At 37.1% G+C, this 72,089-nt stretch overlaps 1 protein-coding gene and 4 non-coding genes across 5 annotated transcripts; all 5 read left to right on the top strand.

The window, feature by feature from the left end:
- Window positions 1-27,818: 27,818 nt before the first annotated feature.
- LOC149804387 (eukaryotic initiation factor 4A-III) lies at window positions 27,819-58,168 on the top strand. The gene is made up of 11 exons (XM_089939642.1): window positions 27,819-27,978; window positions 38,447-38,519; window positions 39,106-39,235; window positions 40,582-40,714; window positions 42,484-42,564; window positions 43,819-43,960; window positions 45,506-45,644; window positions 53,217-53,332; window positions 53,936-54,043; window positions 54,534-54,661; window positions 55,767-58,168. Exons 1-11 carry the CDS (start codon window positions 27,846-27,848, stop codon window positions 55,781-55,783), a joined length of 1,200 nt encoding a protein of 399 aa, XP_089795768.1. The 5' UTR covers window positions 27,819-27,845; the 3' UTR covers window positions 55,784-58,168.
- Window positions 48,103-48,173, top strand: LOC149804388 (small nucleolar RNA U54). Its single transcript, XR_016419891.1, has one exon. It is a non-coding gene; the product is annotated as a small nucleolar RNA U54 (small nucleolar RNA).
- Window positions 51,074-51,144, top strand: LOC149804389 (small nucleolar RNA U54). Its single transcript, XR_016419892.1, has one exon. It is a non-coding gene; the product is annotated as a small nucleolar RNA U54 (small nucleolar RNA).
- LOC149804390 (small nucleolar RNA U54) lies at window positions 51,432-51,503 on the top strand. The gene has a single exon (XR_016419894.1). It is a non-coding gene; the product is annotated as a small nucleolar RNA U54 (small nucleolar RNA).
- LOC149804391 (small nucleolar RNA U54) lies at window positions 51,805-51,875 on the top strand. The gene has a single exon (XR_016419893.1). It is a non-coding gene; the product is annotated as a small nucleolar RNA U54 (small nucleolar RNA).
- Window positions 58,169-72,089: the final 13,921 nt, after the last annotated feature.

Consider the following 72,089-nt stretch of genomic DNA (forward strand, 5'->3'; position numbering starts at 1 on the left):
GAGACAGCCAGGTTAATCATGCAATTTATTTAGTATTACCTGTCCCACTCAGTGAAGATTAAGTTGAAGGAATAACATCGGACTCTACTAGTTTTGGACCGACAAGTCTTCGGGATTCAGAAATTATGAACGATCTGGTCCATAAAATTTCACATTTGCAGCAACAAGAAAAGAATGGACTTAAACAGTTATTATTTAAATATGAGCACTTATTTCCAGATGTTCCTACAAGAACAAACAAAATTTTCCATGACGTTGAAATCGTAAATTCCACACCTGTGAAACAACATCTGTACAGGATGAACCCTCTCAAACAGGAATAATTGGAAAAAAAATCAGTATTTGCTGGAGAATTATTTCACAGAGCCCAGTAGAAGTGACTGAAACCAGATAAAACTTACCGTATGTGCACTGATTATAGGAAGGAGAACAGTCTGACTAAAACAGATTCATTTCCATTATCAAGAATTAATGACTGCTTTGATAAGATCGGATATGCCAAGTGGGTCACCAAATTTGATCTTCTGAAAGGATTTTGGCAAATTCCACTAACGGAAAAAGCAAAGGAAATTTCGGCAATCGTGACTCCAGATGGACTTTATCAATATAAAGTGATGCCTTTTGGGATGAAAGGTTCGCCATGTACTTTTCAACGGCTAATTATTATAATTATCTCTGGTCTAGATAATTGTGATGCTTTCATCGATGATATCATCTGCAACAATACCTGGAAAGAACATTTAGCAACAACTCGGAATTTTTTTGACAGACTCACTGGTGCAAATTTGACAATTAATTTATCCAAAAGTGAGTTCTGCCGTGCTAGTTTAACATTTCTATGACATAACGTGGGACATGGACAAGTTAAACATATAGATGCTAAGGTCAAGGCTATCTCTGAATTCCCTGTGCCTGTCAGTGAAAAACGACTGATGCGAGTTTTAAGTATGGCTGGATAAAATCGGAAATTTTGTTCCAATTTTTCCTTAATTGCCGAACCCCTGACAAATTTATTGAACAAGAAAAACAAGTTCCTTTAGACTGAAAAATGTCAGGAGGCTTTTGATAAGTTAAAATCCATACTTTAAAGCGCGCCAGTTCTAACAGCTCTAAATTTCAGTCAATTATTTAAACTGTCTGTTGATGCAAGTGATGTTGCGGTTGGAGCAGTATTGATTCAAGAAGACAAAAATGGTGTCGATCATCCAGTGTGCTATTTGTCTAAGAAATTAAATAAGCACAAAGAAATTACTCAACAATCGAGAAGGAATGTTTGGCTTTAATATGAGCATTACAACATTTTGAAGTTTACATTAGTTCAGCTCCTTCTTCGATTACTGTGTTTAGTTGTCACAACCCCCTTCATCAGCAAAATGAAGAATAAAAATCAAAGACTACTATAGTGGAGTTTGTTGGTACAGGAAAATAATATTGACCTCAGACACATTAAGGGAAAGGATAATTTGATAGCTGATGCATTTTCCCGTGTATAGAAATGTATTATTTTATGTACACATTATATAATTAATAAGAGTTCTTCCTGCATTATTTTTAAAACCTCATCTATAATTAATCTATGGTAAAAGAAAGATTTATATACATATATCTTTCTTTCTCTTTATGGGGGAAGTGTTATGTATATTTGATTTAATATATATTTGAGTTTATTAAATTGTTTGTTTGTAAGTTGTGTTTGTTTTTTACTCCATTACATGCTATTGTAATGTAACTTAGTTTACTGGATTTGACATTGTCCAGAAATTAAGCTCAGTTCTGTTTGACCTGACTGTTTTTTGTAAACAACTAATAACAGAAACTTTGTATTTTATTTTGACCTAGTTCCTGACCTTGATTCAGAACCAGTAAGAGTTGAAGTAAACAACTTTTTTTAAAATTCTTTCTCAGAGTAAGATTCGTAAAGTGAAATCGATGCCATATTTGGAGTACATGACAAATAACATGTATCAATTATGTTTTTCCAGAGGATTGAACCACATCCGGGCATCTGTTTTGCGTCGTAGCTAGATGTATTATTGATGTTTTGAGAAAGAATAGTCGTTACTTGCCTTAACACTTGAGAAATTAATGTATTTTATGCTGGGACCAACTTTTGGGCTAATTATTTTGTTTCCTTCAAAGTATTTGGATTCCAAGAGATTATTTTTCCCCGGAAATATTTGTGCTCTAAATTAATTCTTGGACAAGGACAGTTATCGAAATTTACACAGAATTCAAAATTTGTATAATTATTTTCTGTGATTGAACAAAGAATCAGTTGAGCGGCCTCTGCAAACATCTACACAAACTTGGCCTCCAAATTTGGACGTTAATTTTCGTGACTTTTCTTGAACTAATGTACACCGCATTGTGCAGGATAGTTTCCATTGGGACGGTGTCACTGATGCCGCATTCTTCCAAGTTGGGGAAAGCGACCTCGTCAGACACACACACACACACACACACACACACACACACACACAGTGATGTTATATTATTTATCCGTTGCTTGTGCGACAGGCTGCTCCAACTTCGCGTGCGCTTCGTGCTTTTTTGTCGGAGGTTTCCTACCACGCACTCATCCACGCAACAGGACCCGAAGACAATACCTTCGAGCCATATCTCAAATTCATTTGTCCTTCCGTGATTTATTCTTTCATCATCCCAGTATCATTTTTTGACACCACTCCGGGTTTCGATATACATATCTGTCTCCCGATAGTGTTCATTTAAATGGTGCTTGCAATGATCGGCTCTTTTATAGAGTTTTGTTTTATATCCGGCCATTTTTAGTGTAGATATTTTCCCTTCATGACAAACAGGTCTAAAAAAGGCCTAAAATCAAAACAAAGAGTAAAAAATATTTTGATATCGTTTCTATGTGCGTGCTTGTGTTGATTAGGTAAACCATGGGGTTAATTTGCCTAAATGTCCCAGAGTTTTTGCACTATCCATGTACTACGCCTGGAGTTTTCTAGAACTTCCCCCGCAGGCCTTTTCACTTCGCGTAGCGCCTTGTGACATAGCTCTGTGGAATCTATGCTCCATACTTCCTCCAGAATGCAAGTTCCCTGCATCCCTTGTATGCTCTCCAATAAAAGTAAAAGAGAAGAAAAAAAAGAAGAAAAAGAAAAAGGGGGGGGGTTAGATCTTAATGTTAGTACGGTGGGTTTCCTTTTTGTTTTTAGTTTGTGCTATTATTTGTTAGTTCCCTTTCCTTAGAGAGATATTAGAGATCTATTGTGTAATGTTTATTATAGTAATTATTTTGGTGGTAAATCACAGATATCCTGTATTAACCATAAAGGAAGAGTCCCAGACCTCGCACTGGCTGGAACCGCCCTTAAACGGCTGGTTAACTAGGTCACATCCTTCCGCTTTTTTTAAATATTATTTTATTATTTGGATTCTGAGATATTTTCTGTGTTTGATCTATACAAATAGAATTACATTTAAAAGGATGGTACACTGGGTGTACTTATGATATATCAAGAAACCTCTCGCACTCCGCACGTGAGGGAGGAACCCTATCCCGCACACTGGCTGGAACCTCCCCTGAGCGGGCGGTGAACAAGTTGTCGTCCGCCACGGCGGCCCTCAGTGTCTTCAACATAATAATTTACATTAGGCCTAATAGTTAAGATTTCATTCACGTTTTAATTCTGATTATTTGGCCGCACGCTAGAATGGTCTTTGTTATGTAATTAGTTCTAATTGTTACCTATTCTGACCTAAATTTCCGTCTAAATACAGTAATTTATTTCTCCGGTATCTCTCCGTTTTGCAGATTTCCATAATCACCTTCATTCTTTCATTTTGATTTCTATCACACTGTGTAATTGCATAATATTTGGTAAACGGGGCCACCTTGCATCCCGAACATTTCGGAATTTTTCTTATCATGTGGCGTCTGACTGCTACGTCACCTGTCAACCAAACATCATGCAAATATTTCAACACTATATTTTGTATTTTTAACGATTTAATTCCCGCCCATATTTTCCAGAAGCTCTCCAGTTTTTATCCCCAGGTTATCTTGTTCTACTTTACATCAAATATATTTTGTTATAGTTTCTCTAACCCACCCTTATGTTTTTCTTACTATCTAACTCTCATAATTCCTTCTTATCTCTGAATTTTTAAATAATTTCTTTAATGTATCTAAAATTTCTTGGTAACTCTAATTTTTCGGACAGGAGATTGTATCCATATATATCCGTCCGCTTTCTCCCATGCCAAGGTTGGTTCAGATTTAAGTTTCTTTAATCTATTTAAAATATTTGCTATTTTTTTTAAGTAATGGATTCGGGTGGCTTAATCCTCCCCTTGTCTTATCTCTATGGAGAGTTTCTTTATTTAGGTAAAGCATTTTAAAATTCCAAATATATTCAATTATTTCCTTATCTAAGTTCTTTTAAAAAAATGTAATTATCTATGTAAATTGATTTTGAGATATAGTTTATATTTGAATATAAGTATGGGTTGGACACTTGTGCCCGCTCCATTATGCATAATGGCGTTTGTGCCCAGAGAGCCACATTTTCGTTTATTTTTCTCATCATATGTTTGTAGTTTTCTATTTCAGAGTCCACCACCACCACCACTCAAGGGACTTAACCTTTTCTTTTACCAAGTGTTGTCGGAGTTCGGGGTGATTCCCCCCTCCAATTTCCTGTTTTAAAGTTTCTGTTTTCTCACGATTAATTTTCGAGCCTAACGCTTCCCAAAAAATTTCAAATTCTTTTTGTAGATGTGCAAAAAACAATTTGCATCTTTAACAAAGTTAGTACAATCATCTGCAATTTTATTTCCTCTCTTAAATTCGGAATACGTGTTCCTTCAATTTTGGGGTTATTTCTTATTTTGTGATAAAGTATTTCAATTGCTATTACATATAATATCATATATAGTGGATATCCCTGCCTCACAGATCTTTGGATTTCAAATTCTTCTGTGACAGCTCCATTTATCTGTACTCTTGAAGTTATTCCATTATACATGATTTCGGTCCATTTTCGAAAATTGTCTCCGAAACCAAATTTTTCTAAACCTTTTTGCATGTAGTTGTGTTCTAATCTGTCAAAAGCCTTTTCTTGGTCAAAGAGTACCATGGCACCCTTTGGTCCTGTTTCAATTATATGACTGCTTTTATGTTAAAATATTATTTTGAATATCCCTCCCTTTCTCCCCACATCTCTGATTTTCATTTATAATATGATCCATTCCAGTTTTAACTCTGTTTGATAAAATACGACTTAGAATTTTATAGTCGTTGTTTAGAAGGGATATCGGTATCCAGTTTTTGAGCTCTTCCCTATCTCCCTTCCCGTTATAAATCAGTGTAATTATGTCCGCTCTAATTGTTTTTGTCATGCCTCCGTCAAGAAAGATATTCCTGAATAAAGATTCTAGAATCGGTGCCAACACATACTGGAATGTTTGATGGAATTCCGAAGCGATTTCCCTTTCGCCAGGGACATGATCGTTTTTTTATTTGTATTTCTTCACTTGAGATGAAATTATCACATCTGTCTTTGTGTTCTGATGAGATCATCTCATATTTATATTCATTAAGATATTCATTTATAGTATTATTATTTTTACCTTGTAAAGTGTATAATTATTGATAATATTTTTCTATACACTTCATGACATCTTCCTTTTGTTTATAAACAGTGTCCCCCTCCCTAATAGTTTTTAAGTGTTTCCCTTCTCTTCCTTAACTCCTCTCTTTTATACAAACCCTCTCATTTTTTATATAAGTTTGTGAATTTCTGTGCTCTTATAATTCTCCTTTGGTTTTCTTCCTCTAAAATTTCTTTTAATCTTTCTGAAAGTCGTTTTTTTTCTCTTCCTCAATTTCCGTGCGTTCTAGATTTCGTTTTATATCTTCTTTCTCCTTTTTTATTTCTTCTCTCCTTATATTACAAAAGCGTATTAATAACTTCTTAATTTTGTTTCTCTGATAGTCCATCTCCTTAACTATATCTTTGTTTCTTTTATCCAAAAACATTTAAACTCCTCTCTAATTATTTCAACATATTCTTTTTCATCTAGAATTCTGTTGTTAAATTTTCATTATCCTTTTCCTCATTTTTCTGGACTTTTCATTTTGATTTCTATAAAGATCAGATAATTTTTGTCGTTTGCAATTTTACATTCTTTATTAAGCCCCACCCAGGAAATTTGATATATAAAATTTATCCAACCTACTTGCCTGGTTATTTCCGTATTTGAAAGTATATTCTGTCCTTAAAATGTTTAGAATTTTATATGCTTCTATAAGTTTATGTGGTTTTATCAAATTTTTCACTTCCGCCATATATTGTTTATCACTTGTTATGAAGTCTGAGGTTCTTTCCATTCTATCCTCTATCCATATAAAATTGTCTCCCATTATACAATTATCCTTTGTGAAACTCTCTAAACAAGTACTTAAGTTCTCAATAAAACATCTCTTTCTTTCCTTTGTATGGTGAAAAATACGTTTACTAAGTTGCATTTTTTTTTATTAGAACATGAATCTGTGGACTTTCTTTCAGTTTGTTTCGTTCGTGCCATGGCAGATCAATAATCGAAGACCGTACTTCTCAGGAATGAGTGTCAGAATCTGTGGACTTTCTTCAGTTTGTTTCGTTCATGCCATGGCAGATCAATAATTGAAGATCGTACTTCTCAAGAACGAGTGTCAGAATTATATTACTTCACAAAAGAACGTTAATTGATCACTTGAAACGAGTTGAGTTGACCTCACACTCACTACCGGTGCTGTTTGCTCTTCCACAGGTTGGATTTGCATCGATTATAACTTTTCATTTTTTCCACTCCCATTATTTGATACAAAAGACGTAATTAACGTGGTAATACACAAAGATCAGCTTTTAATTTATTGCAACAACACAACAAATACTTTCGCAATCAGATATCCCCAAACAACTATCGGCACTTAATTAGATTCTCAGGGAACGCTCGCGGACATAGCTGTTACGGTAGACTTATATATTTCATGTTTGAATACAGCTAGGCACATCGTGTTTAACAATCATTACACTTAAAAACGAACTAAAAGATATAACTAATACGCGAATTTCATTTGATAAAAAAGATAACTTATTTTTTTGGTATTATTTATAAAACTGTTGCCTCAAGTAGGCGTAAGTGACATTTTCACTGATCGAAATTTCGTTACATACTGTTATTTACGGTGTAATAATAATGCTGTTTGGAAAGAAATTGTAACAAAATACATGGCTTCTTATTAAAAGTTGATAACGTTGACTCGTATTTCCAGGTCATATCAACCGTTTTCGATGACAGAACAAGCGATATATCCAGGTTTCAGTTACCAGTTTTTATCGTAATTTTCTTCATTTTCAACAAATAGGGGTAAATTTTTTTCTAATTTCTAATAATAAAAAAACAATGGGATCCACGAATGACCCCGCGTTATAAGCGGGTTCGCGAGTTATCGGGTGAGCGGTGTAAATAGATGTATGGTATGTAATCCACAGAAGCCATTTTCTATTTTGTCACCTGTGAAGATTGTTGTGACGAAATAATTACCACACTAGAGAGAATTCGCTTCTTCACTAATTAGAATGTTAAGTTTAAACATTATTCACGTAAATTTATGAACTTTTTTTGACCTACACAATAATACTAAATGAAAAGATAAACAAGAACAAAAACTAAACCACAACAATTACATTGTCGGCAATTAATTTCACTCCCAAGAATGATCAGTGTGAATGCTGTAGTGCCATTCACACTATATATATATAAAAAAAAAACTGACACGGGTAAACACCTGGCATTTCTGTACCGTCTATAAGAACGTAAATAACCATCATTACATTAAAAGAAGGGATGAAAATACATACCACGCAGCATATGTGTCCTCAAAATACTAATTCAGATAAATGTATTTTATAGTAAATAATGTTAAATGCCTTACGAGTTGACAATAGGGAAATACAGTAGGATATGAAAAAAGAAGGGGAAATAGTTGCCACATATTCGGTATCGTGAGACTGCGTATTTTGGCACCTTCAGTTGCAACAAAATAGGGTATCGTTTATTTGCCAATCAGTTGACGGTAATTACATAACACACTGTAGAACATGGTTTCATTTAATTATGTCAGCGAGCCAGTTCTTTTCACCAGATAATTGCATACGTAAGGATTAACTGTTAATTAGTCACACTGACTTTCCTGCTAGTTTACGTAAGACTAAACATTACCTATTGTGCAGTTTGGCCACAGCTGACCAGATTATGAAAATAGGACACGCCCCAGGGGAAGAGAAGACGCGTTAAAGGAAGGAAAAAAAAAAAAACCCCAGTGCGTCCATTAATAATTTCACCTGTATTAGACACAAAAGATCCATTATATAGTGAAACGAGGCTTATAAAATGACGCGAAAAACCTCAAGATTGTAGGTCTCAATCTCCCAATTTTATTATTCAGTCTACCTATTTTATTATTCAGTCTACCTACTTGGCTTTTGAAAAAGTTGACAGGTATGCTTAAGTAACATTAATGCTTGATTTATCAGTTTGATAAAAAGTGTTAAAAAAAATTAAAAAAATATATTTGTACAAAATATCATAATCCTTTAAAAGATTTAAAAATATTCATGCTAAGCTGGAGGCCTTTTAAATGATGACTTAAAAAGTACAAGTCCTTGAGAAACGGATATATTATTGGTGATAAGGGCCGGAGCAGGTCACGGTTGGAATGGTTCAATGATTTCAAAAGGGTCCTGACTTTCCTCGAAAGGGCACCAAAGGGGGGGGGGGGTAGCCTGCCACCCCCGTCCAGCCCTGGGTAACCAAAGGTAGAGTACCTATTTTCTAACATGGTTCTCCAAAGGTTGAGAGTGTACATTTATTTTGCTTGTTTAAGAAAACGTACAGTATTGGGATGCTTCATTAGAGAAATGAAAAGTGGAGAGTTAAACATTTGAATCTCACAAAAGTCAATCTTATGGGAAAATCTTACATCCTCTCAGAGAAACTACTAAACCTGTTTTTTTAAAAAAGTTTTTACGGTACATTGGCTAATTTCGAAAAATAATGTTTCTTTAGCATTAAATGCATATATTATAATCACTGATTTAGAAAAAATGCTGAGGAGGCCGAAAAACAGATGGTTCGAAAAAAATAACATTGTTCTTAAATTAAAATATATTTCAATGTGTGCATTTGCTTTAGTTTAAAAAGATACACTTTATAATGCCGAATTTTAAATATTTTATAAGTTTATTCTCATTTCAATATAATAGGAAATTACAACGTAAAACGGTTACTGCAGAAAGTTTTCTCACGATTCTTTAAAAAATCTTAACTTGTTCAGATTTTGATACTGTGCTGTAGACGCTTTTGATCATTGTGAAATCTAATTGCATCTTTAATCTTTAATTAGTCTGGTTCACTGATTCATATTATCTGTGTTGCACTCGGTACCACGGTACCAATTGTTTTTCCCAAGACATCAATGCTATTTTTTGGTGAAATAAATATAGTTTCTATCCTACTTTAGCGTGCATGTCACACACTTTTCTAGACAGCAGTATTAGATTGTCAGTTTGACAATGACAGAACCAGGTACTCCATTGCATTTAAGAGAGATAACTCTGCTGGAACCAGATAGGGGTAAGATTTATATAATCACATTTTCAGTCAGTGTACCAGATTTTTATTAAAAATCATAAAAATACACAATATTATCTCTTTTTGGGTGGGTGTGGGGGAGCACCAGACGGATGCCCCCCCCCCCGGCAAAATATAGGAAAGTTTTTCTTTATATGTTGACGTAACCCCGATGGTCTGTTGTGTTGTGCTTTTTATTAAAATGATTTTTTTTTTAAATTTAAAAAAAAAAAATTTGTTTGGGCGGGGGGGTTCTTTCCCTCGTTGATCTTTTCATGCCATTTAGGGAGGCACACCCCTGCCCTAATATTATGATTGCCCATTGGCACTAAATTTAATAGTTGTGCAATATTATATTGCTTTATATATATATATATATATATATATATATATATATATATATATATATATATATATATATATATATATATATATATATATATATATATATTGTCTTGTGTATGTTTTCTGTTGTGTGGCTTCGTGGCGGGTTGTTATGCCGCCGCTGTGATAGGTGTGCTATGGTTGGGGTGGGGTGCTCCCAATATTATATTTAAATTATTATAAAAGTCCCACCCGGGCTCGATTTTAGTTAGTAGTTAAATTAGTGAAAAATAGATGTAAAGCTCCGAGCCCTAAGTCAGCATTGCCGACGGTTAAATGATTAAATATGCAAAAAAGTGAAATTCAACGAATAACAATTTAATGAAAATTCAATAGTCAAATGATTAAAATTTCCCAACTACTCTCCCTCCGCTCCACCTTGTGATACCCTATTGCATCATTTGATTAGTAGTGTGAGATAGCTTTCCATCTGTCCTTGTATTCTACTCATCTGTGTATTCGTCTCTCCTATTCCTCCAATTCCTTCTCCTCTTCCTCCCGACTTTCTCCAAATTTCTTCTCCTCCTCGACTTCTCTATAGGGAGTATAGAGGAGCCTCCTTCTCCACTTTTTTCCTCCTCGACTCCTTTTCCTCCTCCTCCTCGACTCCCTCCACCAACCAGACTTGTGGACTCCAACTGCTCTGCTAATCTCACTTTCGTCTCCCCTCTTAGAGACTCGAGACCAAGCTGAACCGGAAGTTCTGTCCCCCAAAAAGCTTTCTTTACGAAGCTTTGTCTCTCCTTAGAATCTCTTCTCTAAGTTTTACCGCCAAATTACGAGTGGCTTCCTCGGAGTAACCCTATATTGCTCAGCAATCTTCCTAGGCGAGACTAAAGTTTTGCTTGCTAGTTAGAAGTTATAATTCGGATCAAATTTTTTTTATCACATCCTCTGTCTCAATTCCGATTGGATGTCGCTTTGACCCGATCCAATCAAACTTAGCGGACAATGTCTATCTCGCTGTCTGTCCACGTGGGGACGGATTTAGAACACTCCCCGGTCCCTCGCAGTTCCTCTGATCTTAGGACTAAGCGGTAACACATAGGTGGGAAGTCGCTCGATCGTACCTGTGCCGATATAAGATGTCAGTAGTTAAGTGGGGTACATTAGCGACAATGGGAATTAGCATTACAGAGAACCCTGGGTCAGATTAGCGACAAGGGAAATTTAAGATGGTGAAAAATCGTGGGTCAGATTAGCGACAAGGGAAATTAACATGGAGAAAAATCGTGGGTCACTCTAGCGACAAAGGGAATTTAACATGGAACTATAGTGTGGGTCTGTCTAGCGACAAGGGGAAATTAACATGGGGAATAGAGTTTGGGCTTTTGGGATTTTTTTAAAACTTTTTTAAATTTAAATTTAAATTTAAATTTAAATTTTAAAAAAGGGTAGGCAATGGAAAGGCTATCTCTTTTCGAGAAATATGGCTGGCCCTGAAAAGGGCCTTTGGGTTTATGTTAATGTATTCATTAACATAAATGGTACCGCATTGGTCTTCTTCTTGTCCTTAGGCTACGTCTCACTGTTGGTCCGTAAATCAGCACTCTTTTCAGGCATCCTTGTCTTTCAACGTAGATCCTACGTATCCACAGGCTGGTGTTTGTCCTGTGGACAACGGTCCACTTGGCTCGGACATACATGAGCATGTCCGTCCGGAACATCATGGAAGACACAAGCGTAGAAGATTGCACATCGGTCCACATCTTGAAGCGACGAGAACAAGTGAATCAATGCAGTGAACTGCGCTTATTTATAGGTACAGGAAGGATTGAAACGGATTGAATTCATTTACCAATCCGAACACGCGTTACAAAATTCAGTCAGCTCGCATCCAATCCGAAGAGAGCAGTCTGTGACGTCACGTGGTCTATATAGATTCGTTAGCGCTTGTGTGCAGTCAATCTATGCGACAGTGATTCAACATGACGGAAACTCAGAAAACGATCCATTGGGGTGCACCAGCAGGGGAGACTGCCCAAGGGAACCCGGACTTACTTTCAGAAGAGGTACATTGGGATTTTGTGGATTTTCTTACCTCGCAAGAATTTGTTCCGGAACCTTCGTTACCTTCTTCATTACCGCAAGTGGAGAATTTTAGACAGAGACAGAAAGAAGAATTGGAGAAATTTATGCAACGACAAAAGGAAGCGGAACAAGCTTTTCTCCTACAGCAACAGCAACAACAACAAGAAGAGGTAAGAAAAAAACAACAGCAACAACAGCAAGAAGAAGTAGCAGCAAAGAAACAAGAGGGTGAAAATCAAACGGCTACGGTACTGTTGGACATTTTAGCGGAGTTAAGAAGTCTGAAACAAATGTATCAGACTTCTTTATCACGACCGAAGAGAATACGACCTTCCCGAGCTAAACACGCCAACCCTGTGACTAAGCCTGTCGTACCACCCTTAGTGATTTCAACCCAATCATCAGAAGTAGGCCTTGGCCGTGGCAAAGGCTTAAGGCAGTTAAAGTTGATTGGTTAAACTCACCCCTACACCAAAATAAAAAGGCCCTTTTCAGGGCCACCCACATTTTTCGAAAAGAAATACAATTTCAATTTGCCAATAACTCAAGAATAAACCCCACCCATTTTACCTTATAGTACGTGTCTGTGTATGAGTGCGTGAGTGTAGCTTCTTATTTTAAAATCAGAACTCAAAGACACTTACCTTATATCATTCATGTATTCTTTTATCCATTTTTTTACAATCCAATTCACAATTCACCACAGAACACTTTAATTAAAAGTTCATTGACTTCTTCTTTCTCCTTGTTTAGTCTCTCTGTTTTTTTTAATTTCTTCACCGTTTTTTCCTCATTTTCTTCCCTTCTTCTTTTCTTCTCCTGTTTCTTTGCTTCTTGTAAATAGAATTGTCTTCTTTCTTCCTCTTCTTCCTCTGAAGAATCCCTCTCTTCTTTCGAAGAATCCCTCTCTTCTTCCGAAGAATCCCTCTCTTCTTCTGAAGAATCCTTCTTTTCTTCTGACTCCTCTTGTTTCTTTTTTGGGCAATCTGGAGACCAATGTCCTTTTTCTTGACAATAATAACAGGTATCTTCACTTTTGTCTTTTTTAGCCCCTGTTTTTTTTTCATTTTTTGACGGTCTGGACACTCTGAAGACCAATGCCCTTTCTTCTGACAGATATAGCAAGTATCTTGACTTTTATCTCGAAAGGAAGGAGAGTAGTCCGTCGGCTGGTCTGAAGAGAATTTTCTAATGACCCCTCGTAAAGCTCTGACGAAACGTTCCATCTGGCTAGTCTCTTCCATCGTTGTGCTCAGCTTGAGAGTGAAATGAATAGTGAAAGGACAAGACACACACCCTTTTTATATACGCTGGTTTGCCAAGACTATAAATTAGTCTATGGTGTTTAAACTTGAGTCATTTGACGTTTTGCACTCAAGATGAAACGATCCCATTCATTCGAGAAGAAAGAAGAAGAAGAAGAAAGTAAGAGGCAGAAACGTGATCTATCGCCTCGTACCAGGGCTGAAATCTTGGCACAAATTCATGCCAGTGATTTTGAAGAGGACATGAGTGAACCAGATTCCGAACCCTCTAAACCAAGTTCACCACCCTTAGTCAACCCTGAAAAGTACTATTCCATTCGAGAGACGGAAAAGCGCTCCTCTAGAAAATTTAGAACCACGGCTTACACCTACACGGTGAAGTTTAAAGATTTCAAGGCCGACGTACCCTTGGAGAAAGCAGAAGGGTTTATCACCGAGATGTGGGATTCTTTGCTCACCGCACTCAAGCGACAATGTCAAGCCAAAGAAGACGATCGCTTGACACTATCCATAGATCACGACGGTTTGAAATCCCCTGTTTGGATCGAGTTTAGCAGACCCGCAGAACTGACCCCTTCCAAAGTCATGGACAAGATACAACAGGTGCAACAATCTAATGACCAGTTTGACATCACCGATGGTAAGGCCACACTGAAAATGGCCCACGTCTCTCCTCCTCAAGGAACTGGATGCAAAAAGATGTTATTGGTGGACGACCTTCGCAACACCAAAAAGAGTCTCGTCCGAATTAACAACCCTCAAGACCAGATGTGTTTAGCCCGTGCCATCGTGGTGGGACGAACCTATGCCAACAAGAACGACACGGTAGAATGGAAAAGAACCTGGAAAACTATTCAACGATGCGATCGAGCCAAACAACGAAATGAAGCAGAACTCCTGTTGCAACAAGCCGGACTGTCCAAAGACACACCCTGTGGCATTCCTGAGATGCAAAAATTGCAAGATGCCCTAGCTCCACGCTACACCTTGAAAGTGCACCCTCAAGAAATGCGTGGAACTCTGTTGTTTCGAGGCCAAGATTTTAAGGACGGAAAATACATTCATGTCTATCATCACGATGACCATTTCGATACCATTACCAGTATCACTGGATTCCTGGGATACAGTTATTATTGTGAGAAATGTGACTATGGTTATAACAATCGAGAGCAACACAAGCATTGTGGAATGAAATGCCCAGGATGTTTGGCCTCTCCACCCTGTCTGAGCGAAGGACCAGTGCCTTGTTCGACTTGTTTGCGCACGTTTGTCAGTCCTACCTGTTACCAACAACATTTGAAAACACAAGGTTCACAGAAGAAATGTGCTTGTCAACTCCTGAGATTGTGCCCTACCTGTGGACAAGGCATACTTACCAATAATGCCAAGGCACACGTATGTCGAGGAAAGAAAAAATGTCACATTTGTCACCACATCGTGGACTTGGAACACCAATGCTACGTGCAAAAATACCAACCCCCACCAGAGGAAGAGGACGGTCACAAGAAGAAAGGCAATTTCATCTTTTTCGATTTCGAATGCATGCAAGAGACCGGCATTCACATTCCTAATTTCTGCGTGGCTCATCGAGCGTGCGAGAAGTGCATTCAAGAACCTATCTTCAGTCATTGCCCTCACTGCAGCAAGATTCCTGGAGGACGTGAAAAAATCTTTCGAGGACCAAACACGTTAGCCGATTTTGCCCGATGGGTCTTAAACCCCATCGACAAGACGTGGAGCCAAGAGGACATCGAACGTTACGGAGATTGTCATCGTCATGCCACGGTGATGGCTCACAATTTCTCCGGATACGATGGACAGTTTCTTTTGAGGTACTATACGGAACATGGCACCGAACGTCCTAAAGTGATTTTGAACGGAGCCAAAATCATTTTCATGCAAGTGGGACAAGTACAGTTTAAAGATTCGATGAGTTACTTAGCCATGCCTTTGAGTCGAATGCCTAAAACGTTTGGAATGACAGAAATGGCTAAAGGGTACTTTCCACACTTTTTCAATACGGAAGCCAATCAACATGCCGTTCTACCCCATTTGCCTGAGGCTCACTATTACGACCCCGACAACATGCGTACCGAACAACGAGAAGCTTTCTACGCTTGGTACCAGGCTCAAGCCTCTGACCCCTTCGACTTTCAGGAAGAAATGTTAAAGTATTGTCGTTCCGACGTGGACATTTTACGGCGTTGCTGTGGAAAATTTGGAGAACTGTTCATGGAACACGGAGGGGTCGATCCTTTGAAAGAATCTTGCACCATTGCCAAAGCGTGTTCCTTAGTGTACCGCCAACGATTCATGCCTGAAAACACCGTGGCTGTCATCAGTCCTCAAACGACCCACTATGTCAAGCGTCAATACTCGGTCAAAGCCCTACGTTGGTTACATTACTTGTGCGACAAGGAAGACAAATGGATTCAGCATCGGAACGTATTCGGTCGATGGCTGGGACTTAGAAAACCCCAAGATCGTGTACGAGTTTAACGGTTGCTTATTTCACGGATGTCCCGTCTGCTACCCTGACCGTGACACTAAAAATCAGTTTTTGCAACGAACCATGGAAGACTTGTACCAGGACACTTGTCAGCAACGCCTAAAGTTAGAACAGCAAGGATACCAAGTGGTGGAAATGTGGGAACACGAGTACGATCACCGTTTGAAAACCGATCCCGAGTTTAAACGCCTCGTGGAAAGTTACCAGTTCATGGACCCGCTGAACCCGAGGGATAGTTTGTACGGAGGAAGGACCAATGCCACCTGTTTGCTGTACCAAGCCGACGAAGAGAAAGGAGAAGAAATCAAATACTTGGACGTGTGTTCGCTGTATCCCTACGTGTGCAAATATTGTCGCTTTCCTGTAGGGAATCCGCAATTGTTGACAGAACACATCGACCTGAAAAACATTCGACAATACGAAGGCTTGATCAAGTGTAAAGTTTTGCCTCCCACGAACCTATACCATCCCGTCTTACCTCACCATTGTCAAGGCAAACTGATGTTTCCATTGTGCCGTACTTGTGCCGAAACGTGGAACCAGGACCAACCTTGCCATCACAGCCAGGGAGAACGTGCCTTGAGGGGAACCTGGGTCAGCGTGGAATTGTTCAAAGCTCTGGACATGGGATACCAACTGTTAGAAGTGTACGAAATTTGCCACTTTCCCAAGACACAACAGTACCACAAGGGTGACCCTACTCAGAAAGGCATTTTCGCCGACTACGTGGATGCCTTTTTGAAACTGAAACAAGAAGCCAGCGGCTATCCTTCCTGGTGTCACACTCCCGAAGACCAAATACAATTCAAAGAGAAATACTATGCACAAGAAGGCATCTCTTTAGACCACATCGAAAAAAACGAAGGCAGGCGATCGTTTGCCAAAGTGATGTTAAATTGCTTGTGGGGTAAAATGGCACAACGACCGTGTTTACCCAAGACGGAATATTTGACAGAACCTTCCCGCTACTTCCAGATGATTCACGACAAAACCAAATACATGAAACAGGTGGACGTCGTTCGAGAGGATTTGATCTTGGTCAATTACGAAGAAGATCTGGACTTTGTACAAGACGACCCTTTTGGAAATGTCATCATTGCGGCTTACGTGACAGCTCATGCTCGCTTAAAATTGTACGAAGCTTTAGAACTGTTAGAAGAACGCGTCCTGTACTTTGACACGGACAGTTGCATTTACATCCATCACCCGATTCAACAGCACCCTGACATCGAAGGAGACCGTTTAGGAGCCTGGACAGACGAGCATCCCGACGACAAGATTCTAAGTTTCGTCAGTGGTGGTCCCAAAAATTACGGCTACGAATACCGTGACAAACAAGGAGAAGTGCACACGACGTGCAAAGTGAAAGGACTGACTCTGAATCATCGTACCAGTCGAGTGGTCAACTTTGGGGTATTGAAAGAAGCCTTGCAATCGGGAGAGGATGGAAACTTTAAAGTGACCACCTATCAACCGAACAAGATTGTACGTTTACCCACTCACCACATCGTCAGTCGACCCTTGGAAAAAGTCTATCAAATTGTATACCAGAAGCGAGTGCGACTTCCCAATCACTTCACCTTACCGTACGGTCACGTCGGTATTGGTCTGTATATGAAAAGGAACCCTAGGCAAGATCGATAGTTCATTGTTCATTGAAGTAACTTACCATGTCGTTGACGAAGAAGAAACCAGATTGGTTAGGAGTCAAATGTTGGACATCACCGAGACCAGGGTTTTGAGGCTTGGACACAAGAGGTGGCCCAGTATGCACGAGAGTTATTCAAGGAAAAAAGTTACTTTTCAACCTGTGTTAGTGACGGTGCCAGAAGAACCCGTCACCCAGGACAGGACTGTCGTGGACAGGCCTGAAAGACCCTTTCGGGAGGACACTTGTGTGACCTTACCCCCTACTATAGAACTGGTTAGAACTTTACCCAAAACATGTTGTACAGACACTTGTGTTTATTCCACGTTCATGGTTGTCATGTGCCTTTTATTCTTGTACTTAAGCCTTTGGCTTTTATGTATTTTTGTCTTTCGTATTCATGTTTGAAACATTCAATAAACGTGTTCTGAAAAAGTATATAAACTCTTGTCTTGTTTGTTTTTCGTGTCACAAGTGACATTTCTCACACCATGGCTACCTCTGCTGTCTCTGCTCCCTCTTCCTCTACTGTCAAAGTCATCGACGAACACTTAGATCGTGTCAAAGAAGTCTTACGATGGTTCACGGTGACGGCACGTCAATTACTCCAAGGAATCATTCAGATTCCTCATCAAACCAAACGCTTTTTCGATCGAAACAAAGTCGCTTTGGTCCAACTGGCCGATCCCCGCATCGACACTCAAACCAAAAAACAAATCATTTTGAAACCTGGAGGGAGCGGTACTCTAGGAGGGGTCATCATTCGCTCACTCTTAAGATGGGATCCTAATGCCCCCAAAGTTATACCCAAGACAAAAGTCCAACGAAGCCCCAAGAAGAAAAAGACCAGGTCCCCAAGGAGAACTTCTCCAGTGCCAGGACCCTCCTCTGACCAGACACCACCCCGGAAAAAGAAAAGAAGCCCCCAGAAAAAGAAAAGTCCACAGAAAACTAGTCGCAAGAGAGGCACTTCGGCCAGGACGCAACCTTACACTAGCAAACGACTACCTGCCACGGCGGTGACTGCGTCTCCGGCAACTTCACGTTTGTCCACTTCTCCGTTAATGACACCCAGAACTGAAGAGTACTTGGAGACGTTGATCACACCAAGAACTTCTCCTTTGATGACCCCCAAAAGAACTTCCCCAGTGGCAGGACCTTCCAATTTAGTGGCAGTGGCTGCTGCTCACAAAGTACCTTCTCCCAAAATCAAAGTTCAAGAAAGATCGGGCATGTTACAAAGTTTACTGGATTTGTCCAAGCAAGAACTGGCTCGATTTAGTCCGTTGCGTACCCCTGCACGACGTGTCATGCCTGTCCTCAAACTGATACGACGTAAAGACAATCAGTGGCGACGCGTTCCAGTATAAAAAAGGCCTGTGACCAAGTCGGGTATCAGTGTTTTTTCGGTGCTCCTGAAGACTCAAAGATGTCACCCTCCAGAAAACCCCAAGGAAAGAAAAGGAAAGGACTGCCACCACGTTTAGCCAAACATGGGAACATGTTATCTGTCCTGTCCAAAGCTTCTCCACCCCTACGAAAAAAACTCATTCAAACGGCCTCCAAAGAGGTCATCGATACCGTGTGCAAATGTTGTTTGAACGTTTTGAAAGGCACGATCCCTTTGTCCAAACACCAGAAACAATGCTTAAGCAAACATCGTCACGTTCTTCGCCAAATGGTTCGAAAGAAAATTCCCATTCGTCAAAAAAAAGAAGATGTTAGTGCAACGTGGAGGTATTTTACCTCTCTTGTTAGGCCCCATACTGAAAGGAGTCTTGGGAACCATGTTGGGAGGACTGGTGGGAGCAAGATAAAAAGGCCTTCGGAAGTCCCAAGATCTCAGAATCGACCCCTGACAACCCCATGGAAGGACGAAAACTAGCTTTAGTGCCTTACAAACGATGGATGGAATACCATCGGTGGCAAGAACAACGCACCCCGCATTTACCTCCCAATCCCCATTTGAGCGAGATGTCCCAGTTACAACACGAATTGCAGTCCTTGATGGATCGCCAAGATTTGTCCGAAACAGAAAAATCGCAAAAGTACGGTCAACTCTTGCAACGACTGCAACTCTTTCACCAGAAAGCTTTAGACGAAACAGCTCTACCCACTCTGAAAGATTTTAAGACCTTGATGACAAGTCCAGCACCATCACCAGTACCAGTACCAGTACCACCAGTACCCGTGACCAAGACAGAAAAAGGAGAAGAAGAAGAAGGGTTTCAAACTCCACCAGAAAAAGTACGCAAGTTAACAACACCACCTACCTCCAGAATTGGATGGATTAAAAAGATGATGGCCACCCCTTCTTCCTCACAAGAGAAAAAGAAAGTGAAGACAGAAGTGAAGACAGCAGTGAAACAAGAACCGATATCCCCCGCTCAGACATCCTTCTCCTCTTCGACGCCTATTGCTGGCCGCACACGCAAAGCATTGCAATCCAAGAAAATACCCCAAGAGAAAAAGAGTAGCATCCTCCAAGAGTGGGTGCCTTATTAACACACCAACCAACACAAAAAAAAATGGAAAAAGTCTTAGCCAGCATTTACTACGATCCCTCGCATCCTGCAGGTTACGCAGGAGTTCAAAAATTGTATCGTGCTGCCAAAACGCGACTGAAAAGTCTCCGTTTACCTCAAGTGCAACGATGGTTACAAGAACAAGCTACCTACACTTTACACAAACCCATTCGACGCAAGTTTGCCAGAAGTCGCACCCGAGTGGAAGGCATCGATCATCAATGGCAAGCCGATTTAGCCGATGTCTCTCATTTGGCCAGCTACAATCGTGGCTACAAATATTTGTTTTGTGTCATCGACGTCTTTTCCAAATTTGCCTGGGTCGTGCCCTTGACTTCCAAATCGAGCAGCGAGTTAGTGCGAGCCCTGCAACGAGTGTTGAAACAAAGCGGTCTCACCCTCTTCGATGGCAAACGGACAAAGGTACCGAATTTCTGAACCAAGCTTTCCAAAAAGAATTAAAGAAACGTGACATTCATTTTTTTACCACCGAGAATCCCGAAACCAAAGCCAGCATCGTGGAACGTTTTCAACGCACTTTGAAAGAACGCATGTGGAAATATTTTACGCATCACCACACTCTGAAGTACATCGACATCTTACCGCACCTGGTGCAAGCGTACAACCAATCTTACCATCGAAGCATCGGACGTGCCCCGCAAGACGTTACTCCCGACAACGAAGTGTTGGTGTTTGAGCGCCTGTTTGGTACGTCCCCGACGAGGGCTGTCCCCAAGAAAAGTGGAGAGTTGGCCGTAGGAGATTGGGTGCGCATTGGCAAAACCAAACGCACTTTCGACAAAGGTTACTTACCTAACTGGACGACCGAATTGTTTCGCGTCACTGGACGAGTGCATGGCCGTCATCCTGCCGTCTATAAATTGGAAGACATGAACGGAGAAGTGCTCAAAGGAACGTTTTATTTGCCCGAGTTACAACGTGTGACCAAAAAAGAAGACGACGTGTACGACATCGAAAGCATTCTCGAACGCAGAACCCGTAAAGTGGGCAAACGACGTGTCAAAGAAGTCAAAGTACGTTGGAAAGGATATCCACCCAGTTTTGATTCTTGGATCGACGCTTCGCAAGTCATCGACTATAAAAAGAAGTGACCATCATGCCCTTTCACACAGCAGACGCAGCTACGTCGACCACTCCTCCTTCCCCTAGTTCTTCTGTGCAAGATTTACAAAAACAACCCTTGTGGGTGTGGTGTGGAGAACGTGTGCCTAAAACGCAAATCGTCTTTTTCTGCCAAATTTTCGTGGTGTATTGTGTCATCGGGGCAGCCATCGCCAATTTGAGTTTGCAACAAGGAGACAAACAATTGTGGACCATTTTATTGAGCAGTTGCATCGGTTACCTGCTTCCTAATCCCTCCCTGAAATTCACCTCGAACGGGAACCCCGGGAACCTTGTGTCCAGTGCCAGTGCCAGTCACCACTTCAATCACAACCAGAACCCCATTTTAGACGGAGACACGCCTCTGACGTCCAGTAATATCCCCTCGGACAGCCACAGAACTCTGGAATTATGAGTCACCAAAACCAATTTTACTTAACTTTACCCAGTGACAGTTCCATGGAGGTGTTTCCCAAGAACACGTTGTGCTGTTACACGGCCAAATTACCTCAGGCCATCCAGTTAGATCACGAAGCCCATTGGGAAGTGGCTTTAGTAGAAATGATTCACCCGACCCAAGTCCTCATTGTCCTTCCCAATCAAAATTTTTTTGATGTGGAAGTTCATGACGAGCAAATGCAAGAGTGGATGGATAGCAATGTCAAATATGACAAGAAAACCCGTACACAAAAGTACACCACCTATCACTTGTTCATTCCCCCAGGCTATTATTTTAGTGGTCAACATTTGGTCAGCACCATAACCTCCAGGTTTAATGCCGTGTTTCTGAAAGCTTTGGAGCATGTTAACAAAAGTGTCACCATGGAGTACCACAAAACAGCTCGTCGCTTCTTGATGAAATTTGAACGGAGTAAAATCCTGTCCATTTTATTTTGTCCTGAATTGTATGACATGTTGGGCGGAGACATGAACCTGAGAATGAGCATGATGAAGAAAAGCGAATTACCCATCGTTTACGACAACGAGTCTTTTAGCAAGTTATTTCGTGCCCCGGTAGAACTGAACCAAGGACTGAATTTGATGTTTGTGTACTCCGATGTGGTGGAGTATAACGTGGTGGGACACACCTCCGTACCGTTACTGCGTGTCATTCCTTTCAAAGTGGATTCTGCCACGAACACTGACGAGGAAGGTGGAAACACTTACCACGTTCACCGCGAATTTGTACATCCTCACTATTTGCCTGTCAGTAAGTCGTATTTGGACACGGTCAACATTACTATAAAAGGAGATTTGGGACAAAATATTCCATTCACCAAAAGAAAAGTCATCCATTTTCGAAAACGGTTTTCTCACGATTCGTAAGTCATGTATCCAGTGTACCGAGGGGTTGCTCGACAGCGAGGACACGGTTTAGGAGATATGTTAAAATCGGCCTTTCGTTCGGTGGCCCCGGTGTTGAAACCGATGGTGACACGCGGATTGCACGCCTTGAAAGATGCGGCACTGACGCAAGGCAAAGAATTTCTCCAAAATGTCATCATCGACAAACAAAACCCTAAAGAAGCCTTCATGAGGGCAGGCAAAAATGTCTTGCTGCAAACGGGCAAAGACATTTTGGGTCACCGAGAAACACCTATAAATGCCCTGCACGCTACCGAGTCAGGCATTCAGCAAGGACAAGGCAGAAAGAGACGACGAAGAAAACACCCTTTCACCAGACTTCAAGCTATAAAGGCCAAAAAAAGAAGAACCGTTCGAGACTTAGACGTTTTCGATTATTGAGAAAAGAGACAAAAAAATGATGCACCGAGAATCTTGCGCTTGTTCCAAGACGGAACTGGATCTGTTTGCCATGGCCCCCACGATGATGACGATGCAAGAATCCCAGTGGGTGGAATTTCACCCCGTCTCCTCATTGACCGATTCCGCTCCCATCGAGTTTGAAATCAAAGGACAGCCCGAAGATTACATCGATCTGAATAGCAGTTACTTGTACCTGAAAGTCAAAATTCTAGATAAGACTGGAGGTGCTATAGACGATGAAGCAGTAGCTCCCGTCAACAATTTCATGCATTCCTTGTTCAGTGGAGTGGACTTGTACTTGAATAACAAACTGGTCAGTAGCAGCATGGATACTTACCCTTATCGTGCCTACCTGGAAAATCTCTTGACGTACGGAATAGATGCCAAGAACACTCATCTCAATGCCTGTGTAGTATGGGAAGCTGACGAACCTACCAAGTTTGAAATATTGGAAACTGATGAAAAGAAAGACAACAATGATGGATTTGTAGAACGAAGAAAGAGAATCACGGGAGCCGACACAAGTTTAGAACTGATGGATCGTTTGCATTTGGACATGTGGTTGCAAGAAAAGTATTTGCTGAACGGGGTGGATGTCCGCCTGAGACTGAATCGTAGCAGTGCCGCTTTCCATTTGATGGCTGATAGTGACGGTTACAAAACCAAAATCCTAGAAGCCAGACTCTACGTACGCCGTGTGGAAGTGTTACCTAAAGTGGGAAACGACATCAGTCAGACGTTGAGCAGAACGACTGCCAAGTATCCCATACGACGCGTGGAAGTGAAAACCTTCACCATTCCCAAGGGACAGCGATCCATGATCGAAGATCATCTGTTCCAAGGACAGTTAGCCAAACGTTTGATCGTTGGTATCGTCGAGAATACAGCCTTCAATGGAGCTGCCGAAAAAAATCCTTTCTACTTTCAACACTTTGGCGTGTCCAAAATCGAGGTCAGTCGCGATGGCAAGACCTTGTGTACCCGACCTTTCGAACCTGACTTTACCAAGAAGAATTACTTGAGATCGTACTTGTCCCTGTACGAAGCCACCGGACAGTTAGGAACCAATACCAGTCACGGTATTACGTACGAGGATTATGCAGGAGGCTACGCTTTGTGGGCTTTCGATTTCACTCCAGACCAAGGCAGCGACGAGGGACATTTCCACCCTATAAAATCCGGCCAGATTCGTGTGGAAATTCAGTTTAAAGACCGAGACCCTGATGAAACGGTGAACGTCATCCTGTATGCAGAATTCGATAATACCATAGAAATCAACAGTTTGAGAGAAGTCATCCTAGATTACTAGAAACCATGGAAGACTGTTATCCCTCTTTACCTAGTGGAGAAACTTTTAGTGTTGCATTATTGTTAAAAAATGTTAGACTTGTTGTTGTTTAGTGTTAAGTGATTTTTGAATAAAAAATGTTGTGTTTTGAAAAAATTGTTTGATGTTATATTGTTGGATTATTGTTAAAAATGTTAGAGTTGTTGTTTAGTGTTAAGTGATTTTTGAATAAAAAATGTTGTGTTTTGAAAAAAATGCCTTTGTCTTTTGTTTAGCTATAAGAATGTTGGATTGATGCTCTTTCATTTCTTACTATCCCTCTCATGACACTCACTAAACGTTGCGACTCAAAAACCGTGTGGGGGATGTTTTCCTTCACGTCCGCGCTTTAACTTTAAGAACCGGGTTGTTTCCAGTCTAACCATCCATTGTCGACTCATCCTCCTAAGAAGATGTGCTCCAAACTAGCTAAACTCAACGAAGCCCACGTGAATTTGCATAGGGTCAGACACAGTCTGATACCGAAGCCAGAAGAAATAGAGAATGTGAGAATGTTAAAAATCACTGAAGACCTGATAGAAGAGCTCTTCAGAGAAGAAATGAACAGGGAAAAAGAAGAATGGACAGAGAAGTACAGACTTCAGAGACAGCAGCAACAACAACAACAAGAGCAGCAGCAGCAGCAACCTGAACCTGACAGAGGCTTTGTCGATTGCCGTATCGACACCAAAGAGTTCTTCTTTTCTTTCCGAAGAAGCAGACCTATCGCCAGAAAGTCTATCCTCAGAGGACATCGCATTCTTAGAAACTAAAAAAAGAATGCCATAGCAAACAAAAAAACAGCCCTTTTCAGGGCTACCCCAATACTCTAGAAAAGAAATAACGATCGATTTGCCAATGTGTGTAGGTAGAGTAGTGTGAAAATAAACACTAACTCTTTTTAAAAAAATGTGAGGGTATGTGTTTGTGTGTTAGTAAGTGCTTAAGTAAGTTGGTATGAATAGTAGATTAAAATCATGTTTTTTTTGGTGTTTGAGGTGTATATTTGGAGTTAGATTGGATTGCTTTGAGTATGTGGATAGTCTAATGAAGTGAATTATATAAAATTTTAAAATAGTGATGGGTAGCATAAAAAAGTGAGTGAGTGTTTCTTTTAGGTCCGCGCGTTGTTGTTTTTGGTCATGATGTAGGTAACATCAATTTTATGTTTTTTTAGGGGGATGTTTTCCTTCACGTCCGCGCTTTCACTATAAATTGAAACTCGCTGGGCAGTCTAGCTACCCTTGTTGATTGATCAACACCAAAAATGAACACGAGACTGTCTAAACTGTTGGAACTTCATGTGCATCTGGAATATGCCAGGCGCCTGTTGAATGAACTGGCCGCGGAAGCCATTGTGGAGGAGGGAAGGATAAGAGAGGAGGAGGAAAGAAGAAAAAAAGAAGAGGAGGAGAGAAGATATAAAGAAGAAGAGGAAAGAAGATACAAAGAGGAGGAGAGAAGAAACATAGAAGAGGAGGAGGAGAAGGAAAAGAAGAGAAGAAGAATAAATTTCAGAATCCCAGAGAGCGAAAATTGGGATTCTGAAGCGACATATCCTGCCTCTGCTCTCTCCCCCAAAAAAGTAAAAAGTAACTGGGGGATAAGATGTGTATGTGGCGCCAGGCCTGGAAGGTGCCACCATTAACCAGGTGTCCATGAAGTTCCAAAAAAACAGCCCTTTTCAGGGCTACCCAATACTCTAGAAAAGAAATAACCATCAATTTGCCAATGTGTAGGTAGAGTAGTGTGAATATAAACACTAACTCTTTTTTAAGATAGTGTGAGGGTATGTGTTTGTGTGTTTGTGTTTGTGTGTTTGTGTTTGTACCCGCTCACGTACGATTGTGTGGATAGTAGATTATGGATTTGTTTATTGTTTCTTAGCGTATGTATTTGTGTTTGTGTGTTTGTGTTTGTGTGTTTGTGTTTGTGTGTTTGTGTTTGTACCCGCTCACGTACGAGTGTGTGAATAGTAGATTATGGATTTGTTTATTGTTTCTTAGCGTATGTGTTTGTGTGTTTGTGTTTGTGTGTTTGTGTTTGTGTGTTTGTGTTTGTACCCGCTCACGTACGATTGTGTGAATAGCAGATTATGGATTTGTTTATTGTTCTTAGCGTATGTGAAGAGTATAGTTTGGGTTTTGTAAGCGCTCACGTAAGATTGTGTGGATAGTAGATTATGGATTTTGTTTATTGTTTCTTAGCGTATGTGGAGAGTATAGTTTGGGTTTTTATTATATGAAATGAGAAAGTATAGTTTGGGTTTTATTATATGAAATGAAAAAGTAGGGGGATGTTTTCCTTCACGTTCGCGCGTTGTTTGGTCATGATCTAGGTAAGATCAATTTTACGTTTTAGGGGGATGTTTTCCTTCACGTACGCGCTTTAAGTATAAGAACCCACAGTATTCGTCGTTCAAACCATTCTGCAAAGAATAAAAAAAGAAGATGGCTTCTAACCAAATGGACAAAATACAAACATTACAAGACGTTTTAGACAACTTAGGAATGATGGAGCAGATGTTAATAAGACTGGTTGAAGACCATTATTCCTATAGTCCCCATCGTGTAAAGATGGAAATTAATAACTTAAAAAAGGTAAAGGACAAGATTAGTGGTGTCATGAAAGAGATAAAGGAGGAGAAGGAGGATGAAGAGGAAAGAATAAGAATAAGCAAATGGAACGAAAAGATTGAAAAAGAAGAAGAAAATGAGAAGAGGAAGAAAGAAGAGGAGGAAGAGAAGAAGAAGAAAGAAGAGCAGGAGAAAAAGAAAGAGAAGAAGAGAAAGAGTGTTGGAGATAAAATAAGAACTTGGTGGAGAAAAAGAAGAAATTAGAAGCAGAAGAAGAAGAAAACCCAAAGGCCCTTTTCAGGGCCAGCCATATTTCTCGAAAAGAGATAGCCTTTCCATTGCCTACCCTTTTTTAAAATTTAAATTTAAATTTAAATTTAAATTTAAAAAATTTTTTAAAAAATCCCAAAAGCCCAAACTCTATTCCCCATGTTAATTTCCCCTTGTCGCTAGACAGACCCACACTATAGTTCCATGTTAAATTCCCTTTGTCGCTAGAGTGACCCACGATTTTTCTCCATGTTAATTTCCCTTGTCGCTAATCTGACCCACGATTTTTCACCATGTTAAATTTCCCTTGTCGCTAATCTGACCCAGGGGTCTCTGTAATGCTAATTCCCATTGTCGCTAATGTACCCCACTTAACTACTGATGTCGGGTCATCTCTCTGGTCACGGTAACCTTGCGTAAGAGATTAACTCTAGCATGCGGTAATGTTCAGACATCAAACCGTGGCTTGAAATAATACCTTAGTTCATACAGGTCTAAGAGGTTGTTCATCCGACCAAATATGGTCTGGATATGAATTAACATAATCTCACTTGTTGTCAAAAGCTCAACTTTTAAAAAAAAACCAGAATCTACAACTCTTATATAATACACCAATCACAGCTAGTTTTTGTTTGTTTCTCAATACACACGTTAAGCTCCACCCACCTGGAGACCTTAAGCTCCACCCACCTGGACTTGCGCAATCGGGCACACGAAGCAGGGACTCAGACTACTTAGAACAAGCGTCTCCTATACAACGATCATACCATAGAATGGCGTCTAGACGCGTGATGTCCGAGGACCTGAAGAACATTGAATTTGAAACAAGTGAAGATGTTGAGGTTACACCTACCTTCGATTCCATGGGTATACGAGAAGAGCTTTTGCGAGGAATATATGCATATGGTAAGATACCTCATCATTAAATGAAATTTAAAGCTTTTTGTGATGCTTGTGAACATGGCCACGAAAGTTACAACGTAGAAAACGTTGACAGGAACCAAATGTATTTCATCATAGACATAACATTTCTCATAATCGTTTTCGTTCAGTATTACACACGGTAATAACATTAGTTCTTAGATGGATTAATTAGTCCATAATTATACGTTGGATTTTCATGGGTACCGTAGTAAAGATAGGAACATACCTGTAAGAATTTACACTTGTATTCTGGCGCGTGCGTCGAGTTTTATTATTTGCCTCTATTTTCGCGTAGCATACAGCAGTATTTTCATATATATATATATATATATACACACACACACACACAATTTTTAAACGTTACAACAAATAAGTTTGCCAGAAAAACAAGTTATGAACAAACTGAAACATTTACCATGTAATAGAAACGATTTTCATCATATCTCGTGTGTAGTTATCTAAGTTATTGTTTGCCATTGCTGTGAAGTGACAGGTTGTTCATTATAAAGTACAAAAATTAAGGGGAATGGTTAAACTATACAAAATTTAGAAGATAACTGATAAGTATGGAAGGTAAGTGAGGACTGTTACCAGCTTATATTACGCTTCATTGGACAAAGAACTATATTGAATTACATTTATTTAGTTTCATTTCATTAACATTTATTTCACTGATTGATCATAACACAGACATTATTTGGCATGCCTTGTATTGCTTCATAGACACAATACAGTATAGATAATAATAATGAGGACTTTGTATAGCGCCTAATCTTTAGAAGCTCTAAGCACTTTACAACATTAGACAACACCTTTAAGATAAAAACATATAATGATATGATTACAAAAACAAAGACCATGAAATTAGAAAACATAAAAAAACATGCTGAGAATATTTAAGGTAGAAAACATTAGGTCTTTAAGTTTGTTCTTGCAGTCGAAATAAGTGAGTTTTGCGAGCACGCTTGAATGGGATCACTGGGTCTTTGTGTCTAAGTTCAGTGGGCAATTCATTCCATGTTGCTGGGCCCTGGTATGCAAAAGAACGCTGTCCATATGACTTTGTTTTCATAGTGGGAACAATGAGTATATGATTGTCAGAAGAGGAGTGTAAGTATCTTGCTGGTGTGTACACATGGGTGAGGTCAGATATGTATGTTGGACTAGAGTCCAACAGTGAAACGTAGCATAGAGAACAAATTTTGTGTTTGATTCTGGATCGAATGGATAGCCAGTGTAGGGTACAGAGCAGCGGGGAGGTGTGCTCTGATCGTGGTACTCTAAGTATGATCTGAGCAGCTGTGTTTTGAAGTTTGTGAAGCAGATTTTGAGATGAACCAGACAGAATTAAGTTACAATAGTCCAGTCTTGAAAGTACTAATGAACACACAAATGTTTTAGTGGCATCAACTGAAAGATATTTGCAAGTCGAGCTGATGCATCTCAGCTCAGGATATGCAGCCTTGCATATGTTCATAACATATTGGTGCAATGTGAGAGTACTGTCCAGAGTAACACCTAGGTTTTGTACTGATTGTGTGAATTGAATGTTGGTGTTGCTGATATTTATTGTTTGAGGTAAAGGATGTGAATGACAAAGTCTTTGTGTTGGGATGAGAATGGCCTCAGTTTTATCTTCATTCATATGCAGCTTGTTACATGTCACCCATGATTTCACATCAGAAATGCACCTCTCTACACTTTGGATGGTAGCATCAACTTCAGTTGGGTGGCTAGATTTGTATATTTGGGTGTCATCAGCATACAGTGATGAGACACTGGATGATGATCTATGATACTGAGAGCAGCTGAGTGTATAGAATGAAGAAAACAGGTCCAAAATCAGATCCCTGTGGAAAACCACAACATAGATCAACTGGGCTGGAGTGTATTCCATTTGCAGACATAATTTATGTCCTGTTGACCAAGTAGGACTTGAACCACAGTAAGGCTGTATCATGAATGCCAGATACATGCTAGAGACGGTGAAGTAATATATCATGGTCTCTTGTGACAAATGCTGCAGACAAATCAAAGGAGGGTGAGGACTGTAATCTTTCTGCTATCCAATGCAGAGAGAATATCATTAACTACTTTTAGAAGAGTAGTTTCAGTACTAGGGCAAGGGCGATATGCAGATTGTACATTGCTAAAAAGACTGTTTGAATTGAGATGAGATACAAGCTGGGATAGAACAACCTTTTCTAAGATTTTTGATATGAATGGGAGATTTGAAACTGGGCGGTAGTTCTTTAATTGTTATGGTCTAGTGTTGGTTTCTTCAGCAGGGGCTTTACAATGGCAGTTTTGAAAAATGATGGAAATTCCCTAGATGAGAGAGAGGTATTAATAACAATCAGTTAGTGAAGGCAATACTGGATCTTAGCACTCAAGCAGCAGTGATGTTGGAATTGGATCAAGTTCACATAACTTTGGTGCACTCTTCATCAGGATTATACGTACGAAATCCATAGAGACAGGTTCAAATGCTGCTAATGGTTGCCGCTCAAATTTTGTATCCCAACTGTACGGTGATGATGAGTCAATTGAAATTATGGTATCAAGCTTATCTATAATAGTTTGTACTTTGTCACAGACGAAATTTGCAAACATGTCCGGAAGGTCGACTGGAGAGAAGGTAGTTGGAAGTGGTGTAGATTTGTTCCTTGACATTAGCTTTTTAGTAATCTCGAAGAGCTCTTTGCAGCTGGAACTTTCCATGATCTTAGTGGTGTAGTGGGCTGATTTCGCTGCATGGACTATATTTGTGACATTCTTCTTAGCAGCTTCATAGATTGCTTATGAATAGTGAGTCTGGTGGAAAGCCACAGCGTGTCAGCTTTACGGTGGTCTCTTTTAGCAGTGTGAAGCTGGTTCCTAACACTGCTATACCATGGAAAACACTTTTGAATCGATACTCTGCACTTGGTAGCTGGGACATGTTTTTTGAGCAATGAATGCAGGCAGTTATCAAGTTGTTCTGCTGTAGGAGGTAAGCAAGTTGTTAGGTTTGCTTGGATGTCATGCATTAGTTTGGTTCTATTTATCATACGGAGGTTTCTCTTAGTAGCAGATAAAGGTGGAGGTTTAGGGACTGATACGTCAAGATGGCATATAATGCAGAGGTGATCTGATGCAAGGTCATGGAATACCAGGGAGGACTGTAGAATGTTATCAGGTCCATGAAGAATCCAGTCTAAAATGTGACCATGTTTATGGATGGGTTGGTTAACTGACTGTTTGCGGTTGAATACATTTATAGGAATCTATGATTTTTTATGTGTTTAGGTTTCTGGGACAGTCAAAGTGAAAGTTTAAATCTCCAAGAATAATCAGGTTGCCACCTTTCGAATTTCCATACTCCAGGAGATTCGGAAACTGCTCCAAAAAGAGATTCAGTCAGCTTGTTTTTTCTACTAGGAGGGCGTTATATGCAGAAAAACATAGGAATGACTTATTGAAATTTAAAATTTTGAATAATTTTCGCAAATTTGGTGTGAGATAGTTAAATTTGGATACTTTATTGATTATTTGAAGCCTGTGTTTCTTCTCTGATGCATTTATGTGATGCAAACTTAAATGCCCCACTTTTCCTACTAAATTTAAAAATTTTGTGCAATGATTCTTATATTTTTTTTAATACTACATTATCAGTAACTGCAGTAACATTTGTGTCCTTATTTCCGTTGCAATTCGTGCCATATACCTTTTTTTAGGCTTATGGTCAATCTGTACCCATGTCGTTTTGTACTCAAGGTGATGGTCAATATCATACCCATTATTGTACACTATCAAATATACTGTATTGTCACATTTTCTGCTCCCTGTCTAATTACAAACCTATCTTTTGTCTAATAGACACCGAATAATAGCATTTGTATATTTGAAAGAAAAAAAACATTCACATTGCAAGTAAAAAGGAAACATTGACAAGGTTTAAAAAACTTTAAGTCCCTTCTTTTGCAACCTTTCAAATTGACAAACATTGCCATTTTTCTTGATTTTATTTAGTCCTACAATGTAAGACATAGCGCATGTTATTTTTGTTTTAGTGTTATGTCTTACTACCCAAATAACCTGCTTGTATAGCGTGTTCCAATGTTGGTTGACATCGGAACGAGTAATCAGAGTTACAGGAATTTCTCACACACTTGGCAACTTATATCAACACTCTTCTACAAATTGATATGTAATTAATATATTTACTGTGCTATTTGTATCCTGGTGGAATCAAAATCTGACAGTAGCAAATGGACACATTTTCATGTTCCATTGATATACATTTGAATTTGTTGAAATGTGATGGTAGTTGAGGCATGCTGAAATAGGTTCATGTGGGGGATATGTTTCTTGAACAAAATGAAACATTGCTTACAGTTCCAATAGGCATACAGAGGTCTCACTAGGATTTTAAAACTAGGAGATTTTCGTAATGTAATTACTCACTATAATATAGCTTCATTACAACAGTCCATTTAAAGTTTCATAAATTTATGGTTTATTTATTTGTATATGTACTTGTGGTAATTTTAGGCAAATAAATAGCATCTGATTTGCTTTCCCCCCCCCCCCCCCGTGTTTTCGCAAATACATGTCAAGTCAGAAAACAGTTTATATCTCGCGATTTCCACAACATAGCATTGTCCCATATGTTTCTGACCTATATAATTTGCATTTTAAAGTTAAATCTTTAATAAAATAATACGTAGGCTTTGGTTTCAATGATTTTTACATTTTTTCTGAATATATTTACCTGATGATTTAAGAAAACAATCTAATAAACTGGTACATCCCAGACTTAGCGAAGTCCGCCATTATTTCCCGTTAGGCCTATTGGTTCACTTACAGTTTAAAACTAATTTTATGATGAAATAGTGTATGAGAGGCAGTTAATATATATCCAGATCACTGATTCTGATCTTAAAACACAAGTTTGTATGTTTTATCATCAAATGATAGCATGCAGGAAATTGATAGTTGCTACCTTACTTGGAAAAGGGTTAATGGTCAATCAGCTATCAAAACATAATGCTTGTGAATGGGCAAGAGTTTGTTTGTCAACGTAATTGATATAAAAACTAGGCCTAGCTACTGATGCTTTGATGAATACATTTCGCTACAACACTAAATCTGACGGGCTAAGGCGAGAGGCATTTAGAAATAAATACGGTATGGTCAGTCATTGTACCTATTAAATAATCACAGAGCAAAGTCGTTTTCACTTTCCTAACAGAAGAAGGCGACGTTCACACTTTTAGGCAACTTGTCACCCACTTACGAATGGCATGTTGTCTAAGTCTCAACATGTCTTGATTCTGAGGTCACTTGCACTGCTTATTCCGATACATTCGGAAATGAACACAGTAACGAAAGCTAAAGTTGTTTGATGTACTTTTATAAATGATCACATGTACATCTCTGGGTCTTTCTGCCTCTGAATTCAATCACTGTAAATATCAGTATATTTTTCCACCCGGCAGCCAGTCAGAGCCTTTGAACATGCCGCCCAGCTATTGCATCATGTTCTTTTTTATGTACTCTTATAAAATGGCAACATGTATGTACATCAAAGGGTCTTTCAGTCACTGAATTCTGTCGTTGTAAATATCAGCACTGCTAATTGATCAACACATTTTCACACAAAGCAGGTGGCTGAAGCAGGACTGACAAATCTTTGAATTTTGCCGCACACCTATTACATGCATACGGAGGGCTTCCGCCTCAGTGATTGTATGTGTCCCAGATAAAAATTTGGTGTACAAATGCACATAATTAAGCGTTTATGAAATCTCAGGCCGCATAATATATTTTTATTTGTTGCGTTAAAGAATACTATTTTAGCTTGACCCAATTTAGGCGTTCCCAGCTTTCTGAAATGTAGGCCAACGAAACTTGAAAACAAATCCATTTCTTTTGTGCGAATTTGAATTTATTAGAGAAAAGACATCAGAGTAAGTAAAATCTGACTAGACATTATGGCTTTACTTTGTAGAAAAGCACCGTTATTTTAGTTGCAAGTTGTATGTGATATTACTGAAAATTGACTTTCGTTACAATGTTAGTCTACATCAAAATACACTACACAGCACTGTTAGTTAGGCAGTAAGACAGTGGCGCACACAGCATAAATATCTGCGTCAAGGTCTTACATGTAGGACTAGGTTTTATCCAGTAATGACTAAACCTGCTAAAACAATTACAAATGTTTAGCCACTCAGAGCAACTAGAAATTTGGTAATCTTTTAATAATGCGCTGAAAGAAGATTTAAAACAGTGTTGCTTAATTAAGTCTGTTGTCTTCAATGACCAATACTGGTGTTAATTTCAACTTTTGTTGGCTGGTCCTCAAACTCTAGAACGCAGTATACTACATGTATCTGGACTGCTATTCCGTTTTTCTGTAGACTGCCAGCCGCAAAAACATACTTGTGCACAAGTTTTGGACAATTTCTCCAATGACAACAATTCAGTGACATAACTGAAATTCTTATTTGAAAGTGAAAATTTATTTTCATTGCTTAGCATAATCTGTTTTATTTTGTTTTCCTCCTAAATATAATGCACATACTCTTGCAGAGAGGGTGGGGTAAATTTAACTTGACACTGCAGGGCTGAGCAAATTTTTTTTTTGATCACTAGTCCCACCTTTCTCTTAACTAGTCCCACCTTACTTTTCACTGGTCCCAAAATGGTAATCACTTGCCGAGATTTGATGAGATGTTTGTACTTCATCCATAGAAAGAAAAAAAAAATAATATACAACATAATTATTTCTTTAAAGAATTTAATTTTTAAAAACATTGGGTGTTATACATTGGCTTCTTCAGGTTCATGTATATATGTTTTAGCTCATGGATTTGAAAATATGTCCATGTATATGTCTGCCACCTTCAGAGTCATATATTCAAGACAGGGATAACAAGCACACTCAGCATCCGTCTTACGTTTTATCCCTCCATTTTCAAACAAATTTACCTTCTCCGAATCGCCGTTATTACCTTCCTTGCGATATTTTTTGAGCAAACTCATTTTATCTGCAGAGTAACTATCAGCATGCTTGACAACTACTTCTGAAGTGATCATAAGATCAAATTTCTCTTTTAAATACAAACTGAAACAGCTCATTAATTAGCATAATTGTTTCGCTTCAAACACAATATCGCACGTGGAAGTTAGTCTTCTGTAAAATCAATTATAAATTAAAGAATCATTACTGCCATTTAATCAGTTCATAAAGGAAACCAACACTGATGTCGGTAAAGTACCTTTCATTAATTTAATTACACTGACTCGCTGATTAAAATCATAGTGAGCCGCTGGATATGATCTAGATTGAGTAAACTCGTTGCGACAGAATTGCTTACAACACTGCTAATTGATCATACTGGTTTCTTTTATTTGACGTGTTTTGATTTGACGATAATTTGGTCGCTTATGCAATATGCAGTCAACCAGTAACAGGATGTACATGTATACACGAAGAGGGGTAGAATCAAGTATTCAGTATGCCCGGAGGGCATGATTGGCCAAATAAAGGCAGATATAGCGATTAAAGCACGAAAATAAGGACTAGCCCGACTTTTTTAAGAAGCACTTGTCCCGGACTAGCGACTTGGAAAATTTTACTTGCCCGACTTCAAGAATGGCTAGTCTGGGACGTCGGGCTATGGGATTTGCTCAGCCCTGCACTGCATTTAATATATATTTACTTACTTATTTTAAAGCAATATATTTAATGTTTTAAATAACTGAATATTCTTACGCATGCTTGGATTCTGGCAGCAATAAAATATATATAATGCACCTCAGGGCATACATTTGTCACCAAGGCAATGCCTGAAATCCAATATGTAACAGTTTGAAATACGTCCAAAATATATTTTTATATAATCTTGGTGGTTATATTTGTACTTATATGTATGCAATAAATGACTAGTTTTGGGCATGAAACGACCACAGCATTGGGTACGGAATGACCTTTGCTTTTTTTAATGATGATCTGAAAGTTATGACAAACAAAATAATAAGTATTTCTAGTTGCACTGGTTTCGAAATAGGAAGGCATGCTATTATTTTAAATATTATATATATCTAATGTGAATTCTGTTTACCATGGGTGAAAAAGTGCTAGTGTCGGCTGTGAAAAACAAGAATGGTGTGCACATTATGTTACGTTTGGTCTTTAGTGTTCTTATACTTCCTGCATGAAAAAGAATGTTGAGCAAATTAATAATGAATTATCTTTCAGACTTCCATATTCCCAGACAGTGATGGGAGTTCTTTGATGCTCAAAAAATGTGTTCTAAGGTCCCAAGGGTTGGGTCAGTGCACATGATCCAGTGTCATCCAACTGAGAATAAGCTGTCAGTAAAATGAATTAAGATGTGCATATGTGTAAATGTTGCAGTCTTACCCAGAATCAAAATTCCAGAAGGGATTAAAGTCTGTATTGAAAATGTGAATAATAATAATAATAATAATAATTGAAAACTTCGTTTGGAAAAGCTTATTTGGTCAAGTGATTAATCTTTTATGAGGCCTTCTATAGTTACAAGTGCTTATATATATATGATGCACAATTTTTACAAGAAGAGTTGTCTTGGACAACAAATGGTATTAGAAACTAGATAACCGACCTACAAAAAAATATACACAAGGCTGAATGCCTTTAATATCAGCAGTTTTGAATGACCACATAGACCAAAAAGTTTCGTTATAGTTATTATCAAAATCGTTAAAATGGTAGAATATGTTGCAGGTCTACAATGAGACAGACTATATATATCCGCAGTTATCCAATGTTTGTAAGATATCATACATGGTACATGTGTATGTACTGATTAATGGATGGCAAGCAGTGTAGCACATAAAAGAAAGTTTCAAGAAATGGAATGTATGTAAAAAAAAATATTTTGATTTTCCAAGAATAACAGTTGCAAGTCTGTCCAGACTTATTTCAAATGGTCGTTCAGTGAAAAGGATACAACGCAAAATTCTGAAAGTAAATAAATGTACTTAACCGCCATGTTAACTAATTTTTACTGATGGCAATATATTTAAATAGAAATAACATTTAGAAGTTGATAAATTTATCAGGATATGGACTGATGCCTGCAGATATTTGCATTAAGTTAGTGGCATAGTAAAATCTAAATCTTATTTTTGAAACTTAGAAGCAAGGTACTAATTTTTTAATAAATCAACACAAGGAAATGCATAACTTATAAATTAAAATGTTACTTTCTTTGAAAGCAAAATTGAAGAAATAGATTGAGTTATGAAAGAAAGTATATGTTAATAGTGTGCAATAAATGAAGTTGATTGATAGTTTACACTAGATAAACAATCATCTGTTATTTTTTTTTCATGTCAGAATTAAACAACAACTTGGAAAATGTTTGTGCCAACCTAGCTCAACAATATGCCAGTTAGTGGACAGGAGCCATGAGGAAACTTGTTTTGGAAAATAAAGAAAGCTGAGCAAAGCAGATATTGGATGGGTTTCACTTTTTTCCAAGTTGTCACACATGATAGAGATAATTTGCATCATTTAGCTGGCAAGAAAAATGGACCACAATGATGGAAAAAATCAACATAGGCACTTGATGTTCTCTGTCTGTTTCAGCTATTACACATCAATAACTAACATGCCCCAATCAGCTGGTAGGATATGATATGTTGTCAGTGAATCTTTTTAAATTGAATGCTGCTGGAACCAAATCTTTGTCTGCTTTTGGGGTGGTGGTACAGCATAGATAGATTAATGTGCATTAGAATAGCTTTATTTGGAGCAAAATACGAGGCCAGTCTGCAGTATAGGGTCTGGTTATAGATGGACTGGTTTCAAAACCCTTAAATTTAACAGAATGCTCAATTGATGAGAGTGTGCAATTCATATATGGTCTACACATAACTGCACTTGGTCATTTAGATTACTCATTAGGCATGTGATGAGTGGCTAATTTGAAGTCATCAAGTTTAGCCCATTATGTTATATATTGACAGTTTCAGGTATAAGCTTATTTGAATTTAACTCAAAACCTGCTGTCTCTGTGATGCTAATACAAACTTTGATGATAATGTACTATAGTGTACATACAAGGTTCAAAGTGAAGTGTGGCAAGAGGTATTGCCACTTCAAACATATGCACTTCAGAATGAGATTCCTCAAAAGTTTGTGCATATTTGACCCAGCTTCCACGGCTTTGAGAGCACATGTTTTTGTACTTTATGAGGTATCAATAGGTGTTCAATTTTCATATAACGTACCTGTCTGTACATTAAAATTTTGGTAGCTTGTATGTGTAATGTTCAGTGTCCAAATTTTTATTGGTCAATAATTATTGCATGTATAGGTTTTATAATTATTGTATGTTATTAAGAATATGGATAATGGAGAAAAATTATTCTCAGTGTTTTCTTAATTATTATTCTTAATACTTCTTTGCAGGTTTTGAAAAACCCTCAGCCATTCAGCAGAGAGCAATTAAGCCCATTGTCAAAGGCAGAGATGTGATTGCTCAGTAAGTTGTGCTAAATTATATAATCAAGAATCTTTGTCCTTCAGTTTTAAACACCTGAAATTGTAGTGGGAAGAGATTGCATGCATGTATCCAAATGGGTCTCCTATATTCAGAAGTGCCTGTTTTTAAAGTTAGTTTGATGCTGTTGATAAAAATTATAAATTTTTAGGATTTGTGAACATTATTAAATTATTAATAATTTAATAAGATGATAAATAATTTTTACATGTTTTACCACTGTCTCAGTAATTCACCAGTTATTGGTGAACTTATTTTGAAACATGCAGTATTTCTATTTTGCCATCACTTCACACTGTTATGGCAATGGTAAAAGTACCTTGTCTGAAATATTTGGTCAGCATAAACCCTGTAGTAGGCTGATAATTGCTGAATATATAAATCCTCATTTCCTATGGCATTTGAATAAGGTATGGAGAGATTTGATAATTTGAGTAGGAACACATTTTAAGAAATTCTCAAAAGAAAGACTATTCTCACTGTAACAACCATTATCAGTTCTGTTCAAATAGCATCTGTGCTTTTGTTCAGCAATTAAGATAATGCTATAAATTCATTTTCACTTCAGAGCCCAGTCAGGTACTGGTAAGACGGCCACATTTTCCATTTCAATCCTGCAGTGTTTGGACACACAAGTCAGAGAAACACAGGCCCTTATTCTTTCCCCAACACGAGAACTGGCTGTACAGATTCAGAAGGTAATAGCAATGCTATATTTTTTTCTTTTGTCTGAGTTTTCTTATTAAGTTGAGAAATGTGCACATTTTAAAGCTTAAAACTGAAGGACAAATCTACAAATTGTAGGTTGAACTTTAAAGTTCTCACTCAATTCTACTCCAAAGTATGAATGGTGCTGTGCGACATGAGAACTTGGTCTTTAATGAAACTGACATTTTTCACAAAAACAGGAGCATTTTTGACACATCAATTTTTTTTTAAAATTCACGGTTTAAAAAAAAGGAAAGCAAGAACATATTTTTACTTGGAAAGAATGAAAAGAATGAATCTAGTTTATTCTTTTCATTCTTTCCAAGTAAAAATATGTTTTTGCTTTCCTTTTTTTCAAACTGAATTTATAAAAAAATTGATGTGTTAAAAATGCTCCTGTTTTTGTGAAAAATCTCAGTTTCATTAAAGACCAAGTTCTCATGTCGCACAGCACCATTCATACTTTGGAGTAGAATTGAGTGAGAACTTTAAAGTTCAACCTACAATTTAATGACTTCACTAGTAAAGCTTCATGTGTATTGGGATCTCATTAATTTATTTTAAATAATTATCCACCCAAAGTAAAAAAAGAGAGGCTACTTCGACAAAGTAAGACTGAAGTTAAAAATATGCAACAACCATCTGGAACCCTAAAGACCGAAATCATGTGGATAGAATGGATCTAGATGAATGCAGCCCATTTTGTACTAAATAAGAAATATAAGATCATTACCCTAACAGATCTTCCACATTATTTAAAATGTTGCAAAATGGCAAAGGTTGATCTATACAATGACCCATTTAAGGAACCAGTTTTTTTTTTTCTTTCTGCCATCTACAGTTCCAGATTGTGGAGATGGCTTGCATTTGTAGCAAGGAAGAACTCTACCACTTGTGAGTTTAGAGATCAAGGTCATTGTGACTGAAAGAAGGAAAAGGTGTTTGCATAATGACTTTAATTCTAGACCACATACCTTGACCAGAAGGTTTGTACTTAAGGTAGGTTAGAGGCCTATTTATTTTGGGATTAAAGGTCAAAATGGGTTTTGAACACAAACTTTTCTGAATTTTGATTGGATGCCATGGCTTGTTCTTATTGAAGTGCATGTGTCTGCCATTTTGACAATTTCAGGCATAGTAGGGCTTGTTCTTATTTGAGTCCAGATGTCTGCCATTTTGACAATTTCAGGCATAGTAGGGCTTGTTCTTATTTGAGTCCAGATGTCTGCCAGTTCGACAATTTCAGGCATAGTAGGGCATGTTCTTATTTGAGTCGAGATGTCTGCCAGTTCGACAGTTTCAGGCCTAATAGAGCTTGTTCTTATTTTAATTGCAGGTGATCTTGGCCTTGGGGGACTACATGAATGTCCAGTGTCATGCCTGTATTGGAGGGACCAATGTTGGGGAGGACATCAAGAAACTAGACTATGGGCAGCACATTGTGTCAGGAACCCCTGGACGGGTCTTTGGTGTGTACTTAGGATAGCATGCTCCATCTGAGCTGTATATTTACTAAGCATATTGTGGTTGAAAAACCACACACATAAATCACGGTATTTGTGTCATCTTATTTTATATATATGTTAGATCTCTGAAGTCCAATACCAGTAGAGAGACTTGAAATTTTGGGATATGAAGGTTGGTACCTCCTTGTGGGTATTGGATTTGGGTTGGGAAGTAAGAGCAACTTTGAAAAGTACTCTGAGATATCATTTGTAGAGAAGTTGTATTGGGGTATTTGTGCATTTTTTCCTGTATGCATCCATATTGGTACTATACCTTTACAGCAAAAGGTCATTGATTGTAACCTACATTGAACATGCTAGACCTATATACAACCTTCCCTACTCAGAAGGTTTGTTTGAAGTAGAAATAAGTATGTTTATTTAATGGTAAGCTTGACATATTAAGTTTTATGTGTCCTTGATCATTTACATCACATAATTTGGCCGTATGACTTCCAAAAGCACAGCAAAAAACTATACATTTTAATCGATAATAATACTAAATTATAGTATTGTGATTACCAATAGGCAAAACTATTTAATCAGCTGCCCTTTAAACAAGCAATTTATTTTATTTTCTAAAAATTCAATAGAAGATGACAAAGTCTAAAACATTTCAAAACCTTTTATAAACAACTGCTATAAATTTACTTCATAATGCGAGCTCATGTCTTCACACCATGGTGTTCATCTATTCAGACTGTAATAATCACCAATGTTATAGATGAGTAGGGTGAGCTTTACACCTACATGTTTAGGGAGTCCGTTCAAATCAAGATGTCAGTTTTTTGGTGAAGTTTTAAAAACAAAAATTTGAATTGTGTATGCTAGTGGCAGTTAACTGTTTATACCTGTTTGTAATCAAGGTACTAATGTCAGTTAGAATTATTTAATTTTATATATATATATATATATATATATATATATATATATATATATATATTTCTGTGCTCATTCAAACTTATGTTTTCAAAATGCATCATGTGATGACCAAGGGCACATAATCCTTAATGATTATTCATTGTGTATTGTAATATGTTACTCTGAGCAGGTTAGCTGTGTATTGTAAATATGAATGCATGCAGGAATTAGGGAAGTGAACTACATGCATCATGTTTTTCATATGATGCCTCATCTATTGAGATAATTATTGGTGTATAAACAATGTACTGGTGGTGATGCAAAGTTACTCAATGCCTGTTACTTTCACCCTGTAATGGCTGACTTCTAGGGATGGTCAGTGATAATAACTTTTCAGGCAGATTTACAAAAAACAGTTTTTACAGAACCATTTTTTTTATTATCAACATGTTAACTCTACTTCAGTATGATAGAAAAGAGCAGGGTTTTTTCTTTTGGTTTTTGGTTTCACAGTATGTCAGCACATTTCTAGCTGTATAGTGCCAATTACAAGTTTAAATTTTAGATTCTGATATGATTGCAAATTCAGAATTTTACAATCAAAGATTACAAATGAATCTTTGTTGGAAGAGGGGCCAAGATCAGTATAGTCTGAATTTATGTTTTGCATGAGAATGTTTACAATGGCTGCTGGAGACTAATGAATGTAGTGGTGATTGCACATTGGTTGGTCCACCACCAAGGGTGGGCTATGTGGTGGAACATGAGATGGGGAGGTGTTGATCCAGCCCCTGGGGTAGGCTGTATAGTTGTGTGATGAGATGGGGAGAGAAAAAGCAGTACCTGAGGGATATTTTCCTTTCTCCGTACAGATATGATAAGGCGGAGGAACCTGAGAACACGAGCCATAAAGATGCTTATACTTGATGAAGCAGATGAGATGCTAAACAAAGGTAGGTGAATTATGTTTTCGCAGTTGTAGGTTAAATCCATGATGGTAGTCTGTAAGGAAAAAAAACAGTTTGATAAAATCTTAATTTTGCTATTTTCCCCTCATGCTTGTCTCTTTGGTCCTGTATTAGTGGGAACTGCATAGGAATTTTTAGATCGCCTGGCAAAGGCCAGATGAACTTCTATTAGAGACTTTATTTATGAACAGATTTTGATGAAACTTGCTATGCAGCTCTTTATCTGTAAGATTTCAGATGAGATTGGTAATCTGCAAATCAGCATATACAATTTAAAAGTCTTAAACATCCATTTTTTCATGGACCCAAATAGTAATTTTGTGTAAAAATTATGTTCAGCGTCCACCTTTCTTTGGAGGACGTTTTTTTCCACAGGAATCTGCTTAAGACAGGTATGACAATATATATAGTGATATGGTCTCTAATTAGCTGATCTTTTGAACTTAGTAGGGGCTTTATTTAGGAACAGATTTTGATGAAAATTGATATAGAGCTTTTATCAACAAGATCTCAGCTGATAGTGATAATCTGTAAATTGGCACATGTTCATTAGGTGACCTGGAGGTTTCTGTAGCTTCATATGACTTCGAGCTCAGAAAAAAACTGTAACAAATAAAATGTACACCAATTAGTGAGGTAACCTGGGCTTTGATCTTTTATATTTTAATCTTAATAATAATGATCTACCATTCTGAGTAACCAGTGTTACTCAGAAATAAATCCTTGAAGAGTGCTTGATCATTTCAACTAAATTGGACAATGTAATACCTTTGGATTAGATTTTGACAAACGAAGGGCTTTATGTAACTTCAACAAGCAAGAGTTCAAAAAAACTCAGTAGCAGCAAAATCCATATAAATCAATGAACTAACGTGCCATTTGATTTTATCTTTTAAATTTTTATGTTAAGGATGATCTTTTAGTCTATATAACCTGTGTTATTCTAATAGAAACATGTCCTTAAAGAAAGAAAGAGTGCTTATCATTTTGAACTAAATTGGACAGCAAAACACCTTTGGATTAGATTTTGACCTTGGTCCATCCGATTAGTAATCCTAGGCCAACTTGGGCTTCTTGTTGGTTGTGAGGTAACTTGCAAAACACCTATTCTTTTTTTAAGAGATATTATTTGGGGGTAAAATGTAATTTTATGTGACTGTTATTGTAATATTTTTAGTGTTTGGAGGTGAATTTGTGAATTACTTTGTCTTCAAGTCAGTTGCTGGTTGTCTTTTGCAGGTTTCAAGGAGCAGATCTATGATGTGTACAGATATCTACCCCCTGCTACACAAGTGCTTCTGATTTCAGCCACACTGCCTCACGAAATTCTAGAAATGACCAACAAATTCATGACTGATCCCATCAGAATCCTAGTCAAACGGTAAATTTTGTCATGCTGATGCTGATTGTTTTTCTTTTCTGGTTTGGAAATTCTGTTGGGCATAATATGCTGTGTAACAATGAGACACAAATTTCTCAACAAGATAGCCTGATGGTATTGTATATGATGTTCATGCAGTTATGTTGTAATAGGATCTCACATTTTGCAAATTAAATATAAAGTTTATGACACTAGTAGAATACAGAATACCCATAATTTCAAGAAGCTTCTTGTTTGTTCCTCAACAAACATAATGCATTTTCTTTTTTAATGATTAGAACAAGAAGCATATGTTGAAGGGATAATTGCAGTAATGAAGTAAAGAGATGTAAGAAAATAGCATCCTCAGATGCTCTTCATACTTTCCTGTAGCTGGACATCGAGAGTGGGGGGGGGTGATTTGGATTTTAATGTAGCTTTAAAAAGTTTTCAGTCATATTGCTATGATGTCTACAGTGTGGCAGTGTATAGTGATGTCTAGCACTTGGGCATCGTGCTGCAGACATGTAGCATCGTGCCCCACCCAGTCACATTATCCTGACACCAGGCTGACCAGTCCTAACACTAACCTCTAAATGCTGAGTGCCTAGTGAGGCAGCTGTTAATACTAATTTTTTAACAAGTCTTTGATAAGATTCGGCCAAGGTTCGAACCTGCAATCGCTTGCATCCGAGGCAGTGCTTTAACCACTAGGCCACCTGCATGGTCATTTGACTTTTGAAATACCACACAAGATAACAGAAGCTCTATAGTGATGATGTAACCAAAATTAAATTTAGTGAAGATACATAAAGGTTTTATGAGCAGTGAACTGTGTTGATGACATATTAATGTAACATTAAAAACTTTTGCCTGCCAAAGGTAATATTTGTCTGAATTCTGTTTATTACAGACAAACTATAGGTATCACTTTTGTTATTGTATTGTCATTGTTGTTGGCATACATGTCAGTGCTAAGGTTTTTCATTCAGTTAAGTTTCTCTGACACTGCTTCTACTACAGGCATGATATTTGCTGGGTGTATTTATTCTGAGGAATACTTGGTATAAATGGCTTAGTAAGTATATGGGTTGATAGATGTTGCATTTAAAAACATATTGCAGTTGATGTTTTGTCAGTTATTTTATTTGAACTTCACTTGCAGATGTGATTTCTTGTTATCTGTAGTTCAGGTATCACCTTTATCATAATACACCAGTCATACTTCATTGTTTGGTATACAAGCACACATTGTTTAGAGTAATTTGTACATCGGTGATTTGCTAAACCTTTGTGGCATAAATATGCTGGAATTAAAGTCTGAATAAATTTAGACGACTATAAAACAATAAAATACCATGTACGTACCTGCCAGCTTCTAAAAATCTATTTCATCACCATTGACACCAAGTGATCTCCTGGTTGTGAAATCACCCATAGCTCATCTGAAATCTATAGGGGCTAAGGACAGAGTGGTAATAAAACTTGTACTTTGTTGTAGGATGGGATGGTCTTTCATTTGTGGAGGTGGGTATTGTGTCTGTTATTTTTTCTTCTCCTTTTCAGTGATGAGTTGACATTGGAAGGTATCAAACAGTTCTTTGTGGCTGTTGAAAGAGAGGAGTGGAAGTTTGACACACTCTGTGATCTCTATGACACACTCACCATTACTCAGGCTGTCATCTTCTGCAACACTAAAAGAAAGGTAAGAATTGTGATCCACCAATCTGACTATTTTGCCTGCAGACATATAAAGTCTGGCTCTGGTCCATTATGAATTGTACCCCGCCTCGGATCTTGGAAAGTATTTACCTGGCACAGTTACTGTCTAACTTAGGATGTTTTAATCCCTATAACCGAACAAATTTCAAACCAAACCTTGTTTCATCTGCATTTTTTTTTTTTAATTTGGAAAAATCAAGTCAGCAGTGATTGCAGTGTTAAAGAAATATATTTTTTGGAGTCTGAGTTTCCTCTTACCCTTGCCACCCCATTTTTGATATTTGGACATCTATGTTGTGGTGTAGGATCAGAGTCCGTTCCCTATCGAAAAGTTGGAATTCGCCAACACCATTTGGTGTCTGCGTAGGGTAGGCGCTTACTAGCCGGCCTAGCAAACTTTAACGAACTTTCACCAAGATATACCTGCATGAAATCAATACGAATGATTTATTTTCTCAGATATTGCGAGTAAAGTTTTTGTTATATCTATAATCCGCTGACAGACTAGTCTGAACAATAGCGTTGATGAAATTTGACCTGGAACTCGCCATTTGCACTCCGAGTCACATGACTACACAAATCTCGTGACCTACATGTCAATGACATCAGAGTTCAAATAGTCACGTGATATCAACAATAAATCATTTCTAATGTTGCTGCAGGAAAAAAAATCGAACCTATAAATGAAAGTCACATACTATTTACAGAAAAATGAAAGAACATTAACTTCTAAAATGTTTATCCTGAAAACAACAACCAGAATTCTGTAAATGTTGCAGCAACTTGAAAAAAACATATTCAACAAGCAGAGAGCACATGTCAATGCAGTAGTCATGTGATACCAACAAAATACATTTCCGACATGTGCTTAGAACTTGATGAATCGGGTTTTCTCCACCTTGCTGCGATACTGACAAGTTGCTAGTTGTTGTTCTCAGAATAAATATGTTGGGAATTAAGTGTACATTTTATTTATGTACAAGTATTATGTGACTTTTAATTAATATTTTTGAATTCTATGTACAACAACTTTCGAAATGGTATATTGTTGACATCACATGATTATTGGACCTTAGATGTCATTGATATGTAGGTTGTGAGATTTGTGTAGTCATGTGACTCGGAATGCAAATGCTGACTTCAGGTCAGATTTCATCAACGATGTAGTTACATCTCGTCTGTCAGCACGTTAAAGATATAATGAATGCTATATTTGCTATTTTTGAGAAAATAAATCATATTCCTATCAGGGGCCCTGAGTAGTCTAAAGTGCTCTCTGTTATGGATCAATGCCATTTCACCTCTGCGTGGGTTCGTGTCATGGATTCGGCCAGTGTGGGTATGTGAGAAAGCTTGCCAGTAGCTTCTCATGGGTCTTTCTGGGGTTTTCTCGGGTTCTTCATCCACCATTATTACTGGCCGCCATGTGTATCATGTGCTGAAAAATGGCATTAAACCCCATAATAACAACAACATATTCCTATCAATTTCATGCAGGTATATCTCAATGAATGGTTGTTTTAGTTTGCTATGCCGGTTAGTAAGCAGCTACTCTATGCCTACACCTAATGGTGTTGGCGAATTCCAACTTTTTGTTTGTCAAACATTTACACTTATATTTTAGGAATTGTTTGTACTGTATTGGGATCAAAATATTAATGTCTACATTATATATTCTTTTTAATTGTTAATCAAATTGCTTGGATGATAAATGTGATCAAAATATTAAACATATTTCTATGGTGAAGAAACTTTGCATTATTGTGGAATGTTCAGCATATAATATAAAAATGATTAAAATCTATGATCTAAGTACATGTTTGTGATTTAGAGAATGGAATGTAATTTAGAGCATCTTGTTACTGTAGTGTTGTCTCCCTTTACTATAGTAATAGTCATTAAATCAGTAGACATCTTGCATAGTGGATACAGAAATATTATAAAGCCCCTTTTTTGGACTACATGATTTTTGAATGTGTGGTTTATAATTAACAAAGAAGTGAGAAAGTTTATATTCTACTTTGTTTTATGATTAAGAGAATTTTTACCAGTGTGAGCATCCATGTCACACCATGAATCTTACATTGTACATTTGTCTGCTCCATTTGCTAAACATAGCATTTCTAACATTGCACTCGCTATTGATTTTCATTTTTCCAAATTAAAGTAGTTTACACAAACAGAACAAGTTTGGTTTGAATTTGTATGTTTTATAGCCATTGTAGCTATTAAATAATCCTCAGGTAGATAGTAATTTTGCCAGGTAAATGCTTTTGAAGATTGTAGGTGGTGCACAATTCATAATAGGCTTGAGCCAGACTGGTGTTATATTGGCTGTTTCAGAGCAGTATGTACTGGTAAATGTTTGTTGAATTTGCAGGAAAGGAAATCATAGCCAGTGATCAGAAATGTTTATTAGCAGAGACTGCTCTATCTGAATATGACAATGAGGAAATATTTATCACTGAGACATTACCTGTGAATGATTCATATACGCTATTCTGAGTCATAGTCGGATTACAGATACCTGGTGGACATCATATTGAATTTTGGATATACTTGTTATAACCCTGATGCCTTGTTAATCAGAGCAATACTGTTTGGATACTTGACTTGTTTCAAATATTTGGTTCCAGTTTCACCATATTTCTCAAAAATCTTCATCAGATCAAGTTTTTGCATTATCTTGCAAATGATTTTTCAGGCAATACTGTAATTTTTGAGAGATATAATAATGAGAGATGGTAAATAACACTTTGTTTTTTAAAAATTGAAGCAATCCCTTAAATCTGAGGATAAATCCTCTGACAAAGATTAAACAAGATGTATTTAAATTACTTTAATCCCTAGACCTAGTAAACTATGAATTTTACTTCAGTTTTAATTGGCACAAACCCTGTAACCTTACAGAGCTTGAAAACAAAAAAGTGCTAACAAAAGCGAGCTTGCCCCAGAGGCAGCCTTAACCATCAAGGACCTACCCAGGAAGCTCAGACTTTGAGGTGGTGGTCAAAGTACCAGACACAATTATAATTTATATTTAAAAAAAAGTTTTAATTGACTTGTTTTCTTGTCTTAGTTTAACTGTATTCAGTTTTATTTGTTAGGAAATTGCAGTTAAGTCTGATGACCTGTAAAGAATACATGTCTTTGGATTCCAAAATGCATTTTATTAGGTATTTGAAACATCTGATTAATACTACTTTGATAACAAAAATACACCTTCACACTTTTCATATTTTTTGGGGTAGTATTTGTTTCACACATAGTAATTTCCAATGTACTGCCCTGACCTTAAAGTCATTGTTTCATCACCTATTCAATAGCAATATCTCTCTCTCTCTTAAACATACTTGCACACCTACAAACATGTATATACCCAGACATTAAATTTAGACTTCATTTGAAAGAGACACAACATTCATATCTGAACGAGATACAGACCCATCAGCTATCATTGTTTGGGGAAATGGAGAAATCACTAGCATCATTCATAGTCAGCAAATGTACCAAGGTCTTGGGTTTTTAGTTCTTAATGTCCCTATATATCTGATTATGACCATGAGGAAACATTTATCAAGGAGGTCCCTGCCTTTGAATGGTAATTATACGCTATTCTGAGTCGTAGTCATATTTTAAATTCCTTGTAAAATGTTTGAATAATTTTGACTATTGATATTCTACAGGATCCCTGATTCTATGCTCCATAGAATTTCGTTGTGGATAAATGCGTATGGTGACAGTATCTTGTCACTGTAGATATCAGGAATGCAAACACTTTTCTTGTGCATATTTGCAAGGTTTCAGCTAGGAGAAGACTTTCCTGTAAGTGTCCTCTCCACCCTAACTGCAAAGGTATGGAAAAACAAAAAATCTCATGGTCTGAACTGTACATGCAGCTGACATTGTCCAGTGGCCCCAAGTGACCGAGTGGTCTAAAGCGTTCTCCGTTACGGATCAGTGCCATCTCACCTATGTCTGCTTGGGTTTGAGTCTCAGATTCGGCTAATGTGGGTACGTGAGAAAGCTTGCCAGTAGCTTCTCATGGGTCGGTGGTTCTTTCCGGGGTTTTCCCGGGTTCTTCCTCCACCATTAATACTGGCCGCCATGTATAGCCTATCGTGTGCTGAAAAATGGCGTTAAACCCTACAGCAACAACAACAACAACATTATCCAGGTTCCATTCCTACCCCACATCCTCGATAATAGGTTGGAAACTATTCTCACACTAAAACCATGTGAATTTATACATGCATCTGACATTGGTCGATCCTTAGCCCTAATGGGCACATCCACTGGGTTATAGCTTGGAAACAAGAGATTCCCACCATATAAATATCTACATACTGAGCATGAAATGATAAATGTGCACATCAGAGTGAATTCACCCCAGGGGAACTTCATACCTTCTACGCAACAGGCTTAGACTTTAGGGTGGAGGTCACAGGGATGTGTACAAATACACAATTCTGGTACTTTAGAGTTTTTACTGACTATTTTTGTGTGAAAATTATATGTATGCACCCGATTCAAACATGTATTTTTATTTGCTACTAAATTACAATTATGGACATAGATCTCCAAATAAAACATACATGTCTATATATTTTAAGTTCATGCAGCAGGAGTTGTTTTATTAAGTTTTTACTCTGTCCAATCAGTAATATTCCCCTGGTATAAAAATTCCATCTGAATAACAAGTTGAAAGACTTTGTAGTGCTGATATATGTCATAATTTACAATTTAATGCCCTGATTGAAAGTTATTGTTTAATAGCCTACCTACCCAGTGGTAGCATTTCTCTCTCTCTCTTTCTCTGGCACACACTGACAAATAAAAACATGTATGTACTTTGGCATTAAAATTCAGGCTTTATTTTAAGAGAAAAAGAATTCATTTCGGAGAGAGATAAAGACATATTGACTTTCAGCAATAAAAAAAAAGGAATAGACACAAGCATAATTTTTTCTAATATCTTTGATTCAACAAATGTACAAACATCTTGGCTTATTAGTTCTGAAAGTCCCCATGTCTCTGATTGTGACCATGAGGAAACATTTGACAATGAGGTCTTGCCCTTTGAATAATAATTATTCACTATTCTGAGTCATAGTCACATTGTAAATTCCTTATATAAAAAAATTGTTGAATAATTGATATAATTGAATAATTGGTGCAATGCAACATCCCTGATTTTCAAAAAAATATAGTTGCTGTAGCTAGTATCCTTTTTTTTAATTTGGACCTAGGCATTGCATATTTTTGCTCAAAAGCTGTCATGTCACCTCAGCACAAACCACATCATGTAAGGGACTGATATAATGTGTCTGTTAGGACTGAATCTTGGGGAATTTGTTTAGGGTTTTTCAGACCAAGAGATAAGCTTTGACACCTTTTGTCTTTATATCTCTATGACTGTGAGGAAACATTTATCACGGAGGTCTTGCCTTTGAATGATAATTATACGCTATTCTGAGTCATAGTCATATTGTAAATTCCTTGTACAAAATATTTTTGAATAATTGACTCTTGATATACTAGAAGATCCCTGATTCTTAAAATATATAGTTGTTGTAGCTTGTATCCTTTTTTTTCTTCTTCTTATTTTGGACCTTGAATTTGCATATTTTGCTCTAAAGGTGTCGTGCTGACACATCTTGACGCAAACTGCATGGCTTAAGGGACTGATCTAGTTATCAGTACTGAAGGAGTTAAAGGTTTTTTTTAGTCCAGGAGATAAGCTTTGACACCTTTTGTCTTTATATCTCTATGACTGTGAGGAAACATTTATCAAGGAGGTCTTGCCCTTTGAATAATAATTATACGCTATTCTGAGTCATAGTCACATTGTAAATTCCTTGTTTAAAAAAAAATGGTTGAATAATTGATATAATTGAATAATTGGTGCAATGCAACATCCCTGATTTTCAAAAAAATGTAGTTGCTGTAGCTAGTATCCTTTTTTTTAATTTAGACCTAGGCATTGCATATTTTTGCTCAAAAGCTGTCATGTCACCTCAGCACAAACCACATCATGTAAGGGACTGATCTAATATGTCTGTTAGGACTGAATCTTGGGGAATTTGTTTTGGGTTTTTCAAACCAAGAGATAAGCTTTGACACCTTTTGTCTTTATATCTCTATGACTGTGAGGAAACATTTATCACTGAGGTCTTGCCTTTGAATGATAATTATACGCTATTCTGAGTCATAGTCACATTGTAAATTAAATGTGAAAGTTTTTAAATAATTGACTGAGCATATAATACAACATCCCTGATTATACGCTCAAAAGAATTTCTTTGTGGATAAATACATGTGGTTACAGTACCTTGTCACTGTAGACATCAGGAATACCAACATTTTTTTCTTGTACATGCCTCTTAATTAAAAACAAGTTGCATAGAAGATATAAATCTGTTGTTTTTTTGTATTGGTTCTAAAAGCATCATGATTTAGACATGTGGTTTTGTGATTTTATTGATTTATATTGTTTTGAAAGGTAAATTTTCAATTAAAAATACAAGTTACAGTTGGTTGAAGGGGCCTGTTTTTGATCTGTTCAGCTTATTTCCAGATCAAATCCCCTGTTTGATAACTTGTAAATTCAAGAGGAATGACAACCCTACTTCCTACAACCATTTTGAATCACTGGACTACATCAGTGGATCACGTTAAAAATATCTTCTTGTAAAATGATTGTAATAAGACACATTGTTGAACCATGATAAAAGGTTTTGTCACTTGGCAGATCACAGAAACTTGAGTAACATGGGAAAGACATCCATTTTGTATGTTGAAGTCGCTTCTAACTGGTTCCTTGATAGTGATGGCACAGCCATTAATCTGCCAGTGTAGCCCAGTAATTTGAAATGGTGACAGTTGTTAGGGTTGCTTTGTTCTACATGGATTTACAATTGTCAGTGATTGAATTGGATCTGGAATTGTGGTGTACAGATCATCTGAAATCTGAAAAGCATCACAAAATGATTGATATGTGCACTCATGTATTGCAGACAGATCTGCCTGCAATAATTGCAGGGTTTCAAAGCAATTTATATTAAGGGAATGGTTTATAAATATGTTTGTAATAAATGGAAATTTTGTCTTGTCTTTGTTCTCTTTGAGAGGAAATGAGTGTATACACCTGTGCACACATATGCACACACACACATGTACATTTAATATCATTATGTTCATAGATGACTGTTTTCATGAATACCATTAGTAAGAAAACCATGTTTAAGAAATAAAATATTTATTACTTAATATTTCGTGCTTACAAATGTATATATTTGTGCAAATCATTCTCTGTATGTTTTTGGTTGTTCTTTTACTTAGAAATATTTACTGCATGTGACAGCAGATGTAATGAACAGTAAACATTCAGAATGAATTGTCAAAGATGAGTTTTATTTTCAGAACTTTGCCCTCCACACAGGTGGACTGGCTCACAGAAAAGATGAGTTTTATTTTCTAAACTTTGCCCTCCACACAGGTGGACTGGCTCACAGAAAAGATGAGTTTTATTTTCTAAACTTTGCCCTCCACACAGGTGGACTGGCTCACAGAAAAGATGAGAGATGCCAACTTCACAGTGTCCTCAATGCATGGTGACATGTTACAAAAAGAGAGAGAAGCAATCATGAAAGAGTTCAGATCAGGAGCAAGGTACGAAGTTTTGATGTTTATAGTCATCACAAGTGTGTATGTTGTACATCCATCTTTTTTACATACAGAATGACTTGCAGATGATGTCAACAGTAAATGTTTAAAGTAACAGTTTTGAAAGGGCCTTCCATATTCACAATACTAACATCAAATATGTGTGAAAAAATTAGTTTTACTTAGCAATCATTGTACTGTCTAGATCAACAGCCACAGCCAGTTACCAACCAAAGATAAACAACAGAAATTTAAAATATTTGTTAAAAATATTGAGTAAAAGAAATAGAAATGAACATCAGACCCTGTATATAGAGAATATTATGATGGTAACAAAACATCTTTTTGTTTTCACTGCATTGTATTTCATGTCTTAGCTCTCTCAGTCACACAGATAGTCTTCATATCCATGCATCATTGTGTTCTAACTTATTTGATTGGCATGAACTGAGGAAACATTATTGGGCTTCTGGTCAGATATTAGTACAAATATTTTAATCTCATCTGTGTAACAGATTGCTTTATAACACACACTACAATTCCTTAGATTTATTAAATGAGCAGAAAATTTACACTGATGAAATTATGCTACCTTGTTTCTTTTATCAGCCGTGTGTTGATAACAACTGATGTGTGGGCACGAGGAATTGATGTTCAGCAGGTCTCATTAGTGATCAATTACGACTTGCCAAACAACAGAGAATTGTACATACACAGGTACGTCGACTTCCTTGCTTACCCCATTATTTTCTTTCTAAATGTTTTTTATATTTAATAATGATCATTAGGCTGCAGTCTTTAAGACATCAGTATTTAAGCAACAGAAATACAGTACTAATATTTTGTTTAATCACACTCCTTACATTGAATTGCATGTATTCACTGAATAAAAATGGTATTTAATGAAATGTTTAATTTCAGAACTTTATTCCACAAGCCACCACCATGAAAACAAAATCAGTTGTCTTGATCAGACCATTAAATTGGTACTTTCCTTTGTGTAATCATTACAGAACCAAGCTGAGAATTAATTATTTTTACATATTCACATTTTACGTAGTATCAATATTCATGTACGTTGTTTCTACGATAACTCTAGATCAGTCAGATTAAATGAGTATAAGTACACAAGAATTAGCATGATGTTAAAATAACCTTATATATGAACCACATTTTTTAATAAAATGTATCTTGTTCTTTTTGTCAGAATTGGTCGATCAGGTAGATTTGGGCGCAAGGGTGTAGCCATCAACTTTGTGAAGAATGATGACATCAGAATTTTGCGAGATATTGAACAGTACTACTCCACACAGATTGATGAAATGCCCATGAATGGTTAGTTTTATTGAGTTATTTATGTTAAATACTGACTCAAACACGGAAAATAATCAACCATTTAATTCTCTCACCATGTCTTACCTGTGTGTCATTAATGAGATGCCTATTACTTTTCTCCTGTAAGAGGCTTATTTCTATAACCTGGCCAGTAGTTCTCAATTATGTTTGGGTTTAAGATTTATGTTGGTTGTAACATAAAGGTTGACAGGTGAGATGATGTGCAAGCCAAAAATATGGCTTTTTACTTTATCTGGTAATTTGTTATTCAATACTTTGAAATATATTGTTATACTATATTTTGAAATATATTGTTATACTATACTATGTTGTTATATCATATTTTGAACGATATTGTTAAACTATACTTTGAAATGTATAATTATACTATACTTTCAAATATATTATTATACCATACCTTGAAATATATTGTTCAAGCACATCGTGCTTAGCATCAACAGTCATACTGTTTGATATCATGGACGAATCCAAATATTTATCAACATGGGACAGAGGTTGTAAATGTAAATAGAATATCATGCATAGACATACACAGTTGTGTTATGAGTTGTTGATGCAGTTTAATTGACCTGAACACTGTATACACGTGTAGTTTCAATTTCTTCCATGGTGCATGGTTAGCATATATATGTTGAGCTGATTACTTGGTTTGAAATCATGTCTTGGTTTGAAACCATGTCTTGCATTAAATAAATATTTACATTTGGTAGAACCCAGATGTACCATCACATCTTTGTTTACCTGTTATTTCCCATTTCTGGTTTTTATTCTCATTCCAGATCTACTCTGGTATATTAGCGATTACATTTAAATATACATCATATTCGCTTTCACAACAAGTAATCAATAAATAAAATGAATGATGAAAGGGGAAAGGGGGATTTCAATATTTGAATGAAATTAAATAATCAGCATAAATTATTTCAAGTTGAAGGTGGACGTATGATATGAAGTTCAGCAGTACATTTTTAATTACATTCAAATTTCTTGCCACTATCTATGCAGAAGTCTAAAGTAAAATGTTTAAAGGCATTGTATGTTTAACTTTATTACTGTTAACTTTGTTTTAATTTTCTAATTTCAGTTGCTGACTTGATCTAAGATGACAACTTCCAAGGAAGTATTTTATTGGACCTGTAGATATGTACATAGTGTCATTTGGTTTTAAGAAAAAAGACAGCTGGGAAGGGTGTTGAAATTCTTGGTACATTCATGGAAATCAGTTCATCACAAAGAAAATGGTTGAATTTGTTAGTGTACAACCTTTTCTTAACTGGAATGACTGCTTTTCTGAGTCAGTGTCAAATTTTATGACGTGATCTCAGGATTTGACTTAGAGTTTGGTAGCATCTAGAAATTCCTTTCACGTGCTACTTTGAATAAAGTAATGGTGACAGCTTTCTTGAAATAGACAAAATAAATATTGTACATGACCCCACTGTATAACCCTTGTTTTTAACTTGGCTTGTACAGCTACTGCTTTAAATTAGCTCTGACTACAAAAGGCAGCATTTAAGTAAGGAGTCTTGTTTAAATTGACCCAACATCATTAAAATTTATTAAGACCGCTTTACTTTAAGGACATGCACATAAATAAATCCAGCAGGTTTCAATATTGGAGGTAAAATGAATAATTGAAATTCAAATGAGAATAATTTTTTGCAAATATTCAAACAGAAGGGCAGTATTTGAATATTCATTTTATTTGGCACTATTTGTAAAAGTAACAAAGTAATATCAAATTAGTCAACAAAGGAGTAACTTCAATCCTGCTAAATCACTCTAAGTTCAAACTCACACATGCAAGGTAATCACACTGTCAAAGGTCTGAATTTGTATAACGGTAAGTCTCTACATTAATTGAACAAGTAATCAAGAGTTACTGTCATTAGTCCTTCAGCTCTGAAGGAACATTTTTGGTCATACTGAATTTGAAGATAAACAAGGAAAATAGCAACCACTTTCATTTATATTTTTTATTATGAATCCCCACAATTATATACAAGTCCCCTAATGTGTCATTTAAATGTAATTAGATGTTAAGAACTTCATTCACAGTGCATTTTTAAAACTTCTTGGCTGGGGATGTGGTAGGATGTGTCATTAAATAAAAAGTACACATAGAAAAAGGATGGATTGTATAGTTTTAAAAACATTGATAAATATTCAAATTCTATCTAAATACATGAAACAAATATTTGAATAGGAAAGTTTTATATTCATTTCAGCTCAATTCTGTATGGCAGCATCCTGTTTTTCATTTTCATGTTGTATGAGAGTTACAGAAAGATCACAGCTGCATTTTTTGTTTTAAAGTCTACAGTGAAGAAATTTAATCAGTAATGGAAAGTTTGATTTAATATGTTTACAAAGTCCTTGTAAAGATATGATTTTAAAAACAGATGGTTGTACCTTCATATGCAAGTGACCAGGCCTGGCTATCAGAAAAAAATCATGCATCTGACCAACCTTGTGACCGTTCAGTGATCTGTTCACCTCAACTGTAGGAGAGTAAATGACTTCATCCTCCATTGAAACCCCAGCCATGTCCTTAACTCAGTAATTTACCGTCTTCTTTTTCCTAGCTACATATTTAAAATCATTACAGTTAATATTATTAAAGCTTTCATCAGCTATGGACCTTTTCATTTTAATTGCTAGTAAATAAAGTGAAAAGACAAGAATATGGTCACATTTTTATCAGCCGGTGGTAAAGGAAGAAACTTTCTGACTTTACCACAAGTCAGAGGTCTACTCTTCATGGTCTAGTTTTGGAAAACAGTTTCCCATTTGTGATCATAGCCATTCTTGTTAATACATTGTGATACTTTGAGAAGTCAGTCAAACACAGTTTTTATTTATCATTTTTATTTATCATTTAAAGGGTCAATCATACATTGTTTTTACTGCAGTGGTTCCCTCCCCTCCCCTTTGTCTATGGCATACTATCCATTAATTTTTATCAAATATTGCTTGAATTACTGATATCAGTATAAAATGGTCCTACTGAATCTTAGTATGAAAGTATAGAACCAGAGGCCTTTCAGAACAATTGTAATGTCAAGGGAAGCAACTTAAATTTATGTACATGATTAGACCTGCTTGTTGTTTTCTCCCTTGAATATTGGTTCACTGACAGAATTACATGATTGATAGAAAATAATCTTAAGTAAATTCACCACATTCATTCCTCATTTCATGTGTCAGATGTTAATAAAGAATTGTTTTGCTAAAGAAAAGTGAAGAAAATTTATAAAAATATTAGATTCTTTAGAGCCGTATGTTTACAATACTAAAAAGGACAATGAATAGCATCATCTCTGGAGTTGTTCTTCTGCTTGACCTTCAGTAAAAATTGGCATCATTTCAGCCGTTAAAGCCAACAGTATTCTCAATACTTTGATTGTAAATCACTTGTTTCAGTTTCTTGAGATGTGTACAGAACAATCATTATGTCATTACATTAAAAATTGTCATCAAATTGTACATGTCGTTTATATCAATTTTACCTGAATCTCTCTCTCTCTCTCTCTCTCTGATTCATACAAATCAAAATGACAATTATAGTTTAGCTATTTATAGTACAAGTCACTCAGGTCATGTAACCACATTTCCTGATATATAAACTTAAAAAATAATTTTAGTTTTGAAATTGTTAGATATAAAAAAGTTTGTTCAGTCATGATTTTTTAAAACTGATATAACAATTCCCAGACAAAAATTATTGAATGCTATGGGCTTTTACAATGGCAGTTACTCTGGGTCAAGAAAGTCGATATTGTATTGAACTATTACTAGTGCAGGGGTAATCAATGTACAATCACATGAATAAGAAGTCGCATGCATCTTCATTCATCTCCTGTATGGATGTTCAACTGTGAATGGCATTGAGCAGTAACATACAAATTTTATTCTTAGCTTGTACATATGACATTTCTTCAAAATTACAATTTAGCATGATTGTAGTCTTTGTCGTGTACAAAAGCACAGTTTGTATGGGAAAAATAAGTAGTATGTACAAATTGAAATAAATGACATGACGTAACATACAGAAGATATATGACAAGTTACATAATTGCCTCCAATTTATTGAAACTTGTGGGCTGATTTTTTTCTTCCTGCTGGTGTTTCCCCAGGCTTTGTTTATAAATGATGACATTTTCGTGTCTCTAAATGTTTGTAGCACAACTTTTTCCCAACTACAGGAGTGTTCCCTCTTACATCATAGCGAGCGACAAAACCGGTTTAAATGAGATCACCTTGCTTGCTTAACTGTGCCTAAAAATGTCTAAGTACATTATCAATGAATTTGCCATTTACCATTTCTGGAGGAATTTATATAATAATCTTCAATGGAATTTTGATTGATGAGACACAAAATAAAGCGAATAAAGGCCATTTAAAGGTATGTGCAATCAAATTCTCCAAAATGACACCTGTGGCCGCAAAAAGTGATTTAGAATGCATACATGAGCTATATGACTTGTACTATAGCAACGTTTTACTGTCGGACTCGAGACCAACATACCTATCTGACCTCATCCATGTGTACACACCAGCAAGATACTTCTGACAATCGTATACTCATTATTCCCACTATGAAAACAAAGTCATATGGACAGCGTTCTTTTGCATACCAGGGCCCAGCAATGTGGAATGAATTGCCCACTGAACTTAGACACAAAGACACAGTAATCACATTCAAGAGGGCTCTCAGAACTCACTTATTTCGACTGCAAGAACAAACTTAAAGACCTAATAATGTTTCCTACCTTAAATATTCTCTGCATGTTTTTTATGTTTTCTAATTTCATGGTGTTTGTTTTTGTAATCATATCATTATGTTTTTTATCTTATAGGTGTTGTCTAATGCTGTAAAGCACTTAGAGCTTCTAAAGATTAGGTGCTATACAGAGTTCTCATTATTATTATTACTATAATATTCACCCTGTTGGTGTGCTTCCAATTGAACATATTCACATTTGTCTTAACTGTAAAGCACCAGAATAGGTATCACTTCTCACCAGCCTTTTAGTAGTTGTCCAATGTAATGCAAAGTGCTCATTTTTACATTTACCTTAATTTCTCTTAAAGTACTGCATGCACAGTCATGACACTTAATATGTACTTTCATCTTGAGGAGTACAGCTCACTTGTGTCAAAAGTAGATCACCCTGACCTATCTTCATATTCCCATAATTATTTTTGTTTTTACATTTCAGTTCCTTTTCTCTTGATAAACTGGTGAGTGCATTCACACTGAAGTTATAGGATAATGCTCCAAAAAATGTTTCTAAATTTCTTTTGCTGACTATTTGTAATTTTCCATACTCACTAATTTTATATTATCATTCCAGAAAAATGTTTAAAAAATGTTGTGCTCATTTTTTGTCCATGGAACTGTATTTTAATTATATTGTTGCAAATACTATGTATCTAAGGGGAAAAAAGTCATTCCAATAATTACTTGTGAACCTAAAAAGGACATAAATGCAAACTGTGCACATTTGATTATTGAATTGTTTTATTTTCATACCCACTAATTTGGTATCATCAGTCCAACAAAATATAGCAATTCTTTTTTAGCAGTTTTTAGTACCTGGAACTATTTTAATTATATTGTTGCAAATTCTTGTTATCTAAAAAAAAAAAAAAAAATTCCTCCAGCAATTACTTGTGAACCTAAAAAATATAAATGCAACCTGTACACAAAGTTGCAGATGGTACAGTATATTAGGTAACTGGCAGAATGGACAAGAGCACAGAATCCATGGAATTTTATTTTGGTACATGTTGGAGTTAGGAATATACACAAGGATTTAACGAAAAACATGAGTTGCAGATGCAAAGTCTTATGCCCTTTTTTGGAAAGCAATTAATATGCCAACTTTACCAACCTAACAGCCAATTTTCTCATTCTTTGTCTTTAAATGTGTATTGACTACCAACCATACTGTTCCCCCCAAGGATTGGCTCATTGTGCATAATCACATCTGTAGCTAACCTCTGTAAGACCTTTGAGAAGAATTCTGCACTCGCATAATTTTGGCCCTGTACATTATCTTCTTGGTGCTCAGCATTAAGAGGTTAGTTTTAGGACTGGTTGGCTTGGTGTCAGGATAATGTGACAGGGTGGGACATCATGCTACATTCTGCGACATGATGCCCCAGTGCTAGATATTACTAAAAACTGTCACATTGCAGACATCGTAGCGATATGACTGAAAAATTGTTAAAAGCTACGTTAAAATCCAAATCACAAATCACATTTCACTTAAATCTTCTGTAAATGCTTACTATTGCGGTTGAATTATACAAAGTTGTCTTTTAATACTTTTACATCCCCATAAAATTTCATTGTTTATTAGCAGGCTGAGCACATTTTGATCCACCAATAGAGGCCTTTCAACATCAGTTCATGCAAATATCTACTTGAAAAGTAATTACAATTTTTTATAGCATGAAAAGCAAACATGGCTTAATTTTAGCAGTGTTGTTTAATGGTCTGAGATTTCTTTTTTTGAGCAGCAGTGTCCAGTGACAGGAGTCAAGAAAAATTAAGGCAGACTTATGTTAATGGTTGGAATATATTTAATCTTTCATAAAAATATAGCAACTCCTCTCCAGATATCATAACTTGCCTTGTCTGACAATGGCTTGGTCCTTTCTGTCATAAAAGATGACTAATGGCTTTGGCTTTGGGATTTATCTCTTCTAGTAAGGTTCCATATTTTATTCCACTTGGTAAATCTAGTGCAATAAAATGAATAGGTTCACTCATTTCTTCAAAAGGGTGGAGTACAGAGGTGTTCAGTGACCCATCTCTGGCCTTCTACTCCAGGATTTTTCTGGTTGTCAAGAATAAAGAGATTTCAGCAATGTGAACCATTCATGATGGAGACCACAGCCTTAGGTAGGAATGCCATAAGATCCGTTTCTGTCAGCCTTTAGTGTGCATACCGTTACATTCCTGTCTTTGCTTCGCACAGGAAGTAATTCCAGTTTCGATAAGCAAACAAGACCCCTTTCCTGTTGGAGGTGCTAAGAGTAAAAACTAGTTTGTCCTCTCTTTCTCTCTCAGCAGACCTGGCTCCCCTAGGCAGACTGCACCTGTGTCCGCAACCGGTTCTCGCTCCACTAGTCCTTAACACAAGCTCCACTTCTTCGTTTCCCCAATCCCAGATTAGAGGGCCAGGGCAGTGGGCGCTTTCATTTTGAAGCAGGCTCGTCTTTTCACTTATGCCTTTGACCTTTCTGGATGATCCCACATATTCTACAATAAGGCTTTCCATTACTCTGCTCATTTTGATCGCACCTCGGTGACCCCAGTTGTCGTGGTTCGTCGATTTTCTTGATCTGTTGGTGTTCCATTCCAGGACTTTATCTCGTAGTAGGGGTCACCCTGTCCCAACAGAGGGTTCTTTCCTACACAGTTTCCACATTCACTTTTGACTCATCTCAAACTATATCTCCGCGAAGACAAAGTTTTGGATCAAAGCTGACAGGTGCACCATTCATTTTCGGAGACGATCAGCATCTAAGGTGGATGATGCCAAATGGACAATCTTTTGTGATTGGCGTAATAGAAAAGGTGTCAATCCTTGTTGTCCCTCTATGGGCATAATACAAGATTATCTTCTCTTTCTTTTCGAAGAAAAGCAATGTTCAAGTTACACTGTTAATGGCCATCGAACAACTCTTTCCATTAATATTTTTTCTTCTTCACAAAGCATGGTCGTCTAGTGTGTGTGTGTGTGGGGAGGGGTGATTGGCGGATTGTACCTTCTTACTAGGTGACCGTTTTATTTGATCATCGTTATCTAGAGGGTCATCGCCCTCGGTGTCGTTGCCCGGATCAAGTAAATATTAATATAAAGTGTGAAACTTACAGATTGAATAAACAGAGATCTGAGCAGTTATATAGAACAGAATGACACAAGCCCCCGTACATGAAATACAATAATTTATTCAATTACATAAACAACTGTGATAATACAATACATTAGGAAGATACATTTCACTTTTAAATAAATCATTTACCGAATTTCAAACACAAATATACTCGTAAAATAGCCGGTCTTTTTTAAAGATAGAATTTGGTTCATCATAGAATCGAGTGAACCGTCGAAGTCATTGCCTTGTACAACTTCATAACCTGCTTTTTTTCGGTTCATCCAACTTCACTGTGGCTATTCTTCTTGGTCCTTTCGCTTTGTCATTCGGCAGCCTCTGATATAGCATAGCTGGTGAATTTAGTCATTTTGTATGTTTCTTATAGCTCTTAAACTGTTTTGTCAGACTCTTGCAAGAGACACGTTCGTGTCCAAACCCGCGCAATACTTTCGTGGTCCGCCGGCCAATTGAATAATAAGATAACAACACGGGTTCGGTGACCCCCAGCAAATATATTCTGAACAACATCTCACAAGTTATCTGAGTAGTCAGTGGCACACCAAGTTCAATGAATGTTTGCAAAACCACACGCGTTAATGTCGCGATATATCATCAACATGTTAATTTGTCCCGAATTACTTTAGGTACATGTGCTTATCGTTGCGTTACATTGGTCATCTCTGTTGATTGTGTGTGTGTGTGTGAGCCTCGACAACATGTTCTTGCGGATTACTGTCTTGGTGTTGAAGTATCACATCATCGTACACGACAAAACTGTCTTCTCTTGAATCATGGTTGTCAATGGTAGGATATTCATCGATTCTGGAAAAGAAATTAACGGTGAACCATTTACGTCTTGATGACGACTTAAGCTCTACCGTAAAATAACTAAGCACATCATATCACAATTGATCGTCCGCTGAAAGCGTAATTATGTTTATCTGATTCTACGTTAGTCATCTCTAAATTATATTCCACAACAGTTGGGTTTTCCTTAGTCTAACTGGGCTCATAATCAGCGCACGAAGTGAATTTGGAAACGTGTCACCATTCTTGGGTAATTTGGGTGTTTCCTAAGTAGAGAAGTCAATGTTGGTAGAAGCATCGTTGATCATTCTCTTTTGTGGCGCTATGTTAAATATCATCCGTTGTTAAGCACAATTATTCTTTATAACATAATCACGTCTTTATATTGTGTGCGATGCCGCATGCAAACTCAATTTGCAAATCGAACACAGGTTTTAACTTAACAGTCGAGTTGCGATCACTGGAACTTATTTTCGACGCGAGCAAAGAAGTTTGCATTCATTAAAAAAAGTCGGTGGTGATGTAACTGCTGCATTAACGAAGCTGCCTGAAACACAATGAAGCAAATACACTGGTGAAAAGCACATCCCTCGATACAATTATTGCGAACCTGGTAGACGGCTCGATATATGACTTGATAATTACATCCAACCAAAACCTGGAGATGCACATAAAACCACCTAGATGCTGCATGTTACCGACACGATCTTGCTTCTAAAGCATCAAGTGATATCCGTGCGCGTCTACGTGCTATTGCATGTCGGTCCAGGTAAAGAATATCAAAGAGCTGTTGCTGAGTTGCCAAGAAAGCATAAGGTACTTGTTCGCATTTGACATTTTAACATATATCGTTACCAAACTATTGTGAAATGGTTTTACCGTTCACTTGCAGCAATTATTGATGCATCCTGAAGCGAGATTCCGCGAATGGGTAACTCGACTTCCATCAGTCATATAAGCCCTAAATAATAAAATCATACACAAAGTTGGGTTAAAACCTCCTGAGGCGATGCGTCAATAGAAAGTCACCGTTACCTACAAATGGTGTAACAACCACCGACATTCGACCTACTCGTGAACAACTTCGTTCGGTATCTGTTTGCACCAGGGGAACCGGAAGTTGGCAACGTTGTACTACTGAACCTGTGTTGTCAATAGATGTATTTGTAATCTCAGACCGGACTGATTTTACAGGACAACCAATTCATTATATGGCACCTGCAGACCGCTCTGCGCACCAACCATGAGCAGCAAAGCGTCCACCAGTAGAGCCTTTGTACTAGAAGGATTGCAACCCATTTCAGTTGATACAGCACTACAACCAAGATCTATTTTAATGTACTATTTCATCAATGTGTATCAATCGTAAGTCGATTCACAATCACGTGGTGTCCGTGCAGATAAGTGGTGATGCCATAGGGGAATAACCAATGCTTGGTGTCAAGCGGTTGCAAACTCTCCTTGATGCAGCGATACACACTATACAATATTTCTTTCATTGGATCGGATTTCGATTGTGTACGAATTCGTTTCCTTCAAGCAAACATTTCACATACATGCCGTATTTAAGGTATTTTGCAACAACAACATGGGAACTCGTTTGCCTTTATAATGTTCTTAACGCTCTACGGTCACGTCGAACTACATTCAAGTATATGTTACGACGCACTTCCACGTAGTATTCTTGGCTTTCCCGCACCGTCGTCTTGGTACATGGCAACAGTTTTTTTATATTGGGGCTACTAAATATCGAATGATCTTTTTGATAATCACAAGTAGGCGCGACGACATATGCGTATAAACATCGGTAGTAGTGAAATGCATAAAAAGTATTAGCCCGGTGTTTGTGTAGAACATCTTGACATGATCCTAACTTTCAGCAGTGTCTAAGTAGTGTGGGAAGGTGTGCTTACATTAAAGGCCCTGGGATACCCACCCACATGTCAAACCTAAACGAATTGTTAAACGGCAAATGGTTGTCCGGTTTTCTTTATGGCCAAGGGTCTTACGAGGTCAGTCACCTGGAAGAAAACAGATGGACATAGAAAGAGAGAAAGAGTTTCCCATCACTGAGTCGTCTAGGTCTTAGAGTAGGATTGAATCAGTTTCCACATTATAAAACGCTTAAGTTCTGTGGGGCCACTCCCAAAGGAGGAAATAAGCTGTATATCGACGAGTCCCACTTGACTCGGACAAAAAGGGGGCGGAGAGTGATTCGTGACAACCTGTGAGGGAAAATCAGCAACCCCTCCATTCCCGTAAGGCAGGGAGCGAGTCCTCCCCCCCCCACACACACACACCCTGAAGGAGGAACATATCATCCTATACTGGCCCACAGCTCCTCTGCTAGTAGACCAGCCCAGGTCATTACCACAGTTGAATAATCTTCTGACACGGAACTGAGGCTGTCTCCTACATATCCGCCTGCAGATCCTCCGGCTTCAAGCTTAGCTCATCTATGATGATCCCTTCACCAGGAAAAGGCATCGTTCAGTCCAAGTGACAATCTACATCAAAGGTCTATGCTAGGGGTGGCCAAGGGCTTTCATGCGGTCCGCCAAGGGTTTTCATGCGGCCTAGAAACAAGTCATCATTCGCACTGACTCTGTTTATGTTACTCTGTTTATCAAATAAATGTGCTTCTTTTGAAGTTTAAGTTTTCAAATGTTAACAACATGTTAACAACTGAAAATTAATTAGATGTTATTTAGAAAAACCTTTTGTTTTTGCTATTTCAGATATTATTTTACTTAATGAACTATGCGGCCCACGACAAGGTGTAAATTTGTGTATGCGGCACTTGCACTGGAAAGTTTGCCCTCCTCTGGTCTAAGCGATTCGTGCAGAAAATGAATTACATATATGCATTGAAATAATTGCCTAATGATGACGATTATGATGGTGTTGCTGTCGGTGGTGGTCATGATACTTATAATGTGGAGGTTACCTATGTCGTGAGAAAATTATGTTTAACAAGGTTCATGCATTCATGATAATCAATCACATCTACTAAGAAATTCCTTCCTCTGACAGCATCCGCGTAACTCGTCAGTAAAACACTATTTTCCTGACATGTTTTGGGGCATTGGAGGAAATTGCAATACAATCTTCTAGAAAAAGTCAAAATGCTTTGCTGGAAATTAATCTTTATGTTGGTGTGTATACGACAGTTACACAAACAACAACTTAGTCTCACTTTGATACATTATCACATCATCATCTAAGGGTCATTCGCCTCAGTTACCATATGTTTCTTCATCTCATTTACCGCATGTTTCATCATCTCAGTTATTGTATGATTCTTCATCTCAAAAGACTGTCCTCCTTTAGCTCAAACTGTGAATCTCCTACGACTGAAAAAGGCTCAATTGATATTGATATTTGATTTCTATCTAAATGGAAAATACTTTGTGATGAAACTACCTTTATTTTGTTTGCTACACTGCACGCTAGGGCTTGACCTATATTTTAGAAATACAAATTGGTTTTAGATCTGGATTTTGCCAAAGGTTAAAGGATTGTGTCAGGGGACTATTTCAACTGTTGCAATATGACTAGAATCTTTGGAATATCTTTTACTTTGCCCCCATTGTGCTACTACAAGTCTGCTGACACAATTTAAAAATAGGAAAAGTATCCCTTTATATAGACCAGTACACAAGTTAGTACAGCATAAAACTGGCATTAATGTTTCATTTCTTAGAGAATTCATTAATGTGTTCAAACTATTACTGGAAACTACTTGAAGATTTTGGTAATTGTTTACACCTGACTCAACTTTTCTCGTTATCACTTATTTTCATTTGACGCAGTTGAAAAATGGCAAAGATGACAGTGACGATATTCTGGGATGATGTATTAGATATGAGTCTACCACAAATACTGCGAAGAATCATGTTACCTATGATGGATATTCCTTTCTTTCTTTTTGGTTTTTTCTTGGGATTTGGGGCTTCAGTGTCAGTAATATAATCACAAGCTCTGACATAAACACATACAAATGACAACAAACACCGTAATTTCATCTAGATTAATACACTCCATACACCAGACTCCAGACTCAGTACTATAAATTCCACTCTACACTTTACAATATGCTGTGGAGTTTTTCAGTAATGCGCTGAACTTGAACGATTCCACTGTTTCGAAAACTTCCAGATATCCTGTAAAACGTTGTAAAGTCATTTCACCTTTGCCATAACGTTGTGATTTTCCAGAAAAAGAGACTTAAGGTAGATGTTTATTATCTCTCTCTCTCTCTCTCTCTCTCTCTCTCTCTCTCTCTATATATATATATATATATATATATATATATATATATATATATATATATATATATATATATATATACATATATATATATATATCAGAAAAAGAAGGAAGACAACAATCTTTATAAAATTGAACAAATAATTTATTTCCCATGAATACAAAGTGAAAAATGAGAAAAGAGAACTTACGGCATTGCAAATTAAATCCATAAATAATCCAAGAATTATAAACACAAGTCCCATCAATGAAAAGTTCTAAGTGATTCCCCGTTCAAATCCTGATGAAATTCAAGATGGAAGACATTGACGTCTGTAATAACCTACAAAGTGTAGATGTGTCAACAGTCTCTTGTTGAATCACAGAAAATATTATTCCAGTTTTGAATTCAGTATAAATTCTACTGAATGTCTTTCTCCAAGAATTATATCAGAGCACTTTTGTATTTTCAGGAAAATAATCACTTGAATTCAATAATTTGAAGAAAATAAAAATTCAGCCCAAACTGGACACAACATAATACAACTTAACATGTCAAGTGTTTTAAGCCCAACTGACAAACCTGTATCATGACATCAGTAATAAGATTGATTAAAACGCAAAACAGATTCCCGGATGGGGGTCAAGAGTTCATTCTTCTGGGAATAAAATAGAAGTTTGTTACCAATTGGCACATTATAAATATCACGTAGTCTAGGTACAACCTTGACTCAACTTAATGATTCCTAATCTGCAACAGATAAAAAAAGTTGTTTACTTGAATAATAATTCGGTCAATCAGCTCATACGCATAGAATCTAACGAAGTTATTTTTAGTTGTTTATATAAATGAAATTAAAAAAATTAAAATAAAAGTCAATCAGGTCAAGCAGAAATGAACTCGATTTTGGACAATGTCAAGTCCAGTAAACAATGTTACATTACAATAGCATGTAATGAAACAATCTTTTATATATAAATCTAACAGAAAAATAATTAAATCAGATATACATAACACTATATATATATATATATATATATATATATATATATATATATATATATATATATATATATATATATATATATATATATATATATATATATGGGTTGGTGGAAGGATGTTGGCCTGAGACTGACAAATAGATAAATAATAAGATACTCGTTTATTAATACATTTATTATTTTCACGCTTGCACTCAGAATAAAACAGAATAAATACTAAATGTTGATTACTGAGACCTATAAAACAACTTTCAAAGCAAGGAGGCTGCTACTGCCGTGATTGATGGATTGTTTCTTGTTTGTATTGTAAATATCCTATTCTCTTCGATGACCTGCAGACACACTTTCCCCGCTGGGGACAATGACTTTTGGGGGGCATTGCCCTTTGTTCTAGTTTCTGTTTATTTCTCGCTGAAATATATCACAAGTGACGTGATTCATGGATCTCTCTTGCGTAGAAGAAAGCACTCACTCTGTATAGTCTTTGGCATCACGTTGTATTATAGTCATAGAGATCTAAATATAGACTACAAATCATACTGTGATTAGCCGTCCTTTCAAGTGCACAGAATCCAGCATGGGATGATGTGTGTCAGTGTTTGACTAAGATAATTGTGAACAAATAAATAAAACTGATAACGAACGCTGAAAAACCACTTTGTAGCTACCCTAATCGCTTTTGACTCTTGTTGAGCCTTTGTCAAAAGCACAATACACAAAAAAGAAAACGCTGGATTTACAAAACATTGCATGATAATGGGCCTTATACAAAGGTTATTTAAAAAATTGTGGATATCACGCCTTATTGGTTTGAACTTTAATGATAAACTGGCAAACTAGTTACCTAGTTAATATTGACCTTCAAAAGAAGGACCAAGAGCGCAGTCTGTTTCTTCATATAAAGTGATATAATCTTAGATTATAAAGAGGATAATTCATTGTTCCTTTATTAACAAGAACTGAAATAATAATAATAATAATTATTAATATTTTTGTTATTATTATTTTTTTCAAAATTGAATAAGAGTAGTAATGATAGGAAAATGCATAAATAATTAATAAAGCATCAATATTATTTAATTGAAAAGATGGACTATAACCAGATGATGATTGTATTTTATTTGCGTGTGGGTGCTAGTTTGGGGTCTTGTGATTTTAGCTGCTTCGTTTTAGTCTTCATAGGCGGTGTATCCAGCAAGATTTATTTCTTCCCTTGTTTTGAAACTCCAATTGTGGTCGTGGGCAACTGCATTTTGTGCAATGTCGCTTAACGTACAATCTGATTAAAATCTGATTTCCACTGTCGGCTCCTGTGGCTTAAGTGGTCAGAGCGTCCGCCTCAGATGCGGGAGGTTGCGGGTAGCAGCAAGGAGGGCGAAAAACCTCTAATTGATTCACCTGTATTTCGCCAAAATACGACTTCCGGGGGGATCGCAAAAATCGTTAAAAAAATGCGATATTCAGAAAACAACTCCGTCGATGACAAATTTCATCGGTGACGCGTTGAGAGCGTCGCCCTCCCTGCTGCTGAATTAAAAAATTGTTATAACAAATAATGGCCAATATTGGAGAAGTGTATACTACTAGATTAGCTCGAGAGCGGCTATAAGCAATTAAAAAATTTCCTCTTGTGAGGGATTCTGTCAAAGAAAAACTTCGAGCAAGACAAGAAGCGCAAGCTGAGTTTACAGAAGGTGCAGAACAATTATTTAAACCCATTGCAAAAGATACAAGTAAAATTGTGACGGGTATCGTAGGGGATATCGAGGCTGGTAAAGAGGGTATTCTTCAATTATCAAAAAAAAAAAAAAAACTGCGGAGGCTACGGAGGCGTCGCAAGATGTTATCAAAACCCTGCCAACCCAAATTGCTGAAGCTGTAAAAGCTGCTAATTAAACACGCGACGAAATCTATGATGTTAAAAATATTGTCGATAAACTACCTAAATCAGAAATAAAAACTAGATATTTTACTCAGGATGCTTACGAGAAAATATTAAAGGATCCTTTTAGTATCGCGGCGGTGGGATATCAACTAAAAAGTCGGCTACTGAAGCCACAATTTCATAATACTCCAGAACACGAGTGGAACGCAAGAGTATTTCGTGAGCTTAAAGATATTTCAAAAATCGTCAGTAAAAAACATAAGCAAGAATATGATGATTTTGTTCATCAGGTTAATAAAATGAAGGGGGTTGAAACACCACCAGCAAAAAAACCTCGGTTACGGAGACGACAAGCATCGCTCGACCCGGGTGAAAAATCCGGTGATGAGTTTTCAGGAAGTGGTTTTATTGACTGTCCTAACAATATCATCAATGACGTGCAACGGCTAGAAGTTCTCATAGGAGGAAAACGAGCTGGAAAGAATTCACCAGAAATAACTAATGAAGCAACTGATATCTGTCGACGATTATTTCAAGGTGGTATCATGGATATCGATATCTACCGAGAGTTTATTAATGAGCTCGTTGATGACTACCACAGTGACTAGTTGTTAGATAAAAAAATAATTAAATAAAATGATCGTATACACTTCTCATCGTGGACCCGTACCAGTCTACGTGGTAAACTCGCGATTACCAACCTATAGAGTAACTTACGGAGATGGACTCGGTGATGTTGTTCAGGGTTTATTCAAAAGGAAACCTCCCAAACCAGTACCAATCGCAAAACAATTATTAATGAAAGCTATTGACATTGTTCGTGATAAAGCTCCTGGTGCTGTTGGTAATACTGCCAGTAAAGCATTCATGGCAATCAAGGATAGACTAGCACGATTAATACGTAAACCTCAAGGAGGTTCACCAAAGCCACAGTCAGTCAAATTACCAAGCACCGAAGTGATGCATGCAGATGTCAGCAAATCAAGCTGAAATAAAAAACTAGCAGAGTTGAAAGTCAAGGGGTTGAACAAAATGCAAGTTTTATATCAGGAAGTGGTCTTCGTTTTAGAAGATAACAAATTATAATAAAATGTTTAAACGTGTATCTGACCCAGCGTTTGACATGGATGCACCAGTACTCAAGGATGAGTCTGTGCGTGATTATCAGTATTATTCTTATGAAGCAATATCACCAAATCAACGTGGACGAATTGAATTACTAGTTCAGGATACAAGTAGGTATTTCTTACCCGCTGAAGCGTTTATTGAGGTTGTAGGTAAACTTGTAACAAATGTTGACGCTGATACACCATACGATGCTAATATTAACGTTGGATTTGTTAATAATGGCATCATGGCGTTATTTAAAAATGCCGCCTATATGATTGATGGAAAAGAAATTGAGACAATCCAGGATAATGTTGATGTTGCTACAACGATTATAGGCCTAGCAAGATATTCAGATGATTATACTAGATCAGCTGGTCCGACTATGATGTTCGCTAAGGATAATTCTGACAATCCTGTTGAAGTACAATATATTGTAAGACAACCAAAAAACCGTGCTGA

This window comes from Sinohyriopsis cumingii, chromosome 2, assembly GCF_028554795.1.
Source record: "Sinohyriopsis cumingii isolate HCF-2022 chromosome 2, ASM2855479v2, whole genome shotgun sequence".
Taxonomy (NCBI): Eukaryota; Metazoa; Mollusca; class Bivalvia; order Unionida; family Unionidae; genus Sinohyriopsis; species Sinohyriopsis cumingii.

Excerpts from the sequence above, each read along its gene's own strand:
- LOC149804387 (XM_089939642.1), top strand. The coding sequence starts at position 27,846 with ATGGCGTCTAGACGCGTGATGTCCGAGGACCTGAAGAACATTGAATTT. Across the intron at positions 39,236-40,581 it reads TGGCTGTACAGATTCAGAAG|GTGATCTTGGCCTTGGGGGA; the intron begins GTAATAGCAATG and ends TTTTAATTGCAG. Across the intron at positions 53,333-53,935 it reads GAGTTCAGATCAGGAGCAAG|CCGTGTGTTGATAACAACTG; the intron begins GTACGAAGTTTT and ends TTCTTTTATCAG.